Source organism: Oncorhynchus mykiss, chromosome 24 (assembly GCF_013265735.2).
Source record: "Oncorhynchus mykiss isolate Arlee chromosome 24, USDA_OmykA_1.1, whole genome shotgun sequence".
Classification (NCBI taxonomy): domain Eukaryota; kingdom Metazoa; phylum Chordata; class Actinopteri; order Salmoniformes; family Salmonidae; genus Oncorhynchus; species Oncorhynchus mykiss.
Genome location: NC_048588.1, coordinates 1,276,892 through 1,348,980, shown reverse-complemented (window position 1 = coordinate 1,348,980; position 72,089 = coordinate 1,276,892).

The following is a 72,089-nucleotide window of genomic DNA, read 5'->3' as shown; positions in this document are numbered from 1 at the left end:
TCCATGCTAACTGGCGGCCCTGGCTGCTCCATGCTGACTGGCTGCTCCATGCTGACTGGCTGCTCCATGCTGACTGGCTGCTCTGGCTGCTCCATGCTGACTGGCGGCCCTGGCTGCTCCATGCTGACTGGCGGCCCTGGCTGCTCCATGCTGACTGGTGGCCCTGGCTGCTCCATGCTGACTGGCGGCCCTGGCTGCTCCATGCTGACTGGCGGCCCTGGCTGCTCCATGCTGACTGGCGGCTCTGGCTGCTCCATGCTAACTGGCAGCTCTGGCGGCTCCATGCAAACTGGCAGCTCTGGCGGCTCCATGCAAACTGGCAGCTTTGGCGGCATCCTGCAGACTGGCAGCTCTGGCGGCTCCTTGCAGACTGGCAGCTCCTTGCAGACTGGCAGTTCCGAACAGGCGGGAGACTCCGGCAGCGCTGTAGAGGCGGAAAGCTCTGACAGCGCTAAACAGGCGGGAGACTCCGACAGCGCTGAAGAGGAGGAAGGCTCTGGCAGCGCTGGACAGGCGAGGCGCACTGTAGGCCTGATTCGTGGTGCTGGCACTGGTGGTACTGGGCCGAGGACACGCACAGGAAGCCTGGTGCGGGGAGCTGCTACCGGAGGGCTGGGGTGTGGAGGTGGTACTGGAAAAACCGGACCGTGCAGGCGCACTGGAGCTCTTGAGCACCGAGCCTGCCCAACCTTACCTGGTTGAATGCTCACGGTCGCCCTGCCAGTGCGGCGAGGTGGAATAGCCCGCACTGGGCTATGCAGGCGAACCGGAGACACCGAGCGCAAGGCTGGTGCCATGTAAGCCGGCCCAAGGAGACGCACTGGGGACCAGCTGCGTAGAGCCGGCTTCATGGCATTAGGCTCGACGCTCAATCTAGCCCGGCCGACACGCGGAGCTGGAATATACCGCCCCGGGCTATGCACCCGCACTGGAGACACCGTGCGCACCACTGCATAACACGGTGCCTGTCCGGTCTCTCTAGCCCCCCAGTAAGCACAGGGAGTTTGCGCAGGTCTCCTACCTGGCGTAGCCATACTCCCTGTTAGCCCCCCCCCCAATACATTTTTGGGGCTGCCTCTCAGGCTTCCATCCGCTACGTCGTGCTGCCTCCTCATATCTGCGCCTCTCAGCTTTCGCCGCCTCCAGTTCTTCCTTGGGGCGGCGATATTCTCCAGGCTGAGCCCAGGGTCCTTTACCGTCCAGTTCTTCCTCCCATGTCCATTTCTCCAGGTGGTGCAGCCTCTCCCACTGCAGCTGCTCCTGCTGCTGCTGCCTCTTTTCCTTCTCCTGCTGCACCTTGGTGCGGCTACACTCCCCTGGTTTAGCCCAGGGTCCTCTCCCGTCGAGGATTTCCTCCCATGTCCAGAAATCCTTACTATGTATCTCCTCTTTTCGCTGCTGTTGCTGCCTGTTGACACGTTGCTTGGTCCGTTGGTGGTGGGTGATTCTGTAACGACTTTCATATAGTGAAGGAGAGTCGGACCAAAATGCAGCGTGTCGATTTCGATTCATGTTTAATGAAAAAACACACTAAACACAAACACTACAAAAACAATAAACGTAACGAAAACCTAAACAGCCTATCTGGTGAAAACACATAGACAGGAACAATCACCCACAAACACACAGTGAAACCCAGGCTACCTAAATATGGTTCCCAATCAGAGACAATGACGAACACCTGCCTCTGATTGAGAACCATATCAGGCCGAACATAGAACTGGACAAACTAGACATGTAACATAGAATGCCCACTCAGATCACACCCTGACTAACCAAAACATAGAAATATACAAAGTAAACTATGGTCAGGGTGTGACACCCCTTTACCTTTTCTACATTTTGTTACATTACTGTCTTATTCTAAAATGTATTAAATCATTTTTTCGCTCATTAATGTACACACAAAACCCCATAATGACAAAGCAAAAACTGTTTTTTAGAATTGTTTGAAAAGATATATACAATATATTTATATATATTTCATTTACATAAGTGTTCAGACCCTTTACTCAGTACTTTGTTGAAGCACCTTTGGCAGTGATTACAGCCTCTAGTCTTCTTTCTTTGGCATTACAAGCTTGGAACACTTGTATTTGGGGAGTTTCTCCCATTATTTTCTGCAGATCTTCTTAAGCTCTGTCAGGTTGGATGAGTAGCTTTGCTACACAGCTATTTTCATGTCTCTCCAGAGATGTTCAAGACTCTGGCTGGGCCACTCAAAGACTTTCAGAGACTTGTCCCGAAGCCACTCCTGTGTTGTCTTGGATATGTGTTTAAGGTTGTTGTTATGTTGAAAGGTGAACCTTTGCCCCAGTCTGAGGTCCTGAGCGTTATTGAGCAAGTTTTCATCAAGGATCTTTTTGTACTTTGCTCCGTTCATTTTTCCCTTGATCCAGACGTGACGCTTGGCATTCAGGCCAAAGAGTTCAATCTTGGTTTCATCAGACCAGAGAATCTTGTTTTTCATGGTCTGAGAGTCATGTTGGCAAACTCGAAGCAGGCTGTCATGTTCCTTTTACTGAGGACTGGCTTCCTTCTGGCCATAAAGGCCTGATTGTTGGTGTGCTGCAGAGATGGTTGTCCTTCTGGAAGGTTCTCCCACCTCCACAGAGGAACTCTGGAGCTCTGTCAGAGTGACCATTGGGTTCTTGGACACCTCCCAGACCAAGGCCCCTGACCAAGGCCCTTATCCCCTGATTAGTTTGGCTGGGCTGCCAGCTCTAGGTAGCTCCAAACTTTTTCCATTTAAGAATGATGGAGACCACTGTGTTCTTGGGGACCTTCAATGCTGCAGAAATGTGTTGGTACCCTTCCCCAGATCTGTGCCTCGACACAATCCTGTCTCGGAGCTCTACGGACAATTCCTCCAAACTCATGGCTTGGTTTTTGCTCTGACATGCACTGTCAACTGTGTGACCTTATATAGACAGGTGTGTTTCTAAAAAAAATCTAAAAACCTGTTTTGCTTTGTCATTATGGGATTGATTGTGTGTAGATTGATGAGGGAATAACATGAGAATAAGACTGTAATGTAACAGAATGTGGAACAAGGGAAGGGGTCTGAATACTTTCCATAAGCACTGTATTTAACCCCTTATTTTTGTCACCAGAGATAATAGAGATAAATAGAGAGAGATGAAATAGAGATAAAATGAATCACTAACCTTGAATTATCTTTATCAGATGACACTCATAGGACTTCATGGTACAAAATACATGCATGTTTTGTTTGATAAAGTTTATATTTATATCAAAAAATCTGAGTTTACATTGGTTTATTAGATTCACTTGTTCCAAGAACATCAAGTGATTTTGCATAGCCACATCGTTTCAACAGAAATACTCATCATAAATGTAGATGATAATACAAGTTAAACACATGAAATTATAGATACTGTATCTGGAATCAGGGCAATGGCTCTTTTGAAAAAAGAGGGGTTATCAATGTTGGGCCCATAGATATTTAGATATTTAGTAGAGTTACAGAAGTAGAGTGGATCTCTCCTATTGCGATCACATAACGACCCTCTTTATCCGCAATAGTGGTTTTATGTAGAAAGGGAATTCCTTTCCGTACCAGAATCGCTGTGCCTCTCGTTTTGGCGGGGAAGTTAGTGATACACTTGCCCCATCCACCTACATTTAAGTCTGCTATGAGAATAGTTTTTCAGATGGGTTTCTTGCAAAAATATAATATCAGACGAGAGTGCTTTCAAGTGGGCTAGGACTTGTCTCTCTTAATTGGTTCGTTTAAATCCTTGACATTCCAGGAAGTGAATGTAAGCCCCGCCCTCCTCTCGTTTGTAGTTCATATGGTGGCCTACATAAAATGTAACTCAATAAAAAGGTAAGAAAGGGCACCAAACCATCACGATCAGCATATGTAGCACCTACACCAGAGCAGTATCCAACAAACCCCTCCCCCCCGGCAATCACCTTCACTCTCCACCCTGTCCCCTTACTTTCCCCAACATTTACCCTCCCATCAACCCACATTTAACAGGGATACACAAATAGGAGAGAAAGAAATAGAAAAATAAAAATAATAAACACATTGTCTGGCCGATGCCAAAGAAGCACGGCGCGACCTCGAACAACAGGTAAAAAAAAAAAAAAATCCCAACTATACGCTCACCTCTCACTATCCTAGAACTTCTACTAACATATGAACTGAGGAGGCTCCCGCGAATAAAGTGTCCAATTAGCGTCTAATAAACTTAAACAGAATAAGTTGCAACTTAAACATATTGCGCACTTAAGCATCATCTTGGGTCAATCCCTGAGATAAGCAAGATGTAGCCTCACAAGATTATATCGCTAAGCAATGCCGTTCTAAACATAAACCATCAGCAACCGGCATAGACAGCAGTACATTTACATATTGTGGGTTAGGAGATCGGAACAAGAATTTTGCTAAATTAAACGTACCCCAATCACACAAATCTAAAAATGTAATTACATTTTAAAAGTGATATATATACATATTATTACAGTATATCACAAAAGTGAGTACACGCCTCACTTTTTTAAAATGTATATTTGAGTATATCTTTTCATGTGACAACACTGAAGAAATGACACTTTGCTACAATGTAAAGTAGTGAGTGTACAGCTTGTATAAGTGTACATTTGCTGTCCCCTCAAAATAACTCAACACACAGTCCTTAATGTCTAAACCGCTGACAACAAAAGTGAGTACACCCCTAGGTGAAAATGTCAATATTTTGTGTGGCCACCCTCATTTTCCAGCACTGCCTTAATCCTCTTGGGCATGGAGTTCACCAGAGCTTCACAGGTTGCCACTGGAGTCCTCTTCCACTCCTCCATGACAAAATCACAGAATCCATCACCTTCACCTTTACCTTTACCCCCTTCTTTAGCAAGGCAGTGGTCATCTTGAAGGTGTGTTTGGGGTCGTTATCATGTTGGAATACTGCCCTACGGCCCAGTCTCCGAAGGGAGGGGATCATGCTCTGCTTTGTATGTCACAGTACATGTTGGCATTCATGGTTCCCTCAATGAACTGTAGCTCCCCAGTGCCGGCTGCACTCATGCAGCCCCAGACCATGACACTCCCACCACCATGCTTGACTGTAGGCAAGACACACTTGTCTTTGTACTCCTCACCTGGTTGCCGCCACACACGCTTGACACCATCTGAACCAAATAAGTTTATCTTGGTCTCATCAGACCACAGGACGTGTTTCCAGTAATCCATGTCCTTAGTCTGCTTGTCTTCAGCAAACTGTTTGCGGGCTTTCTTGTGCATCATCTTTAGAAGAGGCTTCCTTCTGGGACGACAGCCATGCAGACCAATTTGATGCAGTGTACGGCATATGGTCTGAGCACTGACAGGCTGACCCCCCACCCCTTCAACCTCTGCAGCAATGCTGGCAGCACTCATACGTCTATTTCCCAAAGACAACCTCTGGATATGATGCTGAGCACGTGCACTCAACTTCATTGGTCGACCATGGCGAGGCCTGTTCTGAGTGGAACCTGTCCAGTTAAACCGCTGTATGGTCTTGGCCACCGTGCTGCAGCTCAGTTTCAGGGTCTTGGCAATCTTCTTATAGCCCAGGCCATCTTTATGTAGAGCAACACATTTTTTTTTCAGATCCTCAGAGAGTTCTTTGCCATGAGGTGCCATGTTGAACTTCCAGTGACCAGTCAGTATGAGGGAGTGTGAGAGCGATGACACCAAATTTAACACACCTGCTCCCCATTCACACCTGAGACCTTGTAACACTAACGAGTCACATGACACCGGGGAGGGAAAATGGCTAATTGGGCAAGATTTGGACATTTTCACCTAGGGGTGTACTCACTTTTGTTGCCAGCGGTTTAGACATTAATGGCTGTGTGTTGAGTTATTTTGAGGGGACAGCAAACTTACACGGTTATACAAGCTGTACACTCACTACTTTACATTGTAGCAAAGTGTCATTTCTTCAGTCTTGTCACATGAAAAGATATACTCAAATATTTACAAAAATGTGGGGGGTGTACTCACTTTTGTGATATACTGTAAATACACACATATACACGCACATACACAAATATTCATACCCCAGAATAATAATTTTATTTAAAATATACATACACATACATAATAATACTAAAATGCTAAGAGATAAAATAATAATAAAGTACAAATAATAATTATATGTACACACACCTACACAGACACAAGCACCACAGAGGGCTGGTGGAAATCTAATCGGGAGAGCGGCCCACGGCTATGACAAAGGCAGAACTTGCTATCCAGGTGTCTGCCCCTTCCCAACCTTCCCAACCATCACCCCCAGTCCCCTGCAAGCAATAAATAAATGGTATGGTAATAAGAATAACGTAAGAATTGAAAAATAAATAACGAAACAAAACAAAAATGGGGGAATATAAGTATATCCATCTGAAAGTGTCAATGATCAAACCTGGGATGGCCTCCCAAACAGGCATCGCTCTGAACCCAGCCGGAATAAAAGTGAAACTAACGCCCTCCATTGGTCGGCTCAGCGTCTTACATGTTCGGTAGCCCTTCCATATTACATGTTCGGTAGCCCCGTTATGGTATAGTGTGGATTCGAGTCCATGAGGAGAGCCAAATCTTCTCACCGGAAGACGTGGTGATTCTGAGTCTTGCAGGGAAGAGCAAGGCTGGGCGAAGAGGGAGTTTGTAGAGTTTGGTCGTGACATCTCTGTAGCCGGCGCGATGCTTTCCCACATCGGGCGTATAATCCTCATAGACACGGAAGGGATGTCCTTTAAGTAACAGATTACCCCTCATTCGAGCCTCGCGCAGGATAAGATCCTTGGTCTTGAAACTGTAACAACAGATGATTACTGGACGAGGACGTTGGCCTGGTCCAGGCACTGGGACAAGGGTGTGATATGCACGGTCCAGCTGGGGATCTGAAGCCAAAACATCCGATCCCATTGCATCCCTCAATAGCTTGGCGAAAAAGTCGGTGGGGCGAGAGCCAGCCTCCACCCCCTCTGCCAGACCAACAACGCAAAGGTTATGACATCTGGATCGGCCCTCCAGGTCAACCACTTTCACAGAAAGCCTCTGCACACTACCCTGCATTGACGTGCATAGCTTCTCTAACTCGTCGATCCTACCAGCGTTGAATTCAGAAGCCTTCTCAAGGTCCACAATACTCTGGCCCTGCGAAGCGACCGTTTGAATGGTGCTCTCGATTTCAGTGTCCAGTTCAGCAATAGTAGCCTTAAGATCCTCAGCAATAGCAACACGTAGTTCCCCCAAAGCCCGGGTAAGTTCTGTAAGTGTCACGTTGTTGCCTGTGCCTTCCGTCATGTCTGTCTTGTTGTTTGGTGGAGAGTAGGCCTCCGATGTGGATTTATTGTCCTTTGGTTGCTTATTACTCAGCATTTTCACATAGAAAGTTACAATATTGTATTAGAAAGAAACGTTTGTTGTAAAAAAGCGCCATAAAGTAGGTTAAGTTAGATTATTTAGCGAAAAAGTTGCAGGAGCCTCTCACACACAGTCGTTCATGCCAACATGCTAGCTCCCCTGAAAACGACTTTCAAAAGTCTGTTAGAGCACATACAGTATATGCTCATTATAATTTTTTTAGACCCTGTGAAGCATTATCTCATATTATCTTCTAACTTCTCTTCAGACTTAACATGCATTGTCGTCCTTGATAGCAGGGGCCTCTAACGCTCAATGGGGGGAAAAAAATGTCCCATTTTATAACTTCTCCCATCTGGAATCCTCCTAGAGAGAAGCATTTCCTTTGTATGACACTTGCCTTCTCTGTGCTCAGAGGAACTGCACTCAGAGTCAAAAGAAAAGTCCCCAAGCAAGCCGTATGTACACGCCTTGTAACTAAGTAGACGACATCAGACACAGTGCTAGGCAAATCAATTAGCATTGATTAGCAGAGTCAGACTCTCGGCTGATGCAGCAGTGGCTGTCGGAGGATTGCACCAGCGCCAGTCTCCTATCATAACAATGCCTCATTGGCTGATACTTATTCTAAATATCTGTGTGTGTGTCACAAATGGCACCCTATTCCCTAGATTAGAGCACAACTTTCGACCAGGGGTTAATAGGGGGATGCCAATAGGGCTTTGTTTAAAAGTATTGTACTAAATAGGGAATAGAGTGACATTTGGCACGAACATGCTGTCCTCACTTTTCCACTCCATTAGCGTAGTGGTAGCCTATCATTCAGGAAAGGTGTAAAGTGATGTCATTTTTGAGCAGCCCGGGTGCATTTGAAGTCAATTCAGGGAGATTAGAAAATAAAGATATCCACCTAGAGTTATCCTGTTGTTCTGCTTATGTCTTTCAGATTTATGTCATATTTACACTCTAGTCACCTTTTACAAGGTATGTTTGTCTGAGACAGAGTGGGCCTTTGTGAACAATTTAGAAACGTAACATTGAATCTTTCATGGACACACCTACTCATCCAAGGGTTTTTCTTTATTTTGACTATTTTCTACATCAAAACTATGAAATAACACATATAGAATCATGTAGTAACCAAAAAAGTGTTAAACAAATGAAAATAGATTTTATATTTGAGATTATTCAAAGTAGCCACCCTTTGCCTTGATGACAGCTTTGCACACTCTTTGCATTCTTTCAACCAGCTTCATGAGGAATACATATCCAACCGTCTTGAAGGAGTTCCCACATATGCTGGGTACTTGTTGGCTGCTTTTCCTTGACTCTTCAGTCCAACTCATCCCAAAACATCTGCACCTGGGTTGAGGTCGGGTGATTGTGGAGGACAGGTCATCTGATGCAGCACTCCATCACTCTCCTTCTTGGTCAAATAGCCCTTATAGAGCCTAATGTTGTTTTTTAGGTCGTTGTCCTGTTGAAAAGCAAGTAATTGTCCCACTTAGCGCGAACCAGATGGGATTGCGTATCGCTGCAGAATAACATGGTAGCGATGCTGGGTACGCGTGCCTTGAATTCTAAATAAATCATAGACAGTGTCACCAGCAAAGCACCCCCATACCATCACACCTCCTCCTCTGTGCTTCACGGTGGGAACCACACATGCAGAAATAATCTGTTCACCTACTCTGCACCTTACAAATACACAGCGGTTGGAACCAAAAATCGAACATTTGAACTCATCAGACCAAAGGACAGATATCAACCGGTCTAATTTCCATTGCTCATGTTTCTTGGCCCAAGCAAGTCTCTTCTTCTTATTGGTGTCATTTAGTAGTGGTTTGTTTGCAGAATTTGACCATGAAGGCCTGATTCATGCAGTCTCCTCTGAACAGTTGATGTTGAGAATTGTCTGTTACTTGAACTCTGTGAAGCATTTATTTGGGCTGCAATCTGAGGTGCAGTTAACTCTAATGAAAGCATCCTCTGCAGCAGAAGATTCTGGGTCTTCCTTTCTTGTGGCGGTCCTCATGAGAGCCAGTTTCATCATAGCACTTGATAGCACTTGAAAGTTCTTGACATTTTCTGGATTGACTGACCTTCAGGTCTTAAAATAATGATGGACTGTCATTTCTCTTTGCTTATTTGAGCTGTTCTTGCCATAATATGTACTTGGTCTTTTTCCAAATAGGGCTATCTTCTGTATACTGAATGGCTCAAACGCACTAAGAAGGAAAGAAATTCCCAATATATTTTTATTTGTTTAACACTTTTTTGGTTACTACATGATTCCATATGTGTTATTTCATAGTAACATTGCAAAAATCAGAAACTTTCTGTCCAAAAATGATGCAGAAAAATTTATCCATGCTTTTGTCACTTCTAGGTTAGACTACTGCAATGCTCTACTTTCCGGCTACCCGGATAAAGCACTAAATAAACTTCAGTTAGTGCTAAATACGGCTGCTAGAATCCTGACTAGAACCAAAAAAAATTATCATATTACTCCAGTGCTAGCCTCTCTACACTGGCTTCCTTTCAAAGCAAGGGCTGATTTCAAGGTTTTACTGCTAACCTACAAAGCATTACATGGGCTTTCTCCTACCTATCTCTCTGATTTGGTCCTGCCGTACATACCTACACGTACGCTACGGTCACAAAACGCAGGCCTCCTAATTGTCCCTAGAATTTCTAAGCAAACAGCTGGAGGCAGGGCTTTCTCCTATAGTGCTCAATTTTTATGGAACGGTCTGCCTACCCATGTCAGAGAGGCAAACTCGGTCTCAACCTTTAAGTCTTTACTGAAGATTCATCTCTTCAGTGGGTCATATGATTGAGTGTAGTCTGGCCCAGGAGTGGGAAGGTGAACGGAAAGGCTCTGGAGCAACGAACTGCCCTTGCTGTCTCTACCTGGCCGGTTCCCCTCTTTCCACTGGGATTCTCTGCCTCTAACCCTATTACAGGGGCTGAGTCACCGGCTTACTGGGGCTCTCTCATGCCGTCCCTGGAGGGGGTGCGTCACCTGAGTGGGTTGTGCCGTGGCGGAGGTCTTTGTGGGCTATACTCAGCCTTGTCTCAGGATGGTAAGTTGGTGGTTGAAGATATCCCTCTAGTGGTGTGGGGGCTGTGCTTTGGCAAAGTGGGTGGGGTTATATCCTTCCTGTTTGGCCCTGTCCGGGGGTGTCCTTGGATGGGGCCACAGTGTCTCCTGACCCCTCCTGTCTCAGCCTCCAGTATTTATGCTGCAGTAGTTTATGTGTCGGGGGGCTAGGGTCAGTTTGTTATATCTGGAGTACTGTCCTATTCGGTGTCCTGTGTCTAAGTGTGCGTTCTCTAATTCTCTCTCTTTCTTTCTCTCTCTCGGAGGACCTGAGCCCTAGGACCATGCCCCAGGACTACCTGACATGATGACTCCTTGCTGTCCCCAGTCCACCTGACCGTGCTGCTGCTCCAGTTTCAACTGTTCTGCCTTATTATTATTCGACCATGCTGGTCATTTATGAACATTTGAACATCTTGGCCATGTTCTGTTATAATCTCCACCCGGCACAGCCAGAAGAGGACTGGCCAAATCAAATCAAATCAAATTTTATTTGTCACATACACATGGTTAGCAGATGTTAATGCGAGTGTGGCGAAATGCTTGTGCTTCTAGTTCCGACAATGCAGTAATAACAAGTAATCTAACTAACAATTCCAAAACTACTGTCTTGTACACAGTGTAAGGGGATAAAGAATATGTACATAAGGATATATGAATGAGTGATGGTACAGAGCAGTATAGGCAAGATACAGTAGATGGTATCGGGTACAGTATGTACAAATGAGATGAGTATGTAAACAAAGTGGCATAGTATAGTATAAAGTGGCTAGTGATACATGTATTACATAAGGATACCGTCGATGATATAGAGTACAGTATATACGTATGCATATGAGATGAATAATGTAGGGTAAGTAACATTTATATAAGGTAGCATTGTTTAAAGTGGCTAGTGATATATTTACATCATTTCCCATCAATTCCCATTATTAAAGTGGCTGGAGTTGAGTCAGTGTCAGTGTGTTGGCAGCAGCCACTCAGTGTTAGTGGTGGCTGTTTAACAGTCTGATGGCCTTGAGATAGAAGCTGTTTTTCAGTCTCTCGGTCCCAGCTTTGATGCACCTGTACTGACCTCGCCTTCTGGATGATAGCGGGGTGAACAGGCAGTGGCTCGGGTGGTTGATGTCCTTGATGATCTTTATGGCCTTCCTGTGACATCGGGTGGTGTAGGTGTCCTGGAGGGCAGGTAGTTTGCCCCCGGTGATGCGTTGTGCAGACCTCACTACCCTCTGGAGAGCCTTACGGTTGAGGGCGGTGCAGTTGCCATACCAGGCGGTGATACAGCCCGCCAGGATGCTCTCGATTGTGCATCTGTAGAAGTTTGTGAGTGCTTTTGGTGACAAGCCGAATTTCTTCAGCCTCCTGAGGTTGAAGAGGCGCTGCTGCGCCTTCTTCACGATGCTGTCTATATGAGTGGACCAATTCAGTTTGTCTGTGATGTGTATGCCGAGGAACTTAAAACTTGCTACCCTCTCCACTACTGTTCCATCGATGTGGATAGGGGGGTGTTCCCTCTGCTGTTTCCTGAAGTCCACAATCATCTCCTTAGTTTTGTTGACGTTGAGTGTGAGGTTATTTTCCTGACACCACACTCCGAGGGCCCTCACCTCCTCCCTGTAGGCCGTCTCATCGTTGTTGGTAATCAAGCCTACCACTGTTGTGTCGTCCGCAAACTTGATGATTGAGTTGGAGGCGTGCGTGGCCACGCAGTCGTGGGTGAACAGGGAGTACAGGAGAGGGCTCAGAACGCAACCTTGTGGGGCCCCAGTGTTGAGGATCAGCGGGGAGGAGATGTTGTTGCCTACCCTCACCACCTGGGGGCGGCCCGTCAGGAAGTCCAGTACCCAGTTGCACAGGGCGGGGTCGAGACCCAGGGTCTCGAGCTTGATGACGAGCTTGGAGGGTACTATGGTGTTGAATGCCGAGCTGTAGTCGATGAACAGCATTCTCACATAGGTATTCCTCTTGTCCAGATGGGTTAGGGCAGTGTGCAGTGTGGTTGAGATTGCATCGTCTGTGGACCTATTTGGGCGGTAAGCAAATTGGAGTGGGTCTAGGGTGTCAGGTAGGGTGGAGGTGATATGGTCCTTGACTAGTCTCTCAAAGCACTTCATGATGACGGATGTGAGTGCTACGGGGCGGTAGTCATTTAGCTCAGTTACCTTAGCTTTCTTGGGAACAGGAACAATGGTGGCCCTCTTGAAGCATGTGGGAACAGCAGACTGGTATAGGGATTGATTGAATATGTCCGTAAACACACCGGCCAGCTGGTCTGCGCATGCTCTGAGGGCGCGGCTGGGGATGCCATCTGGGCCTGCAGCCTTGCGAGGGTTAACACGTTTAAATGTCTTACTCACCTCGGCTGCAGTGAAGGAGAGACCGCATGTTTTCGTTGCAGGCCGTGTCAGTGGCACTGTATTGTCCTCAAAGCGGGCAAAAAAGTTATTTAGTCTGCCTGGGAGCAAGACATCCTGGTCCGTGACTGGGCTGGGTTTCTTCCTGTAGTCCGTGATTGACTGTAGACCCTGCCACATGCCTCTTGTGTCTGAGCCGTTGAATTGAGATTCTACTTTGTCTCTGTACTGGCGCTTAGCTTGTTTGATAGCCTTGCGGAGGGAATAGCTGCACTGTTTGTATTCGGTCATGTTACCAGACACCTTGCCCTGATTAAAAGCAGTGGTTCGCGCTTTCAGTTTCACACGAATGCTGCCATCAATCCACGGTTTCTGGTTAGGGAATGTTTTAATCGTTGCTATGGGAACGACATCTTCAACGCACGTTCTAATGAACTCGCACACCGAATCAGCGTATTCGTCAATGTTGTTATCTGACGCAATACGAAACATCTCCCAGTCCACGTGATGGAAGCAGTCTTGGAGTGTGGAGTCAGCTTGGTCGGACCAGCGTTGGACAGACCTCAGCATGGGAGCCTCTTGTTTTAGTTTCTGTCTGTAGGCAGGGATCAACAAAATGGAGTCGTGGTCAGCTTTTCCGAAAGGGGGGCGGGGCAGGGCCTTATATGCGTCGCGGAAGTTAGAGTAACAATGGTCCAAGGTCTTTCCTCCCCTGGTTGCGCAATCGATATGCTGATAAAATTTTGGGAGTCTTGTTTTCAGATTAGCCTTGTTAAAATCCCCAGCTACAATGAATGCAGCCTCCGGATAAATTGTTTCCAGTTTGCAGAGAGTTAAATAAAGTTCGTTCAGAGCCATCGATGTGTCTGCTTGGGGGGGGGTATATACGGCTGTGATTATAATCGAAGAGAATTCTCTTGGTAGATAATGCGGTCTACATTTGATTGTGAGGAATTCTAAATCAGGTGAACAGAAGGATTTGAGTTCCTGTATGTTTCTTTCATCGCACCATGTCACGTTAGTCATAAGGCATACGCCCCCGCCCCTCTTTTTACCAGAAAGATGTTTTTTCCTGTCTGCGCGATGCGTGGAGAAACCTGTTGGCTGCACCGCTTCGGAAAGCGTCTCTCCAGTAAGCCACGTTTCCGTGAAGCAAAGGACGTTACAGTCTCTGATGTCCCTCTGGAATGCTACCCTTGCTCGGATTTCATCAACCTTGTTGTCAAGAGACTGGACATTGGCAAGAAGAATGCTAGGGAGTGGTGCGCGCTGTGCCCGTCTCCGGAGTCTGACCAGAAGACCGCCTCGTTTCCCTCTCTTTCGGAGTCGTTTTTTTGGGTCGCTGCATAGGATCCACTCCGTTGTCCTGTTTGTAAGGCAGAACACAGGATCCGCGTCGCGAAAAACATATTCTTGGTCGTACTGATGGTGAGTTGATGCTGATCTTATATTCAGTAGTTCTTCTCGACTGTATGTAATGAAACCTAAGATGACCTGGGGTACTAATGTAAGAAATAACACGTAAAAAAACAAAAAACTGCATAGTTTCCTAGGAACGCGAAGCGAGGCGGCCATCTCTGTCGGCGCCGGAAGTATACCCCACATAGCCTGGTTCCTCTCTAGGTTTCTTTCTAGGTTTTGGCCTTTCTAGGGAGTTTTTCCTAGCCACCGTGCTTCTACACCTGTATTGCTTGCTGTTTGGGGTTTTAGGCTGGGTTTCTGTACAGCACTTTGAGATATCAGCTGATGTACGAAGGGCTATATAAATACATTTGATTTGATTTGATGTATTCACTATTATTCTACAATGTAGAATAAAGAAAAACCCTGGAATGAGTTGGTGTGTCCAAACGTTTGACTGGTACTGTATGTGGAAGAGGTTTGCTTAGAGGCCTATACTGTACATTGTGGGCCTGTATAGCATGACCCCCTGTGCTTTTTATTCACACGTTGTTAACAAAACAAAATTATAATTAGTTCAGCTTCAGGATATTTCAGAACTACTGAAAGAGCATTCCAAATCTCTGCCACTCAAATTCTTTTCAGCTTCCCTTACGTCTCTTTTTTGCATCTATCTCCTTCCCTGCAGTGCAGTTTTGAGGAGCTTTCGTATTAACGGCTCATTGATTAATTTGGACTTGGGCCCATGTGTCTCATAATGCCTGGAGGTTGGGATTCTGAGACTATTCTCATTTTATGCTTCCAGCTGCGCACGGTTTGTTCACCCTTTCAACTACAAGGATTTGTTTATTAACAAATCCTCTTCAACACAATTTCCCCTTGCCTCCTAAATCTGCTCAGCCACTTCTCCCTCCGGGCTGTCTGCGCTGATCTCTGTGCATGTGCTGTGTGTGTGCATGTGCTGTGTGTGTGATCTGTGATTTACATATGAAGTTATCTTAGAAGATGTTTGCCCACTGTCCAGGGAAGGGGTAAAAACATCATCGTGATGCTTTACGTAATTCTGGCTGAATACTCTGTCTCAACAACGGGAGGCTATAGATCATGGCAGACAGGCTGAGCTGTTAATTTGAAAGGGGTGTATGCATGAGAGACCGATACAATGTGATCTATCTTTATTAATAGACAAAATAATGAAGAGTGATAGGCCTATCATTAAACAACTCAATGAGAAAACAAATTGCTTTTCTGTGGGACATGAATTGCTACTTCCGGGCCTTTTTTGTCCATTGGTAGGTAATGAAAGTCCAAACTCAAAACTCCTATATGTCTTTTAGTACATTTTGCATTTTACATCAAGCCTTATATCCATTCCCCAGGTTACCCTAGACACATTTAGCTCAAATTAGCAACTACAGTACGCTCAATTGCCTTTAATAGGATAGCCGGAGACAAAGTCGTTATTATCCTTTGGGTGATCGGGAGAACCCTCTTGGGTGTGTGACATCACTCCGAGCCCTTACCAAACAAAGGTGGACAATTTCTCTCCCCTTGGATGTAGAATCAGTAGTAACCACCAAGTTCAATGACAGTTATCTTAAATTTAAAATACATATCTAATATTCCAGCAACCCAAATAACATTGTCGCAGAGGAGGGTTTATTAGCTAGCTAAAGGTACACAGGTACACCTCCAATTTACTCAAATGTTGTCAATTAGCCTATCAGAAAATTCTAAAGCCATGACATCATGTTCTGGAATTTCCCAAGCTGTTTAAAGGTTTCTGACCCACTGGAATTGTGATACAGTGAATTTTAAGTGAAATAATCGGTCTGTAAACAATTGTTTGAAAAATTACTTGTGTCATGGACAAAGTAGATGTCCTAACAGACTTGCCAAAACTATAGTTTGTTAACAAGAAATTTGTGGAGTGGGCGAAATATGAGTTTTAATGACTCCAACCTAAGTGAATGTAAACTCCCGACTTCAACTGTAGACTAGATTTCGACTCCAGAGCTCATGGGCACATACACATGTCAAATAAGCTTCAGGACCCAGCTGTTGAGATGTAGTAGTTTGTTTTCACCAAAATATGTTCAACTCACAGGGACAACTCTTAGATACCAAAACGTGTTTTATTCTGTTCTGCTGGCAATGCTACAGTAAACACTGTATATGAGCTTTGCATACAAGGATATTAATTAGCATTCATTAATTCATGTGTATGAAATGACCAGTCATCCTGCACTGTGGAAGTTGTTAAATCAGTTGAGCTTGTGGCAAATCAGGAACAAATTGTTGTAGCATTTTAGGTAAGATGATGCATGACGAAGTAGTGCAGACAGAGATGTTAATGAATCATCGGTGTCATTTGTGTTTTAGTTAGAGTAGCCAGTGATCTGTACAGTTGTTATAAGCAATTGGTCAGAATTAGTATGATAATATGGGTCATGCTTGAGATGATGATTGAGAATCATTGAGAGGATAATAAACTTTTTACCAAACAATTATTTCCAGATTTGCTATTATACAAACTTGTACAGTAGCAGGTTTAGAGGACTTAATGTAAGAGACTAGCAACAATAATATGGTGTTATCACAATATGAATATTATGTTTCAATTCACTTGATCATAAAACATTCTTTATCATCAATTCATCTTGAATCATTGTGCACAGTGGTTTGGTGAATTAACAATTGTTGTCATGCAACAACAACAAAAAAGATAATCAACCATCAGGTAATCTATTCTGTACACGTGTTTCTGTGTCATATTACCACAGTGTAAAAGTTAAGACATTCACTGCATCGGTGAAGGGAGTGATAAATCGGACTCCAGAAGCTGTCACGTATAAGAGGAGTGAATTGGATTGATTCTGGTCCGGGTTTGGTCTACAGGCTGACGTGATTGACCATTGTCTCCTACTTCGTCATGGTAGGATCAGGTCTCCTCTATATGCAGCCAGCTGTAGCACACTCTGGACTCTGGGTAAACCATCCACTCGGCCCACCGCCGTTTATAGGCCATCCAGAGAAGCAGCAGTGTCCCCGTCTCCAGTGAACACCCCACCACCATCCCCAGTATGACAAGCCTAATCTCCATCTCAACTGTTGTATCTCAAATTCAAACAGCAACACAAGACCTCCCAAATGGCACCCTTCAGCACACTACTTTTGCCCATAGGGAATAGGGTGCCATTTGGGATGCATACACAGTCTACATACATCAGGCACTAATTTCCTCTCTGATAAGGATCTTTTGAGCGTATTATCAAAGATTGAACACAATTTGTTATTTAGTCACGCTAATAACTACCCATCTCCCCTGGGAGAGAATAACTCTCTTCTCCTTTCAACATGGGACCAAAAGATATGTGGTTCCTCAGATTGGTGGAGATAACCTTTGGACCCTTCTCGGAGTAGAGATCTCTGTGCTGAAGACACTGCTGCAGTTAAAAAAGAGAAATACATGGCTTGTGTACATGGAAAAGGATGAGTTGGAAGATATAACCGGTAATCAGGATGCTTCTGGGTCTCTTTTCAGGTACATTGTGTATTGTACATCATTCCTCTGTTATTAATATGCCTCCAAACAGGTTGCCTCAGTTGTAGTTGTTTGATATCAGTCACTGGAAGGAAATAATTTTATACAACACAATTCATCTTTAAATAATGAGGTTTCAGCTTGAAAGCTACGTGCAAACAACACATAGGCCTATTTTCAAATTGAAGGCATCTGGTGGTGAAGCTGGCACATTCCTTGCGGGTCCAGCGGAAGTTACCACAACAAATCAAATATAATACAATTTTATTTGTCAAATGCGCTGAATACAACATGTGTAGAACTTACTGTGAAATGCTTACTTACAAGCCCTTAACAAAGCAGTTCAAGAAACAGAGTTAAGAGAATATTGACAAAATAAACTGAAGTAAAAAATAAAATAAAAAGTAAGGGCGGGGTCAATATAAATAGTCCGGGTGGCCATTTGTTAATTGTTCAGCACTCTTATAGCTTGAAGGCTTGTTAAGGATCCTTTTGGACCTAGACATGGCGCTCCGGTAACACTTGCTGTACGGTAGCAGAGAAAACAGTCTATGACTTGGGTGACTGGAGTCTGACAATTCTTTGGGCTGTCCTCTGACACAGCCTAGCAGAGGTGTGGACTTGAGTCACATAACTTGGACTCGAGTTAGACTCGAGTCAGAAATATGATGACTTGCAACTTGACTTTGACTTTAACACCAATGACTTGTGACTTGACTTGGACTTGAGCCTTTTGACTCGGCCTGACTTGATACCCTCTCCAAGCCCAAATATTTAAAATGATGCTATTAAAAAAAGTGTGCAGCGCATCAACTCTTCATTTAACGGATTACAGTTGGAATCGGACAACTACAGGTTAATAAAATATTGTTACTGCAGCTATTACTGTGTAGTTACCATAGTTACAGTGGTTCCACCTTTAAAAGTTGTGTCATACTGCAGCACACCTCGCAGGCTTCTGCAGAATTCTGCGTTAATGCAAGTGTTATGTTCTTATTTTTCAGAGTAAATAATATACAGTGGGGCAAAAAAGTATTTACTCAGCCACCAATTGTGCAAGTTCTCCCACTTAAAAAGATGAGAGAGGCCTGGAATTTTCATCATAGGTACACTTCAACTATGACAGGAAAAATGAGAAAAAAAATCCAGAAAATCACATTGTAGGATTTTTAATGAATTTATTTGCAAATTATGGTGGAAAATAAGTATTTGGTCACCTACAAACAAGCAATAATTCTGTCTCTCACAGACCTGTAACTTTTTTTTTAAGAGGCTCTTCTGTCCTACACTCGTTACTGTAACGGTTTTCTTGGTGAGAAGGAGAGTCGGACCAAAATGCGGCGTGTCTATTGCAATCCATGTTTAATGAAGTAACACACTAAACACAAACACTATCAAAACAATAAACTTAACGAAAACCGAAACAGCCTATACTTGTGTAACCTAACACAGAACAATGACATCAGGACAATAAGGACACTAAGGACAGGAACAATCACCCACAAACACACAGTGAAACCCAGGCTACCTAAATATGGTTCCCAATCAGAGACAATGACGAACACCTGCCTCTGATTGAGAACCATATCAGGCCGAACATAGAACTAGACAAACTAGACATGTAACATAGAATGCCCACTCAGATCACACCCTGACCAACCACAACATAGAAATATACAAAGTAAACTATGGTCAGGGTGTGACAGTACCCCCCCCCCCAAGGTGCGGACTCCGGCCGCAAAACCTGAACCTATAGGGGAGGGTCTGGGTGGGCATCTGTCCGCGGTGGCGGCTCTGGCGCTGGACGTGGACCCCACTCCATAATCGTTTTAGTCCACCTCCTTTGCGTCCCTAGATAGGTTACCCTCCTTAATGACCGCTCGGGACAGAGGGACAGCTCGGGACAGAGGTAGCTCGGGACTGATGGGTAGCTCAGCACTGAGAGGAAGCTCAGCACTGAGAGGAAGCTCAGCACTGAGAGGAAGCCCAGGCAGGTAGTTGGATCTAGCAGATCCTGGTCGACTGGCAGATCTGGAAGAGTCTGGTCGACTGGCAGATCTAGAAGAGTCTGGTCGACTGGCAGATCTAGAAGAGTCTGGTCGACTGGCAGATCTGGAAGAGTCTCGTCGACTGGCAGATCTGGAAGAGTCTGGTCGACTGGCAGATCTGGAAGAGTCTGGTCGACTGGCAGATCTGGAAGAGTCTGGTCGACTGGCAGATCTGGAAGAGTCTGGTCGACTGGCAGATCTGGAAGAGTCTGGTCGACTGGCAGATCTGGAAGAGTCTGGTCGACTGGCAGATCTGGAAGAGTCTGGTCGACTGGCAGATCTGGAAGAGTCTGGTCGACTGGCAGCTCTGGAAGAGTCTGGTCGACTGGCAGCTCTGGAAGAGTCTGGTCGACTGGCAGCTCTGGAAGAGTCTGGTCGACTGGCAGATCTGGAAGAGTCTTGTCGACTGGCAGATCTGGAAGAGTCTGGTCGACTGGCAGATCTGGAAGAGTCTGGTCGACTGGCAGATCTGGAAGAATCTGGTCGACTGGCAGCTCTGGCTGCTCCATGCTGACTGGCTGCTCCATGATGACTGGCAGCTCTGGCTGCTCCATGCTGACTGGCTGCTCCATGCTGACTGGCAGCTCTGGCTGCTCCATGCTGACTGGCTGCTCCATGCTGACTGGCAGCTCTGGCTGCTCCATGCTGACTGGCTGCTCTGGCTGCTCCATGCTGACTGGCTGCTCCATGCTGACTGGCTGCTCCATGCTGACTGGCGGCCCTGGCTGCTCCATGCTGACTGGCGGCCCTGGCTGCTCCATGCTGACTGGCGGCCCTGGCTGCTCCATGCTGACTGGCGGCCCTGGCTGCTCCATGCTAACTGGCAGCTCTGGCGGCTCCTTGCAGACTGGCAGCTCTGGCGGCTCCTTGCAGACTGGCAGCTTTGGCGGCATCCTGCAGACAGGCAGCTCTGGCGGCTCCTTGCAGACTGGCAGCTCCTTGCAGACTGGCAGCTCTATGCAGACTGGCAGCTCCTTGCAGACTGGCAGCTCCTTGCAGACTGGCAGCTCTATGCTAACTGGCAGCTCTATGCTAACTGGCAGCTCTATGCTAACTGGCAGCTCTATGCTAACTGGCAGTTCTGAACAGGCGGGAGACTCCGGCAGCGCTGTAGAGAAGGAAGGCTCTAACAGCGCTAAACAGGCGGGAGACTCCGACAGCGCTGGAGAGGAGGAGGGCTCCGACAGCGCTGGACAGGCGAGGCGCACTGTAGGCCTGATGCGTGGTGCTGGCACTGGTGGTACTGGGCCGAGGACACGCACAGGAAGCCTGGTGCGGGGAGCTGCTACCGGAGGGCTGGGGTGAGGAGGTGGTACTGGGTAGACCGGACCGTGCAGGCGCACTGGAGCTCTTGAGCACCGAGCCTGCCCAACCTTACCTGGTTGAATGCTCACGGTCGCCCTGCCAGTGCGGCGAGGTGGAATAGCCCGCACTGGGCTATGCAGGCGAACCGGAGACACCGAGCGCAAGGTTGGTGCCATGTAAGCCGGCCCAAGGAGACGCACTGGGGACCAGCTGCGTAGAGCCGGCTTCATGGCATTAGGCTCGACGCTCAATCTAGCCCGGCCGACACGCGGAGCTGGAATATACCGCACCGGGCTATGCACCCGCACTGGAGACACCGTGCGCACCACTGCATAACACGGTGCCTGTCCGGTCTCTCTAGCCCCCCGGTAAGCACAGGGAGTCTGCCCAGGTGTCCTACCTGGCGTAGCCATACTCCCTGTTAGCCCCCCCCCCAAGAAGTTTTTGGGGCTGCCTCTCAGGCTTCCATCCGCTACATCGAGCTGCCTCCTCATATCTGCGCCTCTCAGCTTTCGCAGCCTCCAGTTCTTCCTTGGGGCGGCAATATTCTCCAGGCTGAGCCCAGGGTCCTTTACCGTCCAGTTCTTCCTCCCATGTCCATTTCTCCAGGTGGTGCAGCCTCTCCCACTGCAGCTGCTGCTGCTCCTGCTGCTGCTGCCTCTGTTCCTTCTCCTGCTGCACCTTGGTGCGGCTACACTCCCCTGGTTTAGCCCAGGGTCCTCTCCCGTCGAGGATTTCCTCCCATGTCCAGAAATCCTTATTGCGCATCTCCTCGCGCTGCTCCTGCCTGTTGACACGCTGCTTGGTCCTTTTGTGGTGGGTGATTCTGTAACGGTTTTCTTGGTGAGAAGGAGAGTCGGACCAAAATGCGGCGTGTCTATTGCAATCCATGTTTAATGAAGTAACACACTAAACACAAACACTATCAAAACAATAAACTTAACGAAAACCGAAACAGCCTATACTTGTGTAACCTAACACAGAACAATGACATCAGGACAATAAGGACACTAAGGACAGGAACAATCACCCACAAACACACAGTGAAACCCAGGCTACCTAAATATGGTTCCCAATCAGAGACAATGACGAACACCTGCCTCTGATTGAGAACCATATCAGGCCGAACATAGAACTAGACAAACTAGACATGTAACATAGAATGCCCACTCAGATCACACCCTGACCAACCACAACATAGAAATATACAAAGTAAACTATGGTCAGGGTGTGACAGTTACCTGTATTAATGGCACCTGCTTGAACTTGTTATCAGTATAAAAGACACCTGTCCACAAACTCAAACAGTCACACTCCAAACTCCACTATGGCCAAGACCAAAGAGCTGTCACACCACAAACAGGACACCAGAAACAAAATTGTAGACCTGCACCAGGCTGGGAAGACTGAATCTGCAAGCTTGGTTTGAAGAAATCAACTGTGGGAGCAATTATTAGGAAATGGAAGACATACAAGACCACTGATAATCTCCCTCGATCTGGGACTCCACGCAAGATCTCACCCCGTGGGGTCAAAATGATCACAAGAACGGTGAGCAAAAATCCCAGAACCACACGGGGGGACCTAGTGAATGACCTGCAGAGAGCTGGGACCAAAGTAGCAAAGCCTACCATCAGTAACACACTACGCCGCCAGGGACTCAAATCCTGCAGTGCCAGACGTGTCCCCCTGCTTAAGCCAGTACATGTCCAGGCCCGTCTGAAGTTTGCTAGAGAGCATTTGGATGATCCAGAAGAAGATTGGGAGAATGTCATATTAGACATTTGTTCTAAAATATAACTTTTTGGTAAAAACTCAACTCGTCGTGTTTGGAGGACAAAGAATGCTGAGTTGCATCCAAAGAACACCATACCTACTGTGAAGCATGGGGGTGGAAACATCATGCTTTAGGGCTGTTTTTCTGCAAAGGGACCAGGATGACTGTAAAGGAAAGAATGAATGGGGCCATGTATTGTGAGATTTTGAGTGAAAACCTCCTCCCATCAGCAAGGCATTGAAGATGAAACGTGACTGGGTCTTTCAGCATGACAATGATCCCAAACACACCACCCGGGCAACGAAGGAGTGGTTTCGTAAGAAGCATTTCAAGGTCCTGGAGTGGCCTAGCCAGTCTTCAGATCTCAACCCCATAGAAAATCTTTGGAGGGAGTTGTAAGTCCGTGTTGCCCAGCAACAGCCCCAAAACATCACTGCTCTAGAGGAGATCTGCATGGACGAATGGGCCAAAATACCAGCAACAGTGTGTGAAAACCTTGTGAAGATTTACAGAAAACGTTTGACCTCTGTCATTGCCAACAAAGGGTATATAACAAAGTATTGCCATAAACTTTTGTTATAGACCAAATACTTATTTTCCACCATAATTTGCAAATAATTTCATAAAAAATCCTACAATGTGATTTTCTGGATTTTTTTTCTCATTTTGTCTGTCACAGTTGAAGTGTACCTATGATGAAAATTACAGGCCTCTCTCGTCTTTTTAAGTGGGAGAACTTGCACAATTGGTGGCTGACTAAATACTTTTTTGCCCCACTGTACTATGCGTCTGATCTATCATATCTTTAATATCTCAATGTTTATAATGTCGAATCCAACACAAGTAAGTGCTAGTTTGACCACCAGAGGGTAACTTTGAGAAGCATTTGATAGTCTCCCATATTGGCATTACTAGAGCATTTAAAACCGTTTTCGTAATAACATTGTACATGGGATTAATTTGATCAATATTATGGTGTTTCTATTCAGAGAGAAATGAAAAACTAAACCTTCAGGGTTTCCGTTAGGATGGAATGGGAAATGTTGCGCATTCGGAAGTAGGCTATAGCATAAGAGGATTGGAGGATTCTAAAATAATATCTAAGAGGCATATCATTTCCACACCTTAATTGTAGTGTAACCAATATTAATTTTGCCTATGGTAGGCCTACTGTATATCCAAAAATATTGTTTTCAATGACGTGACTCTCCGCCAAAAATTACATTTAGAGGATTGGAGGAGACTTCCACAGTGGAAAGGCTATATATTAACGATATTTTGGAGATTATTTTGTTTAAAAAAACAACAACAGTGAGCCATTGTAATCTGAATAAAGACCAAAATAATATTTATAAAGGCCAAAATATAGCCCTGCTAATAGCCATAATGACGCTGTACAACGTGACCATGTGTGTTTGAATGAATATTTTCCAAAAAGCAACAATTTGTTTGCCTTCGTTCGACAACTTTGTTCTAATATTTCTGTAATTCAGTGATATTTATTCCCATAGTAATTGATTATGGATTCATGACTAAATCAAAATCTGCATTTCCAAAGAGTATTTTATCATTATTTTATTAACGAAAGCATATAGATGCCGATGAAGAAATACAGTGTCTGATTTCAAAAAGGCTTTACGGCGAAAGCACACCTTGCGATTATGTTAGATCAGCTCCTTAGGCACCGAAAAACATGCAGCCATTTTCCAAAGAAGGAAAGATGTCACAAAATACATAAATAGCGTTAAAATTCATCACTAACCTTTGATGATCTTCACCGGATGGCACTCCCAGGACTCAATGTTAGACAATAAATGTGTGTTTTGTTCAATAAAGTTCATCTTTATGTCCAAAACCTCATTTTAAATTGGTGTGTTATGTTCAGAAATGCATTGTCTCAAACAAACATCTGGTGAAAGTGCAGAGAGCCACATCAAATTACAGAAATACTCATCATAAACATTGTTAAAAGATACAAGTGTTAAACACACAATTAAAGATAAACTTCTCCTTAATACAACCGCTGTGTCAGATTTTTAAAAAGTTTTATGGTAAAAGCACACCATGCAATTATATTAGGTCAGCTCCTAGCCACAGAAAAACATACAGCCATTTTCCAACCAAGGAGATGTCACAAAACTCAGAAATAGCGTTATAAATATTCACTTACCTTTGATGATCTTCATCGGAATTCACTCCCAGGAATCTCAGTTCCACAATAAATGTTTGTTTTGTTCGATAAAGTCCATAATTTATTTCCAAATACCTCCTTTTTGTTCGCGCGAGCACTAAGTCCAGATGAAAAGTAAAAAAATATATACTACAGTTCGTAGAAACATGTCAAATGATGTATAGAATCAATCTTTAAGATGTTTTTATCATAAATCTTCAATAATATTCCAACCGGACAATTCCTTTGTCTTTAGAAATGAAAGGAAATGCAGCTCGCTCTCACGGCTGCGTGCGTGATTTAGCTCATGGCATTCTGCCAGACCCCTTAGTCAACCAGCTCTTATTCGCTCCCCCTTCACAGTAGAAGCCTGAAACAAGGTTCTAAAGACGGTTGACATCTACTAGAAGCCTTAGGAAGTGCAATATGACCCCATAGACACTATATTGGATAGTCAAAGACATGAAAACCTACAAACCTCAGATTTCCCACTTCGTGGTGGATTTTTTTCTCAGGTTTTTACCTGCCATATGAGTTCTGTTATACTGATATACATCATTCAAACATTTTTAGAAACTTCAGAGTGTTTTCTATCCAAATCTACTAATTATATGCATATTCTAGCTTTTGGGTCTGAGAAGCAGGCAGTTTACTCTGGGCACCTTATTCATCCAAGCTACTCAATACTGCCCCCCAGTCCCAAAGAAGTTAACTCATGTTGAATGTTAATATTAGAATGCACTTTTTAATTTCCCAATGATAATAAATTATTTTGTTAATTAGATCAAATATCCTGTGATAATTACCCAGTGAGGAGATCAGGGGATGATACCCCCATTTTTCTGGTGCAAGGCAAATCGCTCTGACTCACTCCCAGAGCCCAGCAGCATTCTACCAAACTTGTGCACTGGACTTACTCCAGACAAAGCATGGTCATTCCCGACCCCAGGTCTGTTGTAGTATTGCATTTAGCAGGGGGGTTTCCCTGGTCCTCAATCCCATGGTCTCATCAGGTTGTGATTGAGTTAAGTTAATTTGGCAGGTGCCCACTGAGCTATCCGCTGCGAATGGCACTGGTCGTGTGCTAAGCCCAGATTGCTCACTTTTCACTTCATGCACTATTAGAGCCTCTGAAGGGCTTATTTGCTCATTATTGGCAGAAGCATGTGAGACATTTGAATGCCATTCCTCTTTCTGCTCTGAGTCTGAGTCTCAAGTCCCATTTGCCTCTAGGCAGAGCGTCGATTGGCATTATCTCAGAAGAAGATTGCCCTTAGCGATGATGCGAAACCCTGTAGGCAAGTAATCATCAGTGGGTTGGCTAATCGATGTGTCTATATACCTGCGCTGCGGTAGAAGGGGAATGAGGTGGCTCCCCTTCAATGCCTCAGTGATGTCAGAGAACATGATGTCCTCTGCAGCAATGTCAAAGAAAGGTGGTCATACCCGCTGCACGTTTTCCAACAGTCATGGACTGAGATAATGAGTTTCCTGATGTTGTTGATGTCGAAGTGCTTATGTGATGCTTTTTATCTGAAACATGTTGAATTAGTGACGTGTGGGAAGTAGATGTCTTTACTGCAAAATGAGGCTGAACAGTTGACTGCCCGACTGTGATTACCGATTTTGCAGTGGTAATTGAATACAGATTTCCAACACTATTAAGTGTAGAAAATGTTGATTTCACACTCTCTGCAGAGCCGTGAAATGTTACATTCACATTTGTGATTTGATTTGGATGGCCATGGATTATGCTTTGCGAGAAAGTTGTCATAAATACTTGTTTTTTTAAAACTTTTGTTGGGTGTCTTTGCTGATTTCTTTGCTTTAGTATTGTTGATGCAGTGGAATATGTTGTAAGCATGACCCTATGGGTAGAGAATTGATGAATTGATGTGGTGGACACACTATATGTGTGTAAAATATACAATTCATGACAGTGTTCGGCTTGGAGTTATCAAAGTCTGCACTGGCATTTTATGACTTAGCGCTTGGCTGGAGAATGACCTACTTTCTTCTTCCGGAGATTCAGAGAGATTTTCAGCCTGATGGAGGTCTCTGTGTGTTGTTGCTCCCAACTGTTTAATTAAAAGATCAGAGGAAGACAGGTTTGCAGAAGTGCATTTTTCCTCTCCAGCCAGTCTTTCTGTGGTTTTCATTATTCCATGGTGAACAGGACTGCCTTCTTACACTGTAATTTCGGTCACCTCCTCAAGAGAGCCATGAGGCTGAGAGAAGTCAGACTCCTGTCCTTTGTTGTTTTTCAGCTTTAGAATGTTCACATTTTCCGATTCTTTCGAGTCATTCACATTCTGATTCATGTGAGGTGGAGATGTACAGTACCAGTCAAAAGTTTGGACACACCAACTCATTCAAGGGTTTTTCTTTATTTTTTAAACTATTTTCTACATTGTAACGCATATGGAATCATGTAGTAACCCAAAAAAGTGTTAGACAAATCAAAATACATTTTACATTTGAGACTCTTCAAAGTAGCCACCCTTTGCCTTGATGACAGCTTTGCATACTCTTGGCATTCTCTCAACCAGCTTCATGACCTGGAATGCATTTCAATTAACAGGTGTGTTAAAAGTTGATTTGTTGAATTTCTTTCCTTCTTAATGTGTTTGATCCAATCAGTTGTGTTGTGACAAGGTAGGGGGTGTATACAGAATATAACCCTATTTGGCAACTGAGTACTTAAGCACTTGGCTTCACTGTCTGTGACAAAACAACGGGAAGGGCAGTCCATTTATCAATACTGTTTCCATTGTCAGCAATCTTAGAATCAGTTTTTTTCGACAGTGTTCTTATCGTAGTTACAGATGCATGTGTGAGAAACTTCTGGCAGGAGGCTCATAGGCTGCTGCTCTTTGGACAGAACACCAGGCAGATGGCCAGTGGTACTCGACACAGACATCATAGATTTCACAATCTCTGTCAGAGCCTGAGAGGCAGAAGGAACTTTGACAGCAGGCTTGGTACACCTCGTAAAGCGGAAGGATGTTGTTGCACTTTGGCTTTCGGTTGATGGCATTCTCATAGGCAAGGCTGATTCGTCAATGTGGTCAGTGATGTGGCTTTTTGATGTGATTGTTTCATGAGCTTGGTTAAAGAGAAAATTAAATCAGTCTGGCATACCACTTAATATTGATATACTGTTGGGGTCATTAACCCCACTGTTTTCAATGTTCTGGTCAGAGAGACCATGGACAAGAGCAAATGGAGCATTGGTGAGAGGAATTGTCATAACTTGCCTTAAGAGCATGCTCCCGCTCTTCCCCTCCCCCATCCTCAAAATAAACTCTATGTCCTTATTTGTCATTTTAACACCCACCAATGTGTGATTGTTAACTAGGAGGTATGCTGGATGATATGCTTTGGAATTTTACAGATTAATTATGTTGGATTTGAGTATCATACCAATTTTGACTGTTTCTGAGATTCACAGTATTCCCAGATATCTTTTCTTCTTTATCTCTCAATGATAATAATAAAGTGTGAAAGATCTCTGAAGTTGAAGGATAAGGCATGCTGGTTGTTGATAACAACCTTTTATCAAAAGATTTGCTAATATCACAAAATCTAGAAAATGTCTAATGTTATACCTTTATAGTGAGAAGCACTGTTCTGGTTGTGTTCGCCATGACTTCAATTGTTCCTGAGTTTGAGAAAGATGTACTAGCAAATGAACAATTCAACATGATTTTGCTGAGATTCATTTCAGAGTCTAATGAGGAAAGGGGGGGTGGCATAAAGTCATAATCTAGCCCATCCAAAACAGTTACAGAGAAATCGAACATGCTCTTTTTTTATGTTTTGGTACTATCAAATACTACTGCTTTGTCCTCTTGTTTCTTTGTTGTCATTTCAAATGAGCTCGGCGTTCAGGTCTTGTGGCGACTGGAGTTTACAGTAAACATATTTCCCTGTCCTTTTCTTCCAAGACTGAGTGAGCTGCCTCGGTCGGACAATGCTGACAGAACGTCTATTTTTGTCTGTTGATTATGGCCTTTTTTCTTGCAGGCAGGTCAAACACATGTTTGTCATCACGCAATCCGTAGTCGCAGCAACTTCCTTTTTGTCACCCAAGATGGATTCTGACCCAGTCAATGGATACTTTTTTCTTTCCAATTCCAAAATACCATTTTCATCTGCGTCTTGGCCTTGTTTTTCCTCATTGTCATTTGACTCGGCCCAGGTATATCTTATGTGAGGACAAGGGGCATTCACCATAGGTACACCCAGCCTCCAACGTGCGGACATAAGAGTGATAGACTCAGCAATTCTTTGATTCCTGTTAACGGGTAGAGTGAAGCTGCAAATCTGAGGCTTTCTCTTACTCCACGCCTTTGGTCAAATGAGCCACAGGAATCACGGTGACATTCTTCATTGGTTCAAATCCAGCTTCAGTAAAAGAGGAAATGGCCAAGTCATAATTCGAGATCTATGTGAGATTTGGCTCAGCAGGAGACTTCATGCTTGATGTATTGTCCTCAGCCGGCATGGGTAAATCGGATCCAGCTTTCCAAACAAAGCCCCCAGTTGACGAAGCAGCAATTACATCTTCAGCAGTTGTGGAGTTCGTGAAATTGTGCCTTTCAAGTGGCGTCTGGAACAATTTGTCCCTGGGGATGCACTTACAGCCAAATCTGGAGATGGCTATTCTCTGTGGGCATTGTTACTGCTCCACCATGACCTTTGTTGTTGTGCTCTTTAGACACGGACTCTATTGTGACTGGAACTTCTGCTGCAGGCTGTGACAGATAGGGATAACCTTGCAGGTCTCCATTTTCAGCATGCACTACAGCGTCTTTTCGCGCACATGGCTCGGAAATCATTTACTATGAAAATGGTTAATATCAATTAACATAATATCATGCATAGCAAAAAATATTGTTTGGGTTCGTTAAGTCGACGCAAACAGATCAATATTATTTACTATATCACTTTTTTTAATAAGGAACTAATTTGGGATGCACTCTAATTCAGAATGTATTGTATACTGAAGCTAAAAACTAGCAATTTATCAAGCCCTAACAGAGGCAATATCATAATTATTTCAGTAACCTAAGAACAATGGCTGCAGTGAAAACAAAGTGACAATTACTATTTTTCCATTACCATGAAGTATTACCAATACTTTTTTGCGTAAAATCATTGCTTTGCAAGGCAAAACCACTAGCAGCAAGGGGCCCACCATACACAGTACTAGTCAAAAGTTTGCACACACCTACTCATTCAAGGGTTTTTATTTATTTATACTATTTTCTACATTGTAGAAAAATGGTTAAGTCATCAATACAATGAAATAACACATATGGAATCATGTAGTAAGCAAACAAGTGTTTAACAAATCTAAATATATTTTTTAAAAATTAGAGTAGCCACTCTTTACCTTGATGACAGCTTTGCACATTCTTGACACTCTCAACCAGCTAAACCTGGAATGTTTTCCAACAGTCTTGAAGGAGTTCCCGCATATGCTGAGCACTTGTTGGCTGCTTTTCCTTCACTGTGCTGTCCAACTCATCCCAAACCATCTCAATTGGGTTGATTTTAGGGTGATTGTGGAGGCCATGTCATCTGATGCAGCACTCCATCACTCTCCTTCTTGGTCAAATAGCCCTTACACAGCCTGGAGGTGTGTTGGACCACTGTCCTGTTGAAAAACAAATGATAGTCCCACTAAGCGCAAACCAGATGTAATGGCGTATCGCTGCAGAATGCTGTGGTAGCCATGCTGGTTAAGTGTGCCTTGAATTCTGAATAAATCACGGACAGTGTCACCAGCAAAGCACCTCCACACCATCACACCTCCTCCTCCATGCTTCACGTTGGGAACCACACATGCGGAGATCCTCCTCTGTGTCTCACAAAGACACAGAGGTTGGAACAAAAAATCTAAAATTTGGACTCATCAGACCAAATGATAGATTTCCACCCGTCTAATGTCCATTGATCGTGTTTCTTGACCCAAGCAAGTCTCTTCTTCTTATTGGTGTCATTTAGCAGTGGTTTCTTTGCAGCAATTCAAACATGAAGGCCTGATTCACGCAATCTCCTTTGAACAGTTGATGTAGAGATGTGTCTGTTATTTGAATCTGAGGTGCAGTTAACTCTAATGGACTTATCCTCTGCAGCAGAGGTAACTCCGGTTCTTCCATACCTGTGGCAGTCCTCATGAGAGCCAGTTTCATCATTGCGCTTGATGGTTTTTGCAACTGCACTTGAAGAAACTTTCAATGTTCTGACTGACCTTCATGTCTTAAAGTAATGATGGGCTGTCGTTTCACTTCGCTTATTTGAGCTGTTCTAATATGGACTTGGTATTTTACCAAATAGGGCTATCTTCTGTATACCCCCCTACCTTGTCACTACACAACTGATTGGCTCAAACACATTAAGAAGGAAAGAAATTCCACAAATTAACTTTTAGGAAGGCACACCTGTTAATTGAAATGCATTCCAGGCGACTACCTCATGAAGCTGGTTGAAAGAATGCCAAGAGTGTGCAAAGATGACATCAAGGCAAAGGTTGGCTATTTGAAGAATGTCAAATATAAAATATGTTTTGGTTACTACATGATTACATATGCATTATTTAATTGTTTTGATGTCGTCACTATTTTTCTACAATGTCGAAAATAATAAAAATAAAGAAAAACACTTGAATGAGTAGGTGTTCTAAAACTTTTGACTGGCAGTGTATATATATATATATATATATATATATATATATATATATATATATATATATATATATATATATATATATATATATATATGTATGCATATATATAAACATATCATGTAAAGGTACACAAAAATTAAATACATACCTGTGAGATTGCAAACAAATAGCATTAAATATAAATGACTGTTCATCCTCCTGAGAGCTTTGTCCTCGGCTCATTTCATTTTTATACATGGATTAGATTTCGGAGACTGTACTGTAAACAAGTAACAAGCTCCGGTCTCCTCTCTATTCAGTCAGTGTGGGGATGATATACTAATACTCTAGGTATCCCTTTCCCAAGTGTTACTCCATTTCTAAGATGGCATTATTAAAGAGAGAGAGTGAGACACTCACACAACCAGACACACACACACACGCACGCATACACACAAACTCATTGCCTTTCTAACTAAACTCATGCTTGTCATCTTCATCATGATTAGCAGTGATGCAGAGCTGTTAACAAGCATACAGTGTAATGATCCATTTAGAGCAGGGGGTCTTCCATACCATAGATAGAAGACATATCCTCAAGCTGTGTACCCAGTACCAGGGCTTATACTCACATGAACAGCCCTAAACCACAGGAATATACACTATCTTCCTAATACATTTGCCCCAAACACATCCAGTATGTTAATGTTCTTTCAAATCAATGTCAAGCTTGAGCATTTCAACCATTTCCCCCATATACACTATTTATACAAAAGTATGTGGACAACCCTATTTCAGGCACACCCGTTGCTGACAGGTGTATAAAATCGAGCGCACAGCCATGCAATCTCCATAGACAAACATTGGAATTAGAATGGCCTTCCTCAAGAGCTCAGGGATTTTAGACGTGGCACCTGAGCAGGAACTCTGGAGCAGTGGAAGTGTGTTCTCTGGAGTGATGAATCATGCTTCACCATCTGGCAGGCCGACAGACGAAGATGGGTTTGGCGGATGCCAGGAGAACACTACCTTCCCCAGTGCATGGTGCCAACTGTGCATTGGTGGAGGAGGAATAATGGTGTGAGGCTGTTTTTCATGGTTCAGGCTATACCCCTTAGTTCCAGTGAAGGGAAATATTAACGCTACAGCATACAATGACATTCTAGACGATTCTGTGCTTCCAACTTTGTGGCAACAGTTTGGGGAAGGCCCTTTCTTGTTTCAGCATGACAATGCCCCCGTGCACAAAGTGAGGTCCATACAGAAATGTTTTGTTGAGATAGGTGTGGAAGAACTTGATTGGCCTGCACAGAGGCCTGACCTTAACCCCATCTGACAACTTTGGGATGAATTCCCAGGCATAATCGTCCAACATCAGTGGCCAACCTTGCTAATGCTCTTGTGGCTGAATGGAAGCAAGTCCCCGCAGCAATGTCCCAACATCAAGTGGAAAGCCTTCCCAGAAGAGTGGAGGCTGTTATATCAGCAAAGGGAGGACCAACTTCATATTAATGCCCGTGATTTTGGAATGAGATGTCCACAAGGGAGTCCACATACTTTTGGTAATGTAGTGTACATGATTTATATTCAGTCACCTTTCAAATGATTGGCACCCTTGATAAAAGATGAGCAAAAATACAAAATACTGAGCTATATTGTACGCTAACAAATAGGGAAATTGAATTATTTTACAATTGCTCAGAAAAAGAGATTTGTTTAACAAGTAGGATTGTTTTATGATCAAAAGGATAGTGGTCAAAATAATTGACAACCCAGTCAAGAGTTTAGTATTTGGTACAATATTTATAGCACGCAATGACTACATCAAGCTTGAGACTCTATAAACTTGTTGGATGCATTCGCAGTTTGTTTTGGTTGTTTCAGATTATTTTGTGCACAATAGAAAATGAATGGTAGATTATGTATTGTGTCATTGCTGAAATACAATGATGGATTACATCATTACATTGTAATCATAATGGATTGCAATGCCACAAAAGGAGGGGTGGACAATTTAGACAAGAAGAACCCTACGCTGGCCTTTTGTGATATTCTTCAGCATCTTGGACATCTCGGCGTACAACGCGTTTGTAATCTTGTTGGTGTTGAACACAGATTGGAACAGAGGGAAGCTCCAGAGGAGACAGCTCTTTCTCGAGGAGCTGGGCAAGGCATTGGTAAGACCTCAAATCCAGAGGAGGCAACATATCCCAAGGACCCCGGCTTCTGCTGCCATCGTGAGGAGGATTCAGGAGGAGGATGCTGGTGCCCCATCTGCCCGACCCACAGAACCAACAACTCCAATACCGGAAATAAGTGTGAGCAATGTTGTTGCATGTGTGTGTCTGACTCTCCTACCTTGGCCTGCTGTAACTATATACAGTACCAGTCAAAAGTTTGGACACGCCTACTCAAAATGTTCTACATTGTAGAATAATAGTGAAGACATCAAAACTATGAAATAACACATATGGAATCATGTAGAAACCAAAAAAGTGTTAAACAAATCAAAATATATTTTATATTTGAGATTCTTCAAATAGCCACCCTTTGCCTTGATGACAGCTTTGCACAATCTGTCCTTTGGTCCAGGACCAAGTTGCACAGTGCGAGGTTCTATCCCAGGGCCTCGAGCTTAATGATGAGCTTGCAGGGTACTATGGTGTTGAATGCTGAGCTATAATCGATGGACAGCATTCTTACATACGTATTCCTCCTGTCTAGACAGGATCGGGCAGTGTGCAGTGTGATGGTGATTGCATAATCTGTGGATCTATTGGGGGTGGTAAGCAAATTGAAGTGGGTCTAGGGTGACAGGTAAGGTGGAAGTGATATGATCCTTGACTAGTCTCTCAAAGCAATTCATGATGACAGGATAGTAATTTAGTTCAGTTACCTTTGCTTTCTTGGGTACAGGAACAAAGGTGGCCATATTGAAGCTTGTGGGGACAGCAGACGGGGATAGGGAGAGATTGAATATGTCCGTAAACACACCAGCCAGCTGGGCCGGCATCCTTGCGAGGGTTAACACGCTTTAATGTCTTACTCACATCGGCCAAGGAGAAGGAGAGCCCACAGTCCTTGGTAGCGGGCCATGTTGGTGGCACTGTGCTATCCTCGAAGTGGGCAAAGAAGGTGTTTAGTTTGTCTGGAAGCAAGACGTCGGTGTCCGTGACGTGGCTGGTTTCCTTTTGTAGTCCATGATTGTCTGTAGACCCTGCCACATAGGTCTCGTGTCTGAGCCGATGAATTGCAACTCCACTTTGTCTCTAAACTGACGTTTTTCCTGTTTGATTGCCTTGCAGAGGGAATAACTACACTGTTTGTATTCTGCCATATTCCCAGTCACCTTGTCACTTTCAGTTCTGTGCGAATGCTGCCATCTATCAACGGTTTCTGGTTAGGGTAGGTTTGAAGGACATAAAGTTCATTTCTTTGCCATTTTTTTTGCAGTTTTACTTTAGTGCAAACAGGATGCATGTTTTGTAATATTTGTATTCTGTACAGGCTTCCTTCTTATCACTCTGTCATTTAGGTTAATATTGTAGAGTAACTACAATGTTGTTGATCCATCCTCAGTTTTCTCCTATCACAGTCATTGACCTCTGTAACTGTTTTAAAGGCACCATTGGCCTTAGTGAAATTCCTGAGCGGTTTCCTTCCTCTCTGGCAACTGAGTTAGGAAGGATGCCTGTATCTTTGTAGTGACTGGGTGTATTGATACACCATCCAACATGGTATTGATAACTTCAACATGCTCAAAGAGATATTCAATATCTGTTTTTTTTTGCCCATCTACAAACAGGTGCCCTTCTTTGCAAGACATTGGAAGATCTCCCTGGTCTTTGTGGTTGAATCTGTGTTTGAAATTCATCGCTCGAAGGGACCTTATAGATAATTGTATGTGTGGGGTACAGAGATGAGGTAGTCATTAAAAAGTCATGTCCATGCAACTTATTATGTGACTTGTTAAACACATTTTTGTTCCTGAATTTATTTAGGCTTGCCATAACAAATACTTAATGATTCAATGCGTTGCATTTTTTATGAATTTTGTAAAAATGTCTAAAAACATGATTACACTTTGACAATATGAAGCATTATGTGTAGGCCATTGACACAAAATCTCAATTTAATCCATTTAAAATTCAGACAGTAACACAACAACATTTTTTAAAAAGTCTACGGGTGTGAATACTTTTATTCAGCCCTTTGGCAGGAGAATGTATTTATCTGTATAAAGTTATGTTGTTTAATTATGTTTTAAACAGTATAGGGTTTTGTTTAAAATGTTATCCTGAATAACTTGTATTTATTTCCAAATCACTTTTAAGGGATACTTACTCACTTATTTCCACTCACAGTATCTGCTATGGCAAATGAGAACAGAACAGCAAAAAGAATGAACCAGAAGTGGACATTACTTTGTGAATGTTGACCTCGGGTACCGAGAGCATTATCACACAGTCATCCGGAATAGCTGGTGCTCTCATGCATGCATCAGTGTTGCTTGTCTCGAAGCGAGCATAAAAGGCATTTAGCTCGTCTGGTAGGTTCGTGTCACTGGGCAGCTCACGGTGGGGTTTCCTTTTGTAGTCTAATAATTTTCAAGCCCTGCCACATCCGACGAGCGTTAAAGTTGGTGTAGTAGGATTCGATCTTAATCCTGTATTGGCGCTTTGCCTGTTTGATGGTTTGTCTGAGGTGGTAGCGGGATTTCTTAAAAGCGTCCGGATTAGTGTCCCGCTCATTGAAAGAGGCAGCTCTAGCCTTTTGCTCAGTGCAGATGTTGCAAGGGGGAGCTTTGTATGCGTCTCTGTGTGTGGAGTTAAAGTGGTCTAGAGTATTTTTTCCTGTGGTTGCACATGTGACATGCTGGTAGAACTTAGGTAAAACGGATTTACCTTTAATTGAGCCTTTCATAATTGCCAGACTCAACACATTACGTAAAAAGATGAACTGTATAGGAAGCTCTGGGGACAAGTCATCTGGATACTTGACAGCCAATAAATTGGCCGAAGCAAACACATTATCATCTTTAGCTGACAACTCTTCTTGAACAAAAAAAGCAGTTTGCGATTTCGTTCATACTGTGAACTGCCATTTGAGTTGTGTGGTTGCAATATCAACAGTCCATTATCTCTGGTGTATCTTGGCATGCATCATTCAAGACTAAGTTTAAAATGTGTGCAGCGCAATAGAACTATAATATACAATGTCTCATTAAAGACTGACTTGGTTGGCAATTCTCAGTATAGAAAACAGTCGGGACCGCAACCTACAGGTCGTGCTGAAAACATTTAGACACAAAAATGCAAGGCAATGCAGTCTCGTTCTGTAGCTACTATAGGCCTCTACATAGAAAAAAAGGAGAGAGACCAGCACAGACACAGAGAGACACAGATAGAGAAAAAGAGACACAGATACAGATAAAATAAGCAAGGAGGACTTCATTTGATTTAATTTACCTTGAATATTGCAGACCATTTGTGTAAGCTATTAGGCAGAATTAACCCGTTGAGTTCAACAATAAATAGTGGCTGAATTTATCCTCAAGCCGACTACTGTTTTTGTCACTGTAGGCAAAAAAAGTAAATAGGCTATTTGATGTGTAATTTTTATAAAGGTTTATATACAGTATATAGCCTAGCTGTAGATAGCAGGCTACACTGAATAATGAAACAATCCCTAGTAATCTAGTGTTTTGAGCTTGGACTGACTATATCATTTGGCATTAATAGACTGGATTTACACACAACAACTTTCTATCTTAGCTGGGGGAGAGTGTGAGGACGGCTCATGCCATGCAGGGTCAAGTAGGCTATACAGGACAGTTGTAAATTATTTTTAAAAATCTATTGGTAGCTCAGTTGTATGCTGTTGCATCAAACATTTATTTTACAATTGGCAACTTAAATTTCAAGTAAATACATTATTGCAGCCAGGCAGCAGTCTAAATAGCAGCATTGCAACACTGTGTATAGCTTTGCAAAATGTTATGCTTAACATGAGATAATGATGACCAAATAGGCCTCCCTATAAACATTTATTCATTAGTTAAAGCAATAGGCTACATGCCCTGGCACCACAGAAAGCATATCATCAATTTGATAGGCAGCCGCATAGACATGTCGCAATTTCAGCACCAGGGATTAATAAAGGAAATCTGAGGAAATTATTACAGACATTGAGGACTCTGGATCATTGCTACTCTCCCTTTCGGGACGACTTCAGCAAATCATATCATGCCTCCTTTCTGCTCTTCCTCAACCTTAGGCAGAAACTAAGGATTGTTCAATGTTGGTCTGACCAATCAGAATATATGCTTCAAGATTGTTTTGATTACGTGTTTTGATTACGTTTTGATTACGTGGACTAGGAAATGTTCCAGGATGCCTCTGAGAATAGTATCGACGTACACACGGACTCGGTGACTGGGTTCCATAAGATCTTATCCAAACAAAAAACTGTGCATAGATGCCAACATTCGTGCAAAACTGAAAGAGAGAACCACCGCATTTGGCCATGGCAAGGTGACTGGGAACATGGACATGTACAAACAGACCAGCTATGACTGCTATAAGGCAATCAAAGAGGCAAAACGACAGTACAGGGGCAAAGTGGAATGGCTCAGACACAAGACATATGTTACTGGGAAGGACTCCTGACTAGGGCTGACCCCATTCAGTCAAGTGGTCGATTATTTGGTCAATAAGCTATTGGTCAACAGAAAATTTTTTAGTTGAGCAGTTGCAAAAAAAAAAAAAATATGCAATGTCTCAGTGGACTAATCCATTGCGGGGCCGTGGGGATGGCACACCAGTATCAACAGTAGTACGTTTACGATTAATTCCCATAATTTCGAATCTACAATGTTTGTTTGGATACTGTAATTTTTGTTAATGCATTCAATATATTATGACAGTCTTTTCCATTTCTCATTGTCGGAGCGGACACGTTGTTTGCACAACCTAGGCTAGACTTGTGAGAAACAAGTTTTCGTGTCACGTTCTGACCTTTATTTCCTTTGATTTGTCGTTATTTAGTATGGTCAGGGCGTGAGTTGGGGTGGGCAGTCTGTTTGTTTTTCTATGATTTTGGGATTTCTATGTTTCGTCCTAGTATGGTTCTCAATCAGAGGCAGGTGTCGTTACTTGTCTCTGATTGAGAATCATACTTAGGTAGCCTGGGTTTCACTGTTTGTTTGTGGGTGTTTGTTTCCGTGTTTGTTCGCCACAAAGTACTGTTTGGGTTTGTTCACGTTTATTGTTTTTGTATTAGTGTTCATGTTCAGTTTTTTCATATTAAAAACATGGACACTTACCACGCCACATCTTGGTCCGATCCTTGCTACACCTCCTCAGAACAGGAGGAAGAAATCAGCCGTTACATTTTATGTACATTTGACATCCTGTCAATGTCGAGTAAAGACATGCTCCTAATTACGCACAGAAGTAAGTCGAGGCTACCTGCCCCCCCCCCAGCCCCCGTGCAAATGTAGGCTTATAAATGTGCCCATTTGGAGATTTGATAGTATTTCTGATTGTCTTAACTCACCACCACCACTACTGAGCTGTGAAGCTTCTCAAAGTAATGTTTTTATCTCAAACTGCAAGTTAACAAAGTCTGTTTTTACATCCATTGAGAATTACAATAGCTCCTCAATGTAGCCTATTTGAAAATTATTTCCAGCTCTCTCCCAAATGATAATCAATAGGAGTGAAAGGGAAAAAAATCTGTATTGCTCTAGCCCAGTTCTTATCCCTTGCTTCATATCCCTTGCTTCTTGTCCCTTGCGCAAATAGCATACAGCTGTATCTGTATCTGGAGCTCACTGGCACAGAAAACTCTGAGGGTCCAGAATATGTAATACAATGTTGCAAGTTTGTTAGGCAAGCTTTGAGCTGGACCAAGTTGATAGTTGATACAATATTTCAAGTTCCTTGCAAACAGGCCATGTGTAGCCAATGTAATTAATTTTTTTCAGGATATTTTCTACCTGCAGGCTGCAATGTTTTATTTGTTGACTTTATTTAGGCTATTTTTACATAGTTGGCAATGGCATAGGAAGTTACTTTTACATTTGTAGAATTTTGATTTAGATTTATATAGAATTTAGAATTTTATATAGAATTTATTTGTCAACTTTATTATAAAATAAATGAAACTGTTCCACAAAGTAATGACTGGCACGCAGATGGGTATAAATTGTAAGTTAAATTGGCACTCCAAATGGAAATGGTTACCAACCAATTGTGTAGCCTATTATCGAGGACTTAGAGGACTATCATTCGTTTTTCAACACAGCTGTCACATTCTGACCTTAGTTATTTTGTTTTGTCTTTGTTTTAGTATGGTCAGGGCATGAGTTGGGTGGGTTGCCTATGTTCGTTTTTCTATGTTGTGTTTTGAGTTTGGCCTGGTATGGTTCTCAATCAGATGCAGGTGTCGTTAGTTGTCTCTGATTGAGAATCATACTTAGGTAGCCTTTTTCCACCTGTGTTTTGGGGGTGTTTATTTTCTGTTCTGTGTTTGTATTTCACCGTTCAGGACTGTTTTTGTTTCGTTCTCGTGTTTTGTTGGTTTTGTTTGAGTATTCGTTTTCATTAAAAGAGAATATGAATACTTACCACGCTGCACCTTGGTCCTCCTCTCTTTCTCCCAATGAAGAACGTTACAGAAACACCCACCACCAAAGGACCAAGCAGCGTGGTAACGGACAGCAGCAGCAGCGGCCAAAATCTCAAGACTCCTGGACATGGGAGGAGATTTTGTGAAGGACCCTGGGCTCAGGCTGGAGAATATTGCTGCCCCAAAGCAGAGCTGGAAGCAGCAAGAGCTGAGCGGAGGTGGTATGAGGAGGCAGCACGGCAGCGCGGTTGGAAGCCAGAGAGGCAGCCCCAAAAATGTATTGGGGGGGCACACGGGGAGTGTGGCTAAGTCAGGTAGGAGACCTGAGCCAACTCCCCGTGCTTAACGTGGAGAAAGAAGGACCGGGTAGGCACCGTGTTATGCCGTGAGGCGCACTGTGTCCCCGGTGCGGTACATAGCAGCGCCTCGTATCGGCCGGGCAAGAGTGGGCATCGAGCCAGGTGCCATGAAGCCGGCTCAGCGCTTCTGGTCTCCAGTGCTTCTCGTCGGGCCGGGGTACATGACACCAGCCCTACGCATGGTGTCCCCGGTTCGCCAGCACAGCCCAGTGCGGGCTATTCCACCTCACCGCACTGGCCTGGCTACGGGGAGCATTCAGCCAGGTAGGGTTGGGCAGGCTCTGTGCTCGAGAACTGCAGTGCGCCTCCACGGTCTGGTCTATCCGGTGCTGCCTCCACGCACCAGGCTGTCTCTCCGTCTCCTCCCTACAGGTGCTTCCGCCTGTCCAGTGCTGCCAGAGTCTTCCTCATGCCCAGCGCTGCCAGAGTCTCCCGTCTGTCCTGAGCTGCCAGAGTCTCGCGTCTGTCCTGAGCTGCCAGAGCCGCCCGTCTGTCCTGAGCTGCCAGAGCCGCCCGTCTGTCCTGAGCTGCCAGAGCCGCCCGTCTGTCCTGAGCTGCCAGAGCCGCCCGTCTGACCTGAGCTGCCAGATCCGCCCGTCAGTCGGGAGCTGCCAGAGCCGCCCGTCAATCGGGAGCTGCCAGAGCTGCCCGTCAGCCGGGAGCTGCCTGAGCCGTCCGTCAGCCGGGGGCTGCCAGAGCCGCCCGTCAGTCGGGAGCTGCCAGAGCCGCCCGTCAGTCGGGAGCTGCCAGAGCCGTCCGTCAGCCGGGAGCTGCCAGAGCCGCTCGTCAGTCGGGAGCTGCCAGAGCCGCCCGTCAGCCGGGAGTTGCCAGAATCTCCCGTCCGTCCGGTGCTGCCGGAATATCCCGTCCAGTCGGGACCCGGGTCCCCAGTCCGAGGTCGGCGGCAAGGGTCGCCGCTCTTAAGAGGCGGAGAAAGACTATGGTGGAGTGGGGTCCACGTCCTGCGCCAGAGCCGCCACCGTGGACAGACACCCACCCAGACCCTCCCCTATAGGTTCAGGTTTTGCGTCCTGAGTCCGCACCTTTGGGGGGGGGGGGGGGGGGGTACTGTCACGCTCTGACCTTAGTTATTTTGTTATGTTTTTGTTTTAGTGGTCAGGGCGTGAGTTGGTTGGGTTGTCTATGTTCGTTTTTCTATGTGTTGTTTTGAGTTTGGCCTGGTATGGTTCTCAATCAGAGGTCATGCATGTCATTGGCCATCGTTAGTTGTCTCTGATTGAGAATCATACTTAGGTATTCTTTTTCCACCTGTGTTTCGTGGGTGTTTATTTTCTGTTCTGTGTTTGTATTTCACCGTTCAGGACTGTTTTCGTTTCGTTCTCGTGTTTTGTTGGTTTTGTTCAGGTATTCGTTTTCATTAAAAGAGAATATGAATTCTTACCACGCTTCACCTTGGTCCTCCTCCTCCCCTCTTTCTCCCAACTATGAACTTTACAATGGCAATGACCCAAAACACACCTCCAGGTTGTGTAAGGGCTATTTCACCAAGAAGGAGAGTGATGGAGTGCTGCCTCAGATGACCTGGCCTCCACAATCACCCAACCTCAACCTAGTTGAGATTGTTTGGGATGAGTTGGACTGCAGAGTGAAGGATAAGTGGTCACCATATGTGGGAACTCCTTCAAGACTGTTGGAAAAGCATTTCTGATGAAGCTGGTTGAGAGAATGTCAAATACAAAGATGTCATCAAGGCAAAGGTGAAAATAAAGGTGAAACAAATAAATAAAAAAGGGTAGCCACTTTGAAGAATCTAAAATCTATTTTGATTTGTTAAACACTTTCTGGGTTACTATAACACTTTTTGGGTTACTATAGAAAATCTGAGAGCCAGAATTCTTACTGGTTGGTAGGTGATCAAATACTTATGTCATGCAATAAAATGCAAATTCATTTCTTAAAAATCATACAATGTGATTTTCTGGATTCCGTCTCTCACAGTTGAAGTGTACCAATGATAAAAGTTACAGACCTCTACATGCTTTGTAAGTAGGAAAACCTGCAAAATCGGCAGTGTATCAAATACTTGTTCTCCCCACTGTGTATACCTTATAGAGTTTAATTCGGGAGATGGTAACTCTTCCTCCGTGGTGTCTCAAATCCTAATGAGTTAATTGTTACATGATTCATTTAATCGGGTAACATTTAAACATAGTGGATTAAATAAATTACAGTCATCAGATTAAAGACGTAAACTCACCATATTTAGGTAGCCATTTTCCTAATTTGTGTTGTGGGATCTTGTCTATGTTTAGTTGCCTGTCACCACTAGTTTGTATAGCGTCACGTTTCGTTTGTTCTATTTAGTTGGTTTATTCGATGTTCATTTATTAAAAGAAAATGTACGCATACCACGCTGCGCCTTGGTCCGATCCTTTCAACGAGTGTGACACGTGCTCATACACAAAAACCAACACGCTCGCACTCATGCACGTGTGCACACACACACACATACACCTTTTAATAAAATATCAGGTTTTATTACGCATCATATTTTGCATACTACTTCAAAAACCAAGACCAATCGATCAGACATGTATCTTACTTTTATCACATTTCACCAACTCCTCCAGAGCCGTTTGACTGATAGCTGTACACACTGTGAGGGTCTTGATCAAATATTTAGTGGTGGTCATCCCTGATCCCTGCATGGCAAGATTAAAAGATTTCTCTCACATAATTTACAGTATACAGAATACTTTATATCAGTCCATACGACACATTATTATTTTATCAAGAAGCTGTGGGTTTCCGTAGATAGGGAAGGAGGCCTTGTGAATCAGGCAGGCAGTGATCACCCAAAACAAAGAAATATTTAAAAAAGAAAGGCTATAAATTATCCTTGGCATTACTTTCAATAGCCTCCACATTGTCCCCACCGACTCACGGCGTCTTCAGTTGCAGCAGGGGACTGTGGGAGCATGGTACTCAGCAAGCCTGTGGCTCTCTGAGGCCAAGAGAAAGAACAATTTGCAGTCAGTGAAAAAATAAACAAAGTGAGTGGGGAAAGAAACAGAGCACTCATCAACACCTGCTGTTGAAATTCTCTCACTTTTAATGACTCAGAGAGAGAGATCCTTAATGTCACACTGAATTTCAGAGAGAGAGAGAGAGACTTATGTCAAGATACATTTTGAATAGTTTTAAGCCCATTGAGAGAGACTGCTCAGACCAAAATATGTTGTGTTCTTTTACGTATTCTAATCATAACTTCTCAATGCCTCGGAAAACATGCTGACGAACCAGGAGTTGGGTTTGTATCTAAAACAAGTAGCTACATGTAAAAAAAGGTATTGTTTCGTTTCGTTCCAAATACCCATCTCTTCCATCTTTGTTTGCATATGAAGAATGCTTGCGATATGGATAGTTAGAGCATGATATGCCAGAGAGGCAGTAAAGAAGTGTCAGTGAGAGATGCAGTGGTGTTGGTCTCATCAGTAGATCTGCGTCGGGGCCCTGTGGTGCTAGGGGGTGAGATTCATACCACTCACTGTGATGATGCCCTCGTCGGGATCACTCAGCATGCTCAAGCATACGCCACTGATGGGAATAGCATGCTCCTGCAAGATAAGAGAGAAAGGTTAATCTAATATTCGATGTACATATCACTTTTTCATAAGAGTGCTTACGATTATACCAAAGGGGCTGAAACAAAAGCTTGTTCTTTTTTTCCATTCACCTCCCACCCTCACTCCCTCCCTCTTCCCATCCAATTGACGTGTTACCCTGATATGTGGGCCAAGGACTAGTTAACAGCCCTACTCCTAATGGCACCCTATGTCAAAAGTAGGGCACTCTATAGGAAATATGGTGCTATTTGGGAAATGCACAGCCTAACAGCCTTTATCGTACCTGGATGGCTGTGGCGGAATTACCGGAGAGGTTGATCAAAGGATAAAGGATTGCTCTGTATTCACAGTGAGTACACCACTCCTGTAATACAGTTGTTGCAGAAGCTAGCCATGAACACAATATGTAATCATATTCACCATGGCGATTAAATAGGCCTGCCAACATTTGTGACAGTTGGCAACCTCTTTATGGCCTATTGTTGATATGACGTGCTGGTTGGATGTGGTGATGTTTCTCTGCAAGCAGAGCACATGAAAAGATTATGAAACAAAATATTTTGATAGTGTCTGGTCCCAGATCACTGTATAGCCAACTCATATGGTCATTGTCATGTTTGGCATGACAGATCTGGGACCAAGCTACAATAACTACAGGAGAAAATTAAGTATTAGAAGGTATGTAGCTAACTTCCAACACAGGTGATTGTGGACTACAAGGTCAAAGGAGGACTGAGCACGCCCTCATTCTCATCGACGGGTCTGTAGTGGAGCAGGTTGAGAGCTTCAAGTTCCTTGGTGTCCACATCACCAACAAACTATTATGGTCCAAACACACCAAGACAGTCGTGAAGAGGGCATGACAAAACCTATTCCCCCTCAGGAGACTGAAAAGATTTGGCATGGGTCCTCAGATCCTCAAAAGGTTCTACAGCCTCACCATTGAGAGCATTGAGCACTGGTTGCGTCACTGCCTGGTATGGCAACTGCTCGGCATCCAACCGCAAGGCACTACAGAGGGTAGTGAGTACGGCCCAGTACATCACTGGGGCCAAGCTTCCTGGCATCCAGGACCTCTATACCAGACCGTGTCAGAGGAAGGCCCTAAAAATGGTCAAAGACTCCAGCCACCCTAGTCATAGACTGTTCTCTCTGCTGTCGCACGGCAAGTGGTCCCGAAGAGCCAAGTCTAGGTCCAAAAGGCTTCTTATCAGTTTCTGCCCCCAAGCCATGAGACTCCTGACTAGCTAATCAAATGCCTACCCAGACTATTTGCATTGTCCACATTGTACGCTGCTGCTACTCTCTGTTTAATATCTATGCATAGTCACTTTAACTCTACCTACATGTACATATTACTTAAATTACGTCGACTAACCTGTACCCCACATTGACTCTGTACCAGTACCTATCTATTTTCTACTCAAGACTTATTTTTCTTAAAACTGCATTGTTGGTTAAGGGCTTGTTAAGTAAGCATTTCATTGTAAGTTCTACACCTGTTGTAAACGGTGCATGTGACAAATACAATTTTATTTGATTTGAAATATCTTAACAGCAGACTTGCGAAATGGAGCAATGTTGTAAATGTGACCCTTAATAACGGCAAGCAAAATCTGTAACAGAACAGGGAGTTATCCATGATGAACATGAAACGTACAAGAATATACAGTAGACATGCTACAAATCACTTGCCTACGCTGTATGTGATGTAGCCATCTCTGTACAATAAGGTCCTACATGACAAGGAACAATAGAAGAATGGACAACACAGTGCATACAGTATGGGACACTGCCAATAAGTCTTGGGAGACTACAAACACAAATCACTATTATATTATTATGTATGAGTCATGACATGCGGTACCAAACCATAGTGTGTGACGACATGATCTATATACAGTGCCTTGCGAAAGTATTCGGCCCCCTTGAACTTTGCGACCTTTTGCCACATTTCAGGCTTCAAACATAAAGATATAAAACTGTATTTTTTTGTGAAGAATCAACAACAAGTGGGACACAATCATGAAGTGGAACGACATTTATTGGATATTTCAAACTTTTTTAACAAATCAAAAACTGAAAAATTGGGCGTGCAAAATTATTCAGCCCCCTTAAGTTAATACTTTGTAGCGCCACCTTTTGCTGCGATTACAGCTGTAAGTCGCTTGGGGTATGTCTCTATCAGTTTTGCACATCGAGAGACTGAAATCTTTTCCCATTCCTCCTTGCAAAACAGCTCGAGCTCAGTGAGGTTGGATGGAGAGCATTTGTGAACAGCAGTTTTCAGTTCTTTCCACAGATTCTCGATTGGATTCAGGTCTGGACTTTGACTTGGCCATTCTAACACCTGGATATGTTTATTTTTGAACCATTCCATTGTAGATTTTGCTTTATGTTTTGGATCATTGTCTTGTTGGAAGACAAATCTCCGTCCCAGTCTCAGGTCTTTTGCAGACTCCATCAGGTTTTCTTCCAGAATGGTCCTGTATTTGGCTCCATCCATCTTCCCATCAATTTTAACCATCTTCCCTGTCCCTGCTGAAGAAAAGCAGGCCCAAACCATGATGCTGCCACCACCATGTTTGACAGTGGGGATGGTGTGTTCAGGGTGATGAGCTGTGTTGCTTTTACGCCAAACATAACGTTTTGCATTGTTGCCAAAAAGTTCAATTTTGGTTTCATCTGACCAGAGCACCTTCTTCCACATGTTTGGTGTGTCTCCCAGGTGGCTTGTGGCAAACTTTAAACAACACTTTTTATGGATATCTTTAAGAAATGGCTTTCTTCTTGCCACTCTTCCATAAAGGCCAGATTTGTGCAATATACGACTGATTGTTGTCCTATGGACAGAGTCTCCCACCTCAGCTGTAGATCTCTGCAGTTCATCCAGAGTGATCATGGGCCTCTTGGCTGCATCTGTGATCAGTCTTCTCGTTGTATGAGCTGAAAGTTTAGAGGGACGGCCAGGTCTTGGTAGATTTGCAGTGGTCTGATACTCCTTCCATTTCAATATTATCGCTTGCACAGTGCTCCTTGGGATGTTTAAAGCTTGGGAAATATTTTTGTATCCAAATCCGGCTTTAAACTTCTTCACAACAGTATCTCGGACCTGCCTGGTGTGTTCCTTGTTCTTCAAGATGCTCTCTGCGCTTTTAACGGACCTCTGAGACTATCACAGTGCAGGTGCATTTATACGGAGACTTGATTACACACAGGTGGATTGTATTTATCATCATTAGTCATTTAGGTCAACATTGGATCATTCAGAGATCCTCACTGAACTTCTGGAGAGAGTTTGCTGCACTGAAAGTAAAGGGGCTGAATAATTTTGCACGCCCAATTTTTCAGTTTTTGATTTGTTAAAAAAGTTTGAAATATCCAATAAATGTCGTTCCACTTCATGATTGTGTCCCACTTGTTGTTGATTCTTCACAAAAAAATACAGTTTTATATCTTTATGTTTGAAGCCTGAAATGTGGCAAAAGGTCGCAAAGTTCAAGGGGGCCGAATACTTTCGCAAGGTGCTTGTTTGTGTGCATGTGTGTTATGACATATGTACAATATGTCATAACACACATGCACACAAACAAGCACACACACATTCTTAATAAGTCAACGCACACATCCCGTTACTTGACGGCTTTTGTACCCCCCCCCCCCCCCCCAAAAAAAAGAAAAGGCGATTAAATTAAATTGTAGAATTGGAGCCAAACAAATTGTCCAGGAGAGGCTGTCTATCACAGGCTACACCCCAATTTCCTGCTTCACCGTTCTCTCACTCCTTGCACACTCACTCCTTGCGGGCATGTGCGTGTGCTGCTGAGGATAGAGAGAGTGAGAGACGAGCCTTGGCCTAGTCTACTGTTGATTGCGAAGATGGAGGCTTTTTTCATTGAAGTAAAAGGAAAGTTAGAGGAAAAAGAGTATGCCTACAGTGAAAAGACTACAAGGGGAATGTCCTCTGTTCGGACAAGTCTTAATATTGTAGTGGACAAAGATAAGAAGAGCGTTGGCAAGGCCAAACGCAGGCCACCGTGCAAATCGCTATTGATGCTTTTTAGTGCTCCATGCTATTACACTTTGCAATCAACAACATTTTAACATTTCTCTCTGTGAGGCTCCTTCTACACTGACTAAGTAGCATCTGATAACGTGAAAAAAGTCTCTCTACATCCACTGAGGTAGTGGGGAGGCGCAGATGTATCACCGCAATGTGAGCTAAGGCTAGCATCCTGTGCTGCCCAGCTGCCCACCAATCCACTGCATTCACTCCATAGCGTCTGCCTGGTCGATGCCAATGTATCGGTGCCACTCCTCTGCAGACACCTGGCTCAGAGCAGGGATGGCATGGACATAGTTCTTAATGTCCTTTATTGCACCTACCAACTGGGCTGGATCTAGAACAGTTAGTGACTAGAAAAGGTGAAGGCAGGGGTGCTTCTCCAGCACAGTCTGCAGCTTGATTGATCATGCTGCCATGGCAGACTGGAACAACTCAGTGCAGGAGAGCCTGTTTTCCTCTGGAAGCTACCCCAGCACCTCAGTTGTATGAGGGCGCCAGTCGTCAGCCCCAGCTGTTCTGCCATACTTAAACTGCATTTGTGCAGGTCCTTCAGCTTGCTGGCAATGTTGTTTTCTGTTGGCACAGAGGTCTCCTCCAGCTTTGTGAGTTTAGCCACTATCTTCTCACTATGCTCCACAATGAACACTGCCTGGGCCTTCAGCTGGGCCTTGTGTTCCCTCAGAAGCTCACATTGGTCCCGGACACACTTTGCCGTTTCTGCTAAGGTCGTAGTGAAGTCGGTGAGCACATCCAAGTACTCCACAGCACGAGCCCCACCTGGTCTGCACAGCATACACAGGCCTCACAGGGGAATGTTCCCTTTCCAGCACGAGTGATCACAGCTCAAGACGACCCTGGGGTGCCTGACAGAACACCTTCTTCACCAGAGCTCACAGCCTGTTCACGTCCTTAAACACCTCTACAAAAACCTCCACCACCAGTCTCAGGAGATGGGCAAAGCAGGTGACGTGTGCGGAGTTGGGGAAGAGGTCCTTTCAAGATGCTGGTGAAAGCCTTCTTCATGTAGCTGGCTGAGTCAGCTACATGAAAGCCCACGCATTGTTAAAGTCAACCCTATTGTTGTTGAGGCAGGAAATGACAGCTTGGGACACAGTGGTAAAGTTGACTTTATCCGAGAAAGCCAGGTTTGCTACAACAGGTCGCTCACCCAGTGGCTGGAGTAGGATAGCGAGTGCACATCTTCCAAAGGCACTGATCATCTCATCAAGGATGACATAAATTACCTTTCCCTCTACAGCATCTTTAATGTCCTGCTCATATTGTGGATAGAGCTCGGGCAGGTACTCTGTAGGCAGATCGGATGGCGCTGGGATAGGCCCTCCCTGCTTGCAGTGTTTCTTCAGAAATGTGGAAAAAAATGTATTGTCAAGAACAGATATTAGCTAACTAGAACAAGCCTACTAGCTAATATCTGTTCTTGACAATACATTTTTTTGTCTGTATCTACATAGAGTGGCAAGTTAGCTAGCTAGCTAACGTTAGCCTGGTAAGCTTCCCATGCTGTCACTCCAGCTCCATCACGTAATTTAAACTAGCTAGCTAACTTCGTTTTTTTATTTATTTATTTTATTTTACCCCTTTTTCTCCCCAATTTCGTGGTATCCAATTGTTGTAGTAGCTACTATCTTGTCTCAATGCTACAACTCCCGTACGGGCTCGGGAGAGACGAAGGCTGAATGTCATGTTAGTAATTAGTATATCTGTAGCTAGCTAAAGCATCAGAATGTTTACCCGCTCCACTAGCCCTCCTATTTGGTCCACTAGCCCTCCTAGCACCTCAGGTGCTCTACCGCAGTTTGACACCATACGTAGCTGATCGAAGGCTGAAAGACTTTGCAGTAAGTACTGCTCCATTGAATGCTGGCGGACTTTGCAGAAAAGTACTTCTCCATCTTCGTACAGTTCAGCTGGAAACTCCCTGTCCCTGTCCCTGGCGGTTATTCTGGTCACCAAGTGTTTACTCCTCAGCTCCTCTGCTGTAAATCTGGGCATTTTGTGTTAGATACTTCTCTCCTCGGACAACTGTCATTAAAATACACGGAGCTGTCTGCATCCTGCACCTCTCACTCACACAGGAGAGGGGCTTCACTTCTGGCTACACCTTTCGGTGATTGAAATATGTAAATAAAAACAGAGGAAATTCAGCAACAAGTCAATTTTATTTAAATGCGCTGTCAGCTGGCAGCTTATTTTTAGCTTTAGAATCCTATGCATTCTATTTGAAATTCCGCAGATTTTTGTCGGAATTCGGCGTACGCGGATTCTGTGCGGGTCTAGACATGTCTCACACAAACAGCACTGTAGAGTAGGTGAGACAAAGAGAGGGTCCTTGACAAAGGCTCCAGACTGACATTAGTAAAATAATCCCATCCAGCGCCATTTAAAGCAAATTAAATAGACCGTGAGTCTCCTTCTGTATGTACGTTACGAATGACACCATATTCCCTTTATAGTCCACTTCTTTAGACCAGAGCCATATGGGCCCTGGACAAAAGTAGTGCACTATATGGGGCAAAGGGTGCCATTTGGGACGCAAGCCTATTTTTATAAGTGACGTGTGAGTTGAGAAACGGAGCGGCCATCCGGCTTTCAAGTGAGATTAAAGGTGGGATAGCGCATGGTGATGGATTGGGATGTCAACCCCGTTGTTCACTTTGCATTCTCTAGGAGACTCCTAACTGTGAAGACAAGTGAATTTAAACAGCTCTTTAATATGTATGCCAATGATATATGGCAATACAATAGACCAGTGGTGGTGTAAAGTAAAAATACTTTAAAGTACTATTTAAGTAGTTTTTGGGGTATCTGTACTTTACTTTACTATTTATATATTTTGACAACTTTTACTTTTACTCCACTACATTCTTAAAGAAAATCATGTACTTTTTCCTCCATACATTTTCCCTGAAACCCAAACATACTCGTTGCATTTTGAATGCTTAGCAGGACAGGAAAATTGTCTAATTCACGCACTTATCAAGAGAACATCCCTGGTCATCCCTACTGCCTCTGATCTGGCAGACTCACTAAACACACATGCTTTGTTTGTGAATTATGTCTGAGTGTTGAACTGTTCCCCTGGCTGTCTGTAAATCTTTTTTTTTTTAAATAAGAAAATTGTGTTGTCTGGTTTGCTTAATATAAGAAATGTTAAATGATTTATACTTTTACTTTTGATACTTAATGACTTGTTGAACCAATTACGTACAGACTTCTACTCAAGTAATATTTTACTGGGTGACTTTTACTTGTACTTGAGTCATTATCTTTTAAGGTATCTTTACTTTTACTCAAGTATTCATTTTTTTCCACCACTGCAATAGTCTATCCTGGTGGGCCAGGGTCCCCCCAGTTTTACCATTGGAATGTGATAGTCTAGCCTGGTGGGTCATTTTTGTCCCCCAAGTTTTATCATTGGAATGTGATATAAAACAAGGCAACGGTGTGCTTTAGGACCATGCAGATGTCCCCCCCACTTCTAAAGTCAAAGTTGCACCCCTAAACATGTGTATGTATTTTTTTCTATGAAGTGATAGCATTGTGATGCCATTGTTCTCCAAACATGTCCGTTTATTCTGACATCTGCTCCTAAAAAAATACAATAAAACGTAAACAAATATTTCGGTGAGTGAGGATTTTTCCCTCCTTCAAATAATAACATCCACCATTTTGTTAGGAAAAGCTATTTAGTGCATTAGCTAAAGTGTACATTGTACATACAGTACTTGTTTTCTGTGGCAAAGTTATAGTCAACGCTGTGGTTTCCAGCTGGCTCTGTGTGGATATGCATGGGGGGACATGTCCCCCCACATTCTTAATCTCTCACAACATATTTTGCAATCCTACAACTACACTTTTCCCCACTTATTTTACATTTTAATTTCCCTATCTCTGAGTGGATGGCTCTATATGCTGTCTGAAACAGCTGAAAGAGGAGAAGGCAGGTAGGTTTGATTTGATTATAGTGTGTGGTTCTTGTCAGCCAAAACACGCAATTACCAATAGGGATCTGATCTCTTACATGTGCAAATGCAGGTTCTTAATGGCCAAGCATCTTCCATGTGGAGTTTGGGAGTACAAAGACAGCAACACGAGGCATTCGCTCCACACCGCCGCCATTCCTGATGCTAATAAGTCAACAATGTACTCTTTTGAGGCTGCGCATCTCATCAGCATATTTTGGTTTTCATCTGAAAGCAAGCAGCCCAGGAGAAAAAATACCTTCAGCAACAGGGACAGTTCCAGTATGAATTTAATCATACATTGCAGGCAGTTTGAATCGATTTGAATGTAATTTGTCAGGGAATGATTGTAAGCCTACTTTAAGTGCAATAGCAACAATATAATTGCACAGCCTACTTTAAGTGCAATAGCAACAATATAATTGCACTTGCCTCCTTTATGGCCAGATTTTTTACATCAAATGTATTTCCCCTATTTTGACATTGGCACAACAGGTTTTGGATAACTGTATAATTGATTTGTCACCATTTGGGAGAAAAAGGAGCAATTATTTTCTCTTGGTAACAAGTGTTCATGAAAAAAAAATGGGCATTCTGGGGTTGAAACAACAAAGAAGCGGTCACCTCTTAATGGTAATTTTAACCATGTTTTGAAGCTACAATGTGTGAGTTTACAATTACATTGTTTACAAACAATGGAGTAAAACAAGCTAATATTTTGTGGGACATGAGGTACTGTATGTATAAATTATATTTTTCAAGAATCAATGGCTATATCATTGATAAAAAACAGATGTACCAATCCCAGATTGCCCCTTAAGCACACATTGCTTGTGTAACTACAGAACAAGTGGGCACTTAATAAGGAGTTGGCAAAAATGGATGAAAGGCAGAATAATGAGAAAACAATGGGATAATTGAAGAGGTTTGCATTTCATGCATTTTTTTTTCACAATTTCTCTGGACAAAAAAAACCTATGTGAAAAAGGCGAGGAAATATCACTCTGATGTCTGTCTTCAAACCATTTCAATCGCAAATCACCCTCCACAATTTTGTACAGACGTGTATAGCTCTTCAGCGCAATGACACTGTCAATTTCTGCGACAGGCCAACTGAAAATAAAGAAACCCAATTGCATATTTGTCTCATTACTTTGTGCAGAAAACTTCAACCACTTTCCTGACAATCTGTGCTGGTCTGAAATATGACCACAAGTCAAACACTTCACAAGAACAATTGTGGTCGACTTTAGGTTCTATCTAATTTGACATGGAGTTGTGATTAGTGTCTCGCCATACATAACACTGACTATATATAGTACATTGCGTGAGGCACAGCACAATACAGGTTCACCCAAATCTCTAAAGAGAGAGTGACTTTGAAAGACAGCATGTCCATGTTTTGCTCGGACTGTCCCTAACTCCAGTGTCAGGGGCATCTCTCAAGTCTCCATACCCACTTATGGTGTCGTTGGTTTGGAGGATACTGAAGCCATTGTTTATTCAGAACAGCGTCTGGCCAGTGCCTGTTAGGAAGAGCAGATAACGTCAGGACTGGGAGGCCTCTCCTTACCTCAGTGAGAGCCATACATCATCACAGTGCGCCCGTGGCCAGGTTTCAGAAACACAATGCCTGGCGGTTGAGGGAAGGAGAGAGTGGAATAAATAAAACTCATCCAGAGCCAAAGATCCTCCGCTATTTCCCTCATAAAGATGAAGAGACTGGGCCTGTACGCAGAGAAAATGTAGGAGAAGAGGGGAAAAAAAGATCTGCCTAATGTTAAGCAGGCCATTTCTACACTCTCCTTGGAGATGTTCAACTGTGAATTATGTAACTTTTGCCCTTTCATTGAATGACATTGTAAGACAGTCAGTCTTACAAGCAGTAGATCATCTGACAAGTTGTATTCGTCCATATGAGGAGGGAAGTGAAAACTCTGACTGGAAATGTTAGGTAGTAGTCTACCATTGATGTTTTTTTTATTTCACCTTTATTTAACCAGGTAGGCTAGTTGAGAACAAGTTCTCATTTACAACTGCGACCTGGCCAAGATAAAGCATAGCAGACAGCAACACAGAGTTACACATGGAGTAAACAATAAACAAGTCAATAACACAGTAGAAAAAAAGAAAAAAGGGAGTCTATATACATTGTGTGCATAAGGCATGAGAAGGTAGGTGAATAATTACAATTTTAGCAGATTAACACTGGAGTGATAAATGATCAGATGGTCATGTGCAGGTAGAGATACTGGTGTGCAAAAGAGCAGAAAAGTAAATAAATAAAAACAGTATGGGGATGAGGTAGGTAAATTGGCTATTTACCGATGGACTATGTACAGCTGCAGCGATCGGTTAGCGGCTCAGATAGATGTTTAAAGTTGGTGAGGGAGATAAAAGTCTCCAACTTCAACGATTTTTGCAATTCGTTCCAGTCACAGGCAGCAGAGAACTGGAAGGAAAGGCGGCCAAATGAGGTGTTGGCTTTAGGGATGATCAGTGAGATACACCTGCTGGAGCGCAGGCTGGTGGGTGGGTGTTGCCAACGTGACCAGTGAACTGAGATAAGGCGGATCTTTATCTAGCATGGACTTGTAGATGACCTGGAGACAGTGGGTCTGGCGACGAATATGTAGCGAGGGCCAGCCGACTAGAGCATACAGGTCGCAGTGGTGGGTGGTATAAGGTGCTTTAGTAACAAAGTGGATGGCACTGTGATAAACTGCATCCAGTTTGCTGAGTAGAGTGTTGGAACCCATTTTGTAGATGACATCGCCGAAGTCGAGGATCGGTAGGATAGTCAGTTTTACGAGGGTAAGTTTGGCGGCGTGAGTGAAGGAGACTTTGTTGCGAAATTGAAAGCCGATTCTAGATTTGATTTTGGATTGGAGATGTTTGATATGAGTCTGGAAGGAGAGTTTACAGTCTAGCCAGACACCTAGGTACTTCTAAATGTCCACATATTCTAGGTCGGAACCATCCAGGGTGGTGATGCTAGTCTGGCGTGCGGGTGCAGGCAGCGAACGGTTGAAAAGCATGCATTTGGTTTTTCTAGCGTTTAAGAGCAGTTGGAGGCCATGGAAGGAGTGTTGTATGGTGTTGAAGCTCGTTTGGAGGTTAGATAGCACAGTGTCCAAGGAAGGGCCAGAAGTATACAGAATGGTGTCGTCTGCGTAGAGGTGGATCAGGTAATGAAAGAGCAACATCATTGATATATACAGAGAAAAGAGTCGGCCTGAGAATTGAACCCTGTGGCACCCCCATAGAGACTGCCAGAGGACTGGACAACATGCCCTCCAATTTGACACACTGAACTCTGTCTGCAAAGTAGTTGGTGAACCAGGCGAGGCAGTTAAAAACCGAGGCTACTGAGCCTGCCGATAAGAATATGGTGATTGACAGAGTCGAAAGCCTTGGCCAGGTCGATGAAGACGGCTGCACAGTACTGTCTTTTATTGATGGCGGTTATGATATCGTTTAGTACCTTGAGCATGGCTGAGGTGCACCCGTGACCGGCTCGGAAAACAGATTGCACAGCGGAGAAGGTACGGTGGGATTCGAGATGGTCGGTGATCTGATGGTTGACTTGGCTTTCGAAGACCTTAGAAAGGCAGGGCAGGATGGATATAGGTCTGTAACAGTTTGGGTCCAGGTTGTCTCCCCCTTTGAAGAGGGGGATGACCGCGGCAGCTTTCCAGTCCTTGGGGATCTCAGACAATATGAAAGAGAAGTTGAACAGGCTGGTAATAGGGGTTGCGACAATGGCGACAGATAGTTTCAGAAATAGAGGGTCCAGATTGTCAAGCCCAGCTGATTTGTATGGTTCCAGGTTTTGCAGCTCTTTCAGAACATCTGCTATCTGGATTTGGGTAAAGGAAAAGCAGAGGAGGCTTGGGCGAGTAGCTGCGGGGGGGGGGTAGAGCTGTTGGACGAGGTTGGAGTAGCCAGGAGGAAGGCATGGCCAGCCGTTGAGAAATGCTTGTTGAAGTTTTCGATTATCATGGATTTATCGGTGGTGACCCTGTTACCTAGCCTCAGTGCAGTGGGCAGCTGGGAGGAGGTGCTCTTGTTCTCCATTGACTTTACAGTGTCCCAGAACTTTTTGGAGTTAGAGCTACAGGATGCAAATTTCTGCTTGAAAAAGCTGGCCTTGGCTTTCCTGACTGACTGCGTGTATTGGTTCCTGACTTCCCTGAACAGTTGCATATCGCAGGGACAATTCAATGCTATTGCAGTCCGCCACAGAATGTTTTTGTGCTGGTCGAGGGCAGTCAGGTCTGGAGTGAACCAGGGGCTATATCTGTTCTTAGTTCTGCCTTTTTGAACGGAGCATGCTTATCTAAGATGGTGAGGAAGTTAATGACCAGGCATCCTCAACATATGGGATGAGGTCAATATCCTTCCAGGATACCCGGCCAGGTCGATTAGAAAGGCCTGCTCGCAGAAGTGTTTTAGGGAGCGTTTGACAGTGATTAGGGGTGGTTGTTTGACTGCGGACCCGTAGCAGATACAGGCAATGAGGCAGTGATATTGGCAGTTCACACATATTATGTAAATGTATGTTTGTAGTGGGAACAAGTGTGCATCTTAAAGGCTCAGTGTAGTCAAATTTCAGTTTTTCCCATGTTTTGTATCATATTGTATAACATCTGATGAAACTAACACTGTAAAAGTGTGAAAAAATGTAATCATTGCTATTTCCTACTGGTTGAAAATACAATGTACACAGGACCTTCTAATCAGCCTGTTTGCATGGGAGGAAGTTTTGGCTTGCCTGGTGACCAATAAGACATAACAAAGAGAGTTCAAAACCTCTCTGTCAATAACAGCTAGTTTTAACTTCTTGCTCCTACTTGAGACGCAGATGTCTCAACTAGGCACCTGGAAATGCAAATGCGCTACGCTAAATGCTAAATGTACTCGTTAAAACTCAAACGTTCATCAAAATACACATGTAGGGTATTGAATTAAAGCTACACTCGTTGTGAATCTAGCCAACAAGTCAGATTTTTAAAATGCTTTTCGGCAAAAGCATGAGAAGCTATTATCTGATAGCATGCAACACCCCAAAATGCGTGAATGCGACGTAAACAAAGATTTAGCGTAGCCGGCGCTACACAAAACGCATAAATAAAATATAAAACATTCATTACCTTTGACGAGCTTCTTTCTTGGCACTCCTATATGCCCCATAAACATCACTATTGGGTTTTTTTTTTTATTAAATCGGTCCATATATACCCAAAATAGCTTTCTATGGAAGCTGTGTAATTCAGAAAAAAACATTGGTTTTAAAACGCAGCGTCATTTTTTAAAATTAAAAAAGTCGACGATAAACTTTCACAAAACACTTCGAAATACTTTTGTAATCCAACTTTAGGTATTAGTAAACGTTTATAATCTATCAAAATGATTACAGGGCGATGTGTATTCAATAGCTCCTCGTCTTCAAATCAATGGCTGAAAATGTGCGCTTCAAAACATCCTGGCGGAGACCGGATGAAATTGAATCCAGTTAGTTGGATTTACCAACAAAAAACTCCCCGGAAAATGACGACAATGGCGACATCGTGTGGAATCTGTAGGAATTGCATGCAGGTCTATAATTAACAACCCATGAAAGTGACGCATGGAAATTATTTTTAGCTTTCAGAGAGCAGTTTTTCTTGCGCTTTTCGATGAAACACATGATCTGTTATAGTCACAGCCGTGATTTAACCAGTTTTAGAAACTTCAGAGTGTTTTCTATCCACACATACTAATCATATGCATATACTATATTCCTGGCATGAGTAGCAGGACGCTGAAAAGTTGCGCGATTTTTAACAAAATGTTCGAAAAAGGAGGGGGTAGGATAAAGAGGTTTTAAGTTCTCCCCACTCAGACCACTCCCAGACAGTCCTAGCTAAATTCTTGCTTAAGAAACAGATTTTTGCTAAAAAGCTATTTTGTCCATTTTAATTGAAGACTATTACAGTAAGATACTTGATATTGATATAAAAACAGCTGCATTGGGACTTTAAATTATTTCAAATATGATAAATCTGACAACTAAAATGTCAAATCATTCAACATAAAGGTTTGTATACACTAGCTACTGTGCAGCACTACACCATTTTTGCATAAGTCATCCAGTACTGTACCTCTGCATTCTATGCAATCTGATGTGTTGGTAATAGAACAGCTCCCAAATGGAGGCTTGAAATGTAAACACATATGTGACTGTTTCAGGAAACTGGACATATGTCATGCGTCACTACTTCACAGGAGAACTATTTGAACTTCACTTTATTTAAATCAAAATGTGTTTTTTGGCAGAAATGCCTTCTGGAACATGTGAACATTCATGTGCCTTAATAACAAAATTGTATGCTATCTGTAAATACAAATAAAATTACGAGCCTAGTTGGTTTAGCCACAGAAAAAGTGGGCAACCTTCCCACTAGCCATGATTGGCTGAGATAATGAGCGGGCTGGACATGCTGAGAGATGAGTTCGGATTGGTCTGCCATGTAGCGCGCTTCTGTCTATTTGAGCTGGTCAGTATGTGTAGTAGGTAAAGAGATTGGTGGTGCTAAAGCTTAAGATGGTGTGAATTATGTTGAATGGGTGTAGACAAAGAAGAGCTCTCCATTTTCAAAAAGAAAGTGAGGTTACAAGTTTATCAACTTTCAAAGCAGAATTACTTTCCCAGTGTTCCTCATCTGTAGTGTATGATATACAATATTCTAGGTCTGAGTCTCTACTTTCATCCTGTGTAAAAAAAACATAATTTAAAATGTTGCCACATAAGACCGAATCGAGCCAGTCTGTCAAATATTTATCATTGGACTTCCATGTGTCCTTTCCTCTGCTTACCTAGCGCCTCAGCTGGGCAATATTGGGGAGTTTGCTGAACTGTGACAAACAAATGAACCATGAAGAGAAATCAATACTGCAGAGGTGTCAAGTCAGGTCTTCCCTTCTGGATTTTATTTTCAGTGGATTACAAATTTACCATAACCACCACAGCAAACATTAGGTCTGTGCAGTGATTTGATCTCCACGGAGTTTCACATTTCTTCAGTAACTGTAGATGAAATGCATTTTTCAGTCGACTACTAGAACCATGAGTAAGAGAAACCCACCTTTGCAACGCTGTCCTCCCTTGACCTAAAGGAGCACCCATTGACATCCATTTGGCCCACAGGATTGGATGAGTAGGGTTGAGGAAGCGAAGCGAGAAATAACATTCACCCACACACTCACACATGATTTGAAGGGAGGGGAAACTCCCAATAGAGTACTCAGACTGTAATGGCGTGTGATAGAAGCTTGAGCCCTCCCAGTAGTATAACGAGCACATGATCGGGTCTGTCCAGCTTTTTCAACAGTTGGAGCACTGTCGTGGCCTTTTCTTTTCCCTTATCAATCTCCTCCCACACTTTGCTTTCCTGGCATTTTCTTTCTTCCTCCAAATCCACATGGGTCAGATACTCTTGACGAAGAAAGGAGAGAATATGGGCTCAGAGACAGATGGCTTCTGAGGAGCCTAGTATGAGGTAACCTCATGGCAGTGGATCAAAGGAGTGTACAGTAGGACAGTATGACGACCGTGTTTCCTAATATGCATTCGTATGCTGTAAATAGCATTATATGCTGTAAACAGCTTGTAGGGCCACAGATTAGAAAGGAAATAACTATGCAAGGAGGCCACACAAATATTCCCTAACCCTACTGAATTAAAGGTATCACCAACAGACACTAGTGTCTATTGGGTTCAGTTATTATCTTACTTTTAATGCACCATTTAGGGAAAGTTAATGAGAGGGTTTTCCAGAAACGATATCATCTTTTTAGATTTTTAACCTTAATTTAACTGAGCAAGTTAGTTAAGGACAAATTCTTATTTACAATAACAGCCTAGGAACAATGGGTTAAATGCTCAGGGGCAGAAAGACATGTTTTTACCCTGTCAGCTCGGGGATTCAATCTAGTAACCTTTTAGTTGCTGGCCCAATGCTCTAACCACTAGGCTACCCTGCCGATGATGATGAGCCATAACATCTCTATAATCACACATTAACAGCAACAACGAACAACAGCTTCAAACGTGTGAAAATGATAGTGTCATTATTCATTGGGAATCCATCAAAATCTAAATTGACAGTGAAATGAGCAAGCGACAAAACGCTGTTGGGACCATCTGTTTTAATGACACAAAATAAGCTTTCCACAGTTGACGACAGCAATGATGTCACTAAGGGGAAAAAAATGCTGCTTTATTGGCAAGGAAACAATGAGTGCCATCCAGCTTTGGGTTGTCATTGTAGCCTTGTCCTTGTTACTGGGCTGTTATCATACGTAAATAAAAGGTGCCTAACAGACCTCTCTGCTGAGAGAGGATGAATTGGTGGCAAGATGGTGGGATGTGATCAGGAGTCAGGACAACATCAAAATCTGAATTTGGGGATAGGTCTGTTTCTATAATATACAGTACCAGTCAAAAGTTTGGACACACCTACTCATTCAAGGGTTTTTATTTATTTTTACTATATTCTACATTGTAGAATAATACTGAAGACATCAACACTATGAAATACCACATATAGAAAATTGTAGTAACCAAAAAAAGTGTTAAGCAAATCAAAATATATTTTATTTTTGAGATTCTTCAAAGTAGCCACCCTTTGCCTTGACGACAGCTTTGCACACTCTTGGCATTCTCTCAAACAACTTTAGCTGGAATGCTTTTCCAACAGTCTTGAATGAGTTCCCGCATATGCTGAGCCCTGTTGGCTTCTCTTTCTTCACTCAGAGCGCGACGTATGATTGTTTTTGTTGAACGCTGTTGAACGCTGTCGAACGCTGAAACTGAAACCTGTCGAACGATGAACTAAAGACCTTGGATTAAAAGCTGACAGTGTTTTTATATACTTTTATTTTATTTTGAATCCTGTGGCTCTTTCGGGCTAAATAGCTGTGATCGCTGCTATCTGTCCCGGGATCCTGCCAGATTCCGTATAGGAGGAGAGATGCGAAAGCCCAGCTAACGTAGCTGGCTCAGCGGCCTCAAATGGAGGCCTCTGTTGAACGTTGCAGGAGTTGTGTTTACTTTGCTTTGTTCCGGGACAATGTGGACCGCGTTGACTTCCAATGCAGCTTGCTTGCGCTTGCGGAGGACTACAGGAGCAAAGTAGCTACTCTTAGAAAGCAAGTAGCAAACCTACATAAGCTACTGGGAAACACACGCCCACCTACTTTTTATTTTTCTTCCACCCCATTACCCGGAAGTCGCTCTGGTCTGGTGGTCTGGTCTGGTCTGATTCAGCTCTGACTGGCCGGTGCTAGGCAGGGTTCCATCCCCAAAGAGGTCTCCCCATTCCCTGGAGAACAGAGCTGATCTCGGCCCAACCAACCAGCCATGGAGGTACGTCACTCACCGTGGAAGTCGTAGAAAGCGTCCTCTGGCAACAGGGGTCTCCATGGAGATGTTGAGCCTGGAACTGACACAGACCAGAAACAGCTTTGCCGCCCTGGATCCAGAGGTTCCGGCGCCTTTGTCCTTGGTGGCTTCCCAATCAAGATCGGATCCGGAGGTGCCTACGTCTTCGTCTCCGTCTCCCTCTCCAGTGGCTTCTACCTCGGGTTCAGATCCTCGGAGCTCCCAGCCTCACCAGACCGTGAGGCTGCCTGAGAGACCGGCTCATTCAACATCACCAGCGGTCATCATAGGCAGCTCTATGGTGAGAAACATCTCGGTCCCCAAAGCAAAAACCCTGTGCTACCCAGGAGCACGAGTACAGGACATAACAAGGCTGCTTCCAACTGTTCTACAACAGATGCCGGGAGCTGACACTGTCATAGTCCATGTGGGGTCAAACGACATCAGGAGGGCTAGCTTGGAAGAGTTGAAAATGGATTTTAAAGAACTGATTTTAGCATTGAAAGACTCCAAAAAACGGCCAATAATTTCAGGTCCAGTACCATTGTTGGGCCGCGGGTGTGAAAGATTCAGCAGACTGCTGGCATTACACATCTGGCTAAAAGACTTCTGTAGATCTGCTGGAGTCCCTTTTATTGATAACTTTGACACCTTCTGGAAACAGAAGATACAGCAATTACGGAGTCCATCCAAATCATCTTGGATCCTGGATTCTGTCCAAGCATTTCAAGGCTGCGTTGAAACAATGACTGGTAAATGATCCAAGACCAGCTCATTTAATCCCTACCATTGTGACAATGAGTCGTCATAATGCTGCGTCAAATGTACATGATCTTAGGGGCATTGGCAAACACAATGTAAGTAATTTATTTTAAGTACCCCTAATTGCACTGAATACAGCTATTGTAAGCAGTAATCATGTGCCTATAAACCAGAGTTACACTACTAGCACTGAGGCGGTGTGCAATTGTAGGAAGACCACTTTATGCAGCTCACCCTGCACTATCAGCTCCAATGTAAATAACATGAGTAAGTTTACCTCTGATACGCTTCCCAGTAAAGCATTAAAAACAATCAAGCAACCCAGAAAAGTGCAAAAAATAGCCCATAATAACATATGTAGCCTAAGAAACAAGGTCCATGAAGTCAATAACTTGCTTGTACTCACTTAGATAATACCTTTGATGATACAGTGGTAGCAATACATGGTTATAACATCTACCAAGAAGACGGAAATGACAACGGAGGCGGTGTTGCGGTCTATATTCAGAACCAGATTCCTGTAAAGGCGATCTAATGTTAAATACTGTTGAAGTAATATGGCTACAGGTTCATCTGCCTCACCTAAAGCCCATTCTTGTGGGAAGCTGCTATAGACCACCAAGTGCTAACAGTCAGTATCTGGATAATATGTGTGAAATGCTTGATATAGTATGTGATATCGAGTATTTTTTTCTGGGTGATTTAAATATGTACTGGCTATCGTCAAGCTGCCCACTCAGGAAAAAACTTCAAACTGTAACCAGTGCCTGCAACCTGGATCAGATTGTCAGTCAACCTACCAGGGTAGATACAAACAGCACAGGAATGAAATCATCAACATGTATTGATCACATCTTTACTAACGCTGCAGATATTTGCTTTAAAGCAGTATCCAAATCCATAGGATGTATTGATCACAATATAATAGCCATAGCTAAGAAAATCAAAGTTCCAAAGGCTCTGCCTAATATAGTGTATAAGAGGTCATACAATAAGTTTTTTTGTGATTCATATGTTGATGATGTGGTCTGTGGTGTGTAATGAGGAGCAACCAGATACTGCACTTGATACATAATAAGCATGCACCCATTAAGAAAATGACTGTAAAAAGTGTTAAATCCCCTTGGATTGATGAGGAATTTAAAATGTTTATTGTTGAGAGGGATGAGGCAAAAGGTACGGCAATTAAAGTCTGGCAGCCCAACTGATTGGCAAACGTACTGTAAATAAAGAAATCATATGACTAAACTAAATGCAATTTTAAAATAAACTACACTATGAAACAACGATAAATTATATAATGGATGATAGTAAAAAGCTTTAGAGCAACTTAAATTACATTTTTGGGAAAAAAAGCCAACATGGCTCCTTCATTCATTGAATCAGTGTCATGCCCTGACCATAGAGAGCCCTCGGGGTTCTCTATGGTGTTTTAGGTCAGGGCGTGACTAGTATTTTGTTCTCTAGTATTTGTATTTCTATGTTTGTTTTTGTGTATGGTTCCCAATTAGAGGCAGCTGATTATCGTTGTCTCTAATTGGGGATCATACTTAAGTTGTCATTTGTTCCCACCTGTTTTGTGGGATATTGTTTTGTGTGTGTGCATGTTGCACCACGGCTTTGAAGTTAGTTGTTTGTTTATTGTTTTTGAAGTTTCACTTTAATAAAAGATGTGGCACTCAACTCACGTTGCTCCTTGGTCCGTCCTTTTCGACGAGCGTGGCAATCAGATTGCTCATTCATCACAAAACCCATTGATATTGCCAACTAATTGAATTACTTTTCCATTGGCAAGATAAGCAAACTTAGGGATGACATGCCAGCAACAAACGGTGACACTACACATCCAAGTATATCGGACCAAATTATGAAAGACAAGAATTGTACTTTTGAATTCCATAAAGTCAGTGTGGAAGAGGTGAAAAAATTATTGTTGTCTATCAACAATGTCAAGCCACCGGGGTCTGACCATCTGGATGGAAAATTACTGAGAATATTAACACAAATTTAAGCATACAAGAGAGCATGTGCCCTCGGACCTGGAGGGAAGCTAAAGTCATTCCGCTACCCAAGAATAGTAAAGCCCCCTTCACTGACTCAAATAGCCGACCAATCAGCTTGTTACCAACCTCTGGAAAAAATGGTGTTTGACCAGATACAATACTATTTCACAGTAAACAAATTGACAACATAATTTCAGCATGCTTATAGGGAAGGACACTCAACAAGCACAGCACTTACACAAATGACTGAGAGAAATTGATGAGTAAATGTGGGGGCTGTCTTGTTAGACTTCGGTGCAGCTTTTGACATTATCGATCATAGTCGGCTGCTTGAAAAATGTATGTGTTATGGCTTTACATCCCCTGCTATAATGTGGATAAAGAGTTACTTGTCTAACAGAACACAGAGGGTATTTTTTAATGGAAGCCTATCAAATATAATCCAGTTAGAATCAGGAATTCCCCAGGGTAACTGTTTAGGCCCCATGCTTTTTTAACTTTTTACTAACGACATGCCACTGACTTTGAGTTAAGCCAGAATGTCTATGTATGCGGATGACACGATACACGTCAGCTACTACAGCTGAAATGACTGCAACACTCAACAAAGAGCTGCAGTTAGTTTCAGAGTGGGTGACAAGGAATATGTTAGCCCCAAATATTTCTAAAATGAAAAGCATTTTATTTGGAACAAAACACTTACTAAACCCTAAACCTCAACTAAATATTGTAATAAATAATGTGGAAATTGGGCAAGTTGAGATGACTAAACTGCTTGGAGTAACCCTAGATTGTAAACTGTCATGGTCAAAACATATTGATACAGTTGTAGCTAAGATGGGGAGAAGTCTGTCTATAATAAAGCGATGCTCTGACTTCTTAACAACACTATCAACAAGGCAGGTTCTACAGGCCCTAATTTTGCCGCACCTTAACTACTGTTCAGTACCTGACCACACGTCAGGTGCCACAAAAAAGGACTTAGGAAAATTGCAATTGGCTCAGAACAGAGCAGCACGGCTGCCCACTGGATGTACACAGAGAGCTAATATTAATAATATGCATGTCAATATCTCCTGGCTGAAAGTGGAGAAGAGATTGACTTCATCACTACTTTTACTTATGAGAGGTATTAACATGTCTGTCTAAACTACTGCAACACAGCTCGGACACACACACAAGAGGTCTCTTCACAGTCCCCAAGTCCAGAACAGACTATGGTAGGCACACAGTACTACATAGAGCCATAACTACATGGAACTCTATTCCACATCAAGTAACTGCCGCAAGCAGTAAAATTCGATTTTTAAAAAACAGATTAAAAAAAAATACCTTATGGAACAGCGGGGACTGTGAAGCGACAGAAACATTGGCACAGACACATGCATTTATTTATTTTATTTTATTTTACCTTTATTTAACCAGGCAAGTCAGTTAAGAACAAATTCTTATTTTCAATGACGGCCTGGGAACAGTGGGTTAACTGCGTGTTCAGGGGCAGAACGACAGATTTGTACCTTGTCAGCTCGGGGGTTTGAACTCACAACCTTCCGGTTACTTATGCATACACACACACATACACGCATACACATACACGCACACATTAACAGACGAACCATACATACACATGGATTTAGTACTGTAGATATGTGATAGTGGTGGAGTAGGTGCCTGAGGGCACACAGTGTGTTGTGAAATCTGTGAATGTACTGTAATGTTTTAAATGGTATAAACTGCCTTAATTTAGCTGGACCCCAGGAAGTGTAGCTGCTGCATTGGCAGCAGCTAATGGGGATCCATAATAAATACAAATACAAAATACAAACTCATCCCAAACCATCTCAACTGGGTTGAGGTCAGGTGATTGTGGAGGCCAGGTCATCTGATGCAGCACTCCATCACTCTCCTTCTTGGTCAAAAAGCCCTTACACAGTCTGGAAGTGTGTTGGGTCATTGTCCTGTTGAAAAACAAATGATAGTCCCACTAAGCGCAAACCAGATGGGATGGTGTATCGCTGCAGAATGCTGTGGTAACCATGCTGTTTAAGTGTGCCTTGAATTCTGAATAATCACAGACAGTGTCACCAGTGATGCACTCCCACACCATCACACCTCCTCCTCTATGCTCATGTGGCAAACCATACATGCAGAGATCATCTGGTTGAACACAAAATTTGGACTCATTAAAGCAAAGGACAGAGTTCCACCGGTCTAATGACCATTGCTCGTGTTTCCCAAGCAAGACTCTTCTTATTATTGGTGTCCTTTCATATTGGTTTCATTGCAGCAATTCGACCATGAAGGCCTGATTCACGCAGTATCCTCTGAACAGTTGATGTTGAGATGTGTCTGTTACTCAAACTCTGTGAATCATATATTTGGGCTGCTATTTCTGAGGCTGGTAACTGTGGGTCTTCCTTTCTTGTTGCGGTCCTCATGAGAGCCAGTCATCATAGCGCTTGATGGTTTTTGAAATTGCACTTGAAGAAAAGTTGACATTTTTCGTGTTGACTGACCTTCATGTCTTAAAGTAATGATGGACTGTCATTTCTCTTTGAATATTTGAGCTGTTCTTGCCATAATATGGACTCTGTCTTTTACCAAATAGGGCTATCTTCTGTATACCAACTCTACCTTGTCACAACACAGCTGATTGGCTGGAACGCATTAAGAAGGAAAGAAATTCCACAGATTAACTTTTACCAAGGCACACCTGTTAATTGAAATGCATTCCAGGTGACTACCTCATGAAGCTGGTTGGGAGAATGACAAGGCTACTTTGAAGAATCTCAAAAATAAAATGTTATTATTTGATTAACACTTTTTTGGTTACTACATGATTCCAAATGTGTTATTTCATATTTTTGATGTCTTCACTATGATGATGTCTTGATGTCTTCACATTATTCTACAAAATAGTACAAATAAAGAAAAACCCATGAGTGAGTAGATGTGTCCAAACTTTTGACTGGTACTGTATATGAATAGAGGGTACATACAAAAGCAGTAATTTCTGATTAATCAGGAAGAATAACATCCCTGAAGATGGTGGGATAGCCTAGGCCCTAGGGTTCCCCTACTGGCTGTGATTTTATTTGTCCCGCCAAGGTTTCTGAGCCCCAAATATATATATATATATTTTTTTATTTTGGAACATAAAAGACTTAAAAAACACCAGTAAATCAGCTCCAATTGATTTTAATTTAGGAAATCTGTTCCAAAGTATTCCCATGCATTTGCGGTCATTTACAAATGCTAGCAAGGTTTGAAATGATTACGTTTTAGTCAAATATTATATTTGTTTGGGCTTCTTGCAGTCAATTTGCAGTCTACAAATGATTAGTAATTATTTTGCGGCCTTCTGACCATCCGCTTTAAGAAAAAAATAAGCCCACAGCTGAATCTAGTTGATGATCCTTACCCTATGGTTACATGGGTCATATATAACCCTTTACATAGTATGAGTTTGCTTTGCTGAGTTTGCGCATAAATTATTTGTGAGGCATCTACGTAGTGTTTATGGAGATGTTATGAATGATCTATAAAGCCTTCATGAAATGTAGTTTGTTTAAATGGTACAATGAGCGAATCGGATTAATAGACTTCACTAACAAACATAACTTTTCAGCGTGTTATCTGCCTTACCTTTGACCATCTTTCCCATCCTGGCTCAATTTCCAGTATCTTTTGATAGTACATCTGCCACAGTAAAGAGAGATATGCTTACTGCTCCATTAGGTCATGTAATAGGCGTATGCACTCTAATAATCTCCCCCAGAGGTATAGATCAATATATGGGTCTCTGGTCTCACTAATACACACAGACAGAAAAGCAGAAAAGTTGAGACCATTAAATAAATAAATGCAGTCCCTTTATATTTTAAATATCGTATTAAGCACAATGCTTGCAGAAATATATTTGCTGAACAAGGGATAAGCTTAAAACTCATTTTTTTCCACTTTTCGCCTAAATGACATAGCCAAATCTAACTGCCTGTAGCTCAGGCCCTGAAGAAAGGATATGCATATTCTTGGTACCACTTTGAAGTTCGTGGAAATGTGAATTGAATGTAGAAGAATATAACACAATAGATCTGGTAGAAGAAAATACAAAGAAAAAAACAACCTGTCTTTTCCTACCACCATCTTTGAAATGCAAGAGAAAGGTCATAGTTCTAGCCAGCACTCTGGTTGTAACTCCGATAGTGTCCACAAGATGGCAGCAGTGTACGTGCAAAGTTTCAGTTGGAGACAGTTGGAGACATTTGCATTCATATTCCATTTTTCTGCAAGAAAAGGCATGCGACATTATGAAGTTATGAAAACTGGTTGTTTTGCAAATGTTGAATTTATAATATGGCTACTAATACTTGGAAAGTTAAATCAAAGTCCAAGTATACAGTTTTGACGATATTCTTGCAGAAAAATGGAATATGAATACGAATGTTAGTACAAGGTTAGTACCTATATTTTATGACATATACATGGTTTCCAGAAACTCCCGTAAAGCCCAGCTCATTGGCTATCTAGCTAGCTAGACTCCGATTGGTGCTTATTTGACAAAGATAGAGTCGTTCAAGTGATGGCCGCTCGCGTCATCGGTGTGCCATGAAGGTGTCACTCTCTGACCAAATATGGTGTCCTATAGGATATACTATGCCCCTAATGAAGTAGTGAAGTCTTGTTACCTTCAAGGATCTTTGAGGAATAGATACGAATGTGATTTGACTCGTTCAAACAACGTTTAGGTTGAGATTCTCACAGATTCCTTTCTTTGCAAATGGAACAAGTGGAAATACAAAATCGATCTGCGTGCTATATGGACCTTTTTAGGACATGAAAAATGATTTATCTAACAAAACAACACTTACTTACGTTATCTCTGGGACCTTTTGGATGATCTATCAGAGCAAGATTTCAGAATGTAAGTACACATTTCGCCTTCAGAGGTGAATTTATAAAACCTATCGCGTTGAAAAAAGTGTTTTGTTGTTAGGAGCTCTCTTCACACAATAGCATGGCATTTTTTCGCAGTAATAGCTACGGTAAATTGGACAGTGCAGTTATATTAACAAGAATTTAAGCTTTCAGACGATATAAGACACTTATATGTACCGACATTTGTTGTTTCTCTAAAAACTGCGATCTTGACATAACACGCTGCATGACTTACAACATTTTAGGAGATGAATATAATGTTTGAAGACGCAGATAGGCATCCAGAATGACTGAGTACAGTTGTAGGCTGTTTTCTCTGCAATGCAGTTAGATATGGTTGAAATGAAATGTGATGATGCCCACCTCGTTAAAATTCTTGAGTGCCAGGTGTGCTTTCCCCATGTGAAGATAGGCTTTAATACACTTTTCATTACACTGTAAAGAAATAATAGGAGCAAGAGAATGATGTCACATGTCAACTGAATATATAGTCTGCCATATGGACATCTTTACAAATAATAATAAATAAATTGCAATTCTCAAAACATTTTCAATTGCACATTTTCTCAAGCATCAAGGTGCTCCAAATGAATTAGGCCAAACCCATTGTCCAATAGTTTGTATGTTTTCAAAAATAGATTGCCCTCGAAGGTGAGCACGGACTGGATTTGTACTGCTTTTATTACCGTCTCTAAGGGGATATGAAGGACTCCAACCCACGTTCCTCCCGTCTTCACACCACTTGTACAGTTCATTGCTGGCCGATCACTGTACTCTACACAGCATGGTCTGTTCTGTGCTCCCAGGACAGTACAGGATCACAAGTGCACTGCCTGGAATGACGTTATGAAGAATGAGAGAGCAAGTGATTGACCTGAAGTTCCTAGTCAGCCTTACGTTTAGAGCCCACTCACAGTCACGTATGGCCTCCTTATATTCCTCCAGTTTGATATAGGACTGCATAGGGAAAAGTGGGGGAAAAGTGGACCGATAGTATTCAACATACTGTTTTTAAAAGGGCAAAGTTAAGTAAAGTGAAACTAAGCTGAAATTAAGTACTTGTGCTCTGTTAGTATTGGTTGCATGTTTCGTTGCTCGTCTAAACCGCTACACAGCCACCTCGTATTCTCCCTGGGCGTATGCTTTGTTCCCCTTTTCTTTGAGGGCTGAGGGAATAACGACATGAACAAGTACAGTGTCAGGTTAAAAAGAGCTGATTTAAGAGACACCCTAACTGGGAAATTGCAATGAAGAGCTAATCCATGCTAGAGAAATGTCGTCATACACACCATTTGCCTTTTCCTGTCTCATTTTATGTCTGTCTTCTGCATCTTTTTCCATGATTTTCATGAAATTATCGAGAGAATTAAAGAGAATATAAAACAATATTCTTAAAAAAGTGTTTTACATGAAATGTCAACTCTAAATTTCGAAACTGAAATTAATTATTGTGATAATGAGAAGAACATTCTTGCATCATTAGTGGTCCCATGGTCAACTAAAGGTTTTGTGATTATGCTGTGGGACTTAGAGGTCATTTGTGGTTTAGTAAGGTACCCTGCGTCACTACTTCATTGCTCCAGACCAGCGCAAAGGGGAGTTAGAGCACTGATTATGCTTTTGGGTCCCAAGGCACTACTGTGTCTCTAACTGACAATGATTGGGTGACATAAACCAAATAGAAACTGATACTTGTGCACGACTTCAGTATTACTTACTAAAACAGTTGTTACACTGAGGTTTATATTCTAAGAGAAATTTAGACTACAATTAAGGTGTGGAAATGTTAGGATTACTTTGCTCTTAATATAGTACTGTAGCCTACTCCCGACCATTCACATTAAACAGTGCCTGAGTGGTGCAGAGGTCTAAGACACTGCATCGCAGTGCAAACTGTGTTGTTACAGATGCTGGTTCAATACCTGTGCTGGCTGTGACTGGGTGACTGTGGGCTTTTGGTTTCTCTCCCTCTAAACACAGAAATCAATCATTCTAAATAACAAACTGGCTTTATTTACAAATTAGAAACAATGTCTCACCCCATTTTCAAGAATGGCCATTTTCTCGCTCACTTTACGTAATTTGAAAACAAAATCTCCAAAATATCGTAATTTTTTAAACAAAGCAATTATTATTATTATTTAATTTACAATTATATAAAAGCCCCATATTCTCACAGATATATTATTAACCCTGTTTTTCACAAGCATAGCAGGCTGCAAACAACGTTTCTAGGATGGGCTATTAGCAGGACAATATATATTGATCATATTGGTAATGGCTCCCGAGTGGCGGACAATGGGATTGCCTTGCAGTCCTCCAACTTTATCCATTGAGATAGCGGTGGGCACACAAGGTTCAAGGCACAAGGGCAGGGAGCATGAGACGGGCTGCAGAGCAGCTCACAGAAGACAGACCTAGCCCATGGGGAAGGGAGGAGGAGGAGGGGGGTAGCACAGAGCAACACTTTAAGGGGCATTGCACTAATAATGGCGCTGACTAGGGAAACATTCCCGCTGTTCTTAGTGCCTGTCAGCACATTCAAGCTAAAACAATGTAAATAATGGCGCGGGAAAT